Here is a 72,089-nt window from a genome sequence, read left to right as displayed (position 1 = left end):
TGCACCCTTTGTGGAGAGCACGCTGAAATATTCATGTATATGTTCCATAGATATTGGCCCCTAGCACTTCCTTGTACTTTGCTTTCATGGCAAGCCATATCCAAAGTCAATTTACAAAACACCCATCTCCAGCTAGTTGTTGACTATTGTGACAGCACACATTCAATTACCAAAATGGTTTTTTCAATGGGATTTTGCCTCACTGCATAAACTTGACACTTTCCATCCAGGTTTTAGTTAAATCCCTGTTTTAGACAAACAAATATAAACAATGGGATATATAAACCACATATATGCAGATGTGCAGAGTGTAGTATGCTATTTATTACCAATTTACCAATGTGAAGTTATGGTTCAGCTGCACTTCAACTGAAAAGGTGTTTGTTGATTAGCTTACAACCTTTTATTCTGTGACAGGTTCATGAAATCTGCCAGCACAGTTCACTAGGAGTTGGCATGCCATGTTTCGTGAAGTTCTGTCCTTAGAAAAGAAAGTTATGGGGAGGGTCAAAAAGTGTACCATTTTCCCATTTTAGCTCCCATAGCAAATTTTGACAAGAGACAGAGCAAAAGCCACTGAATGGGTTTACACCAAACTTGACAATAAGTAGTACTTTACTTCATAATATATTAGATACGTAATAGCTACTAGAGTAATATGCTCCTACCCTGCCTTCAAGGTGTTCTGGTGAAAAACCAGAGCTTTGCAGATGTCACACTAGAACCCCATGAGAAGAACCCTCAAGTTAAAGAGATTGACTATATACATCGGAATTAAAGGGGCACTCATATTGAGGGACTTAATCTAATATTTGCATTGCTGGAATTATATGCAAAACATACTATTCCCACTTTAAACCACTGCAATAGTAGCCACATGATCAGAAAGCAGAAGAGGTTTTCCCATTCCAAGTAATGTTATCTATCCCTGAAATCGTTACTGTCAGCATTTACTAGGATGAATCTCATCTTCCATCCATAAATGCAGAAGAAGACAATAGCAACTTTTTGGTTTGGTTAAGTTTTACTGTGTAGTTTTTCTAGACCTTGTTAACTAGTACCCATCCAGTATCACCACTCTTCATCGGCTTTACACGGTTAAGATAAGGAGCGTCCTTGGCTTCACTTAGGGGCATATCAGCAAGCTGGCGATGAAAAATTATCACCGCTTTAGCGTCCGTTTTCGGATGAAAAGCGGCGATAATTTTATCGCTTAATCATCAAGGTCACGCTAACGCGTGATTACTTGCTTCAGCTCCCTTTCCCATAACGCCCACATTTGCATCTCTAATGAGATGCAAAGTGGGCGTTCGGTCCCAAAATAACTGGAGAAATGTCGCTAACCGACATTTCTCCAATTATCAAGGGAATCGCTAACAGGCATAGCGATAAGAAAAGTAGCGCTAACCACAGTTAACGCTACTTTCCTTACGCCTGCTTTCACCCTGACTTAGCCATTATATCCAATGTAAGGTGGATATAATGGCTAAGTATGCCCTGCCTTATCAGCAAACTAACGCCAAAATGTGTGAGAATATCGCTGGATTTCCAGCGATAGTCTCACTTTTGGCTGTTAGCGCGAGGAATTTTATCGCTTTTGAGATAAGCATTGCTGATAGCACGCTATCTCAGCAATAAAATTCCACTATAGCCGGCGATCATTATCCTAGCGCTAAATGCGCTTAGCGATAATTATCCCCGGCCCTTGCTGATATGCCCCCATGTGTCCTTTGCATGTAAAATCTGAAATGTGATTACCAAGGAAATTCAAAGAGTTTGACATCTGAAGTTTGCTGCTTTATGTCCCCTATAATCAGAAATATGTAATAGTTCTTGTGCCAGTGATTGGCTAGTTCTTATCCTCAGTGAGTGCCATGAAAATATATGCTGCATGGAAAACATTCTGCTCCTACATGTACATTTTATTGAAGTGACATGGATGGGTTGGAATCCAGTGATTATGTAAACCTGCTGTAATATTTTGCATATACTTTAAGGCAGATATATAAGGTACGGTTCTGTTCAATTGCCAGAGAACTACTAACACAGTAAAGGTATTGGCGAATAAATGGTTCCATAAATTCCATTGGACAAAATTTGAATCGCTAAAATTCACCAATGGCTCTAGAATCATAATCCCTAACTCCATCCTCCCATAACATTTAAAATTATATTTTTTAAGAAATAATTACTATCAAATTGTGGGTTTTCTATGTAAAGCTAAACTTCTAATTTGATCCACAGAGCCTTTGTATATGAAATCTCACAAGAGGGAACACAGAATGGATGAAGTTGCATCTCATTCAGGCTATTTGCTATTAGACTGCATCTTTTGGAATATGGGGCATCTGTTACTCTTCACTGCCTGTCAGCCACAGGTCTGTGCTGATGATGCTTAGGAGGAATTAGAAACTTCGCTGACATTGCTCTCAGTGAACCTGTCAGCACAACATCTCTCGCTCCATAGAGAGCAGAGGATGCGGCTTTGATAGGACGGGAGAGGGAAGACACAAATGGCAGATGGTCAGGTATTTTAGGGCATATTCACAAGGGCCATATCTCCGCTTTTTTGGCATTTAAAGCCAAAAAAGCGGAGATAAAAATATCGCCCTATTTACAAGAGGGTGATAACATGCATTACCGCATGTTAGCACCCTTTTACCCGACGCCTCCCTTTGCATCTCTAATGAGATGCAAAGTGGGCGTCACTGGGCAGTACAACCTTGTAAATATCGCTGATGTACACATCGCGATATTTACAAGGCTGCCCAAGCATTTTAGCAGACGTTAGTTTTTGGAGAAAACAGCTGTTTTCTCCAAAAACTAACGTCTGCTAAAATGCAGACTTAGCTATACTTACCATTGGGGGTGGATTATGCTTATACGACCACAGGGTCGTATCAGCAAGGTTATCGCCGTTTTCCATGGAACATCGCTGGAAAACTAGCGATATTCCATGGAAAACATCGCTATCGCTGGGAAATTATCACCATTGCGCTATGCGTTTTTAAGACAACGCTAGCATGGTGATAATTTCCAGCGATAGCCAGCGATAACATTTTTCTCGCTACGAGCGGCCAGCAATAATTATTGCTGCCGCTTGTTAATATGCCCCTTGGTTTTCTCTATTTGGATGGTGGAGCATTGCAGAGCTTCTCTAAGATAGGGTGGTAAAGGGGTGTAGGACACAAGTTTTTCTTAATTGGGCAGTCGAGGGGAAGGCAAATACTGAGAGTGGTGCAGGTAGGTGGTGTGGAAGGGGGGCTGAATGCCAAGTATGGTTGGGGTAGGGATATATGGCAAGAAGGGGGCAGAGTACCACATGTAAGACAGCACAGTGGGCTGAGGTAGGTGGAGGAATGCTTTCTATGGCTGCCCCATGGCTCTTCTACCCATGCACAGTTGAACAAAAGTATTTTGGAGTCAGTTTTATTAACCTTTCATGCAGCACAATACAGCAACACACAAAAACAACGAGAGAGGAAGGGAACACAACACGACTACTCCCCTCAAGCGATAAATCTCAAAAAACAACAAAGTCCGTGTGATTTAAACACAACCTCTTTGGGTCAAAGAAGCACGAGTCTGCTGACTCAAAACAACACTTTATGTTGTTTAGGGGAAAGAAACCTACATAGATTTTTTAGGTTTTATATAAAGCCCTCACTCGCCAACCTGGTTGGTGACAATGCTTCATCATCGGGCTCCACTGGGTATGGCCGAATGCCAACCCAGTGTGCTACAACGCCAGGTTACTGCGGAGCGGGGTTCGTGTGAGGTGACAGTGAATTTAAAAACTTCCAATTGAGTCAAAAAAGCAGTTTTATTTGTTTTGCTAATTGGAAATATTAAAAAAGGAAGAGTGAGGGTCAAAAATTAGAAGACCGGATTCACTCTGTGGCGGTCAACATGTTTCTGCCTTAATGTATGGTATACAGGCTTTTGTCAGAACCAGAGTGGGGGTGCAGAGTCCCGGCGGTATGAGCGCGCTAAGGCTCACCCTGCCGAGGACTGTAAGTGTGAAAAATATATATAGTGAATAATCCGCCAGCTATTATGGTGGTGGAGAGGAACGAGTTTATTCTAGTGGTTGACAGACACACAACAAAAGACAAAACATAAAAGAATTGTAAGTATTGATGTTCAAACTCGTAATCAATCGCTGCCAGGTAAGCCAATCAGACAACAATGTGCTCGATCGGTGATGTGCCATTAGGTTGTACCACAGGTGCACTAATTGTGAGATCTGTGCACCTAAAAGTACCAGGGCTCAGGTGTCAGGCAAGTGCGTTGAAACTTGTCCTGAATAGCGTGTCTAGTTAGGTATATCGAGACACACGTGATAGCTGTACAATGTGTCAACACTTATATTGCATATGGGCAAGGGGGACGGAGAAACGTACCCCTGTGTAAGTCATAGGTAGCGACTTAGCAGTAAGGTAAAAATAAAAACTAAAACAACCCAATCTTACTCGGAGGCATATCCGTGTGAAGCCTCAGGGATCCCGGGAGAAGGGTGGGAGCATATGGCACACCCTGGAATTGAAGAGAAAGGAGGAAAGGTGGTTGAAAAACCAGGAGAGTGGTGTCTCTTAGAAAACGCTTACCGTCAAATTAGAAGGAGGGGGGGGGAGGGGGAACAGGGTTCTACTCACGCCCTCGTTGCTCGGCACCCGTTCAGTACCTAAAGAGAGCCTCTCGCACCCAGGTCCAGGATGTCAGGGCCCGGGGTGAGGGGCTCGTATATGTGGTAGCGAGGAAGATGTGTGTCGCGTAAAGCCACGGAACAAAGAGACAACCACACTGATTGGACCAGCCCTACCCACGCTGTTACGTGATTGGGTATCCTGGAGGCTGGGGAGCCAATCATGTCGTAGTTAAGGGACGGAGAAAGCGTGTAGTAAAGGGAACCTGATCGCGAAGGAAGCAGGTTTTTTGTTAAAACGAAACTTTATTAGGAGTGAGAGTCTGACACTCGCCCATAGTGGATGGTTTGTATGGAGTATCATATGATGAATGGAAGATCCCATATATATAGTTGGAACTATATATGAGAGATAAACTAACAAAGTCTACCATTAAATATAGTATCGTGTTGCTCACAAGAAGGGGGGAAATCATTTGGCAACAGAAATTGTTAGTCAACAGGAAATTGTTCGGAAATAAGTAGTATTAATCAGCATCCACTCAATGCACGGGGTAGGTGGCAAAGGAGAAACACAGGGTTGAGGTGCACAAATGTACGCGTTCATACATGTAACTGTATGAGACAAGAAAAGAAAAGAGGGAACACTGAGGGTGCCAGCAACTCGACTCAACGTGGAGGTATTAGGTTGGTAATGAACAGGGAGTGTTAGGGACTTATAATACTGTGGTCCAAGGTATATTGTCATTGAGCCCACAATGATTTGTCCCCAGACGGTGGACCCATCTCTGTTCCTTTTCGAAAAGGATTTTTTGGATGTTCCGCCGTGCGGTGATCTCCTCAATGATGGTCCATGTTAAGTCATTGGTGGTATGGTTGGAAGACAGGAGATGTTCACTCATTTTAGTTGTAATGCGTTTGCACCTGATGTTACTCCGGTGCTCGCATATTCTGAGTTTAACTTTTCTGGTAGTCATTCCTACGTAGCGTAGTCCACACGGGCATGTGATTAAATAAATCACATTAGATGTGTTACAATTAGTGTGTCCTCTTTGCGTCCAGGTCTTGCCTGGTTCCAAGTTTAAGGTTGTTGTATGCGAGGTCAGATGGCAGATGCTGCAATCAGAGCAGGGATAGCGTCCTGTGATCTTAGGCAAACCCCAGGCCTCTGTGATAGTCCTTTGAGTGGTGTTAAGTTGTACGATCGGGCGTGTATGTACCAGACTGTTACACAAGCTCTGCGCCCGTTTGAAAGAAAAGAGAGGTTTCTCCCACTTGCGGTTGTTGATATTGATAATACTCCAGTGCTTGTTGATGACTTTTTTCATTTTGTTGGATAAAGTGCTGTAAGTTGTTACGCAAGTTAATGGTGTAGGCCTCGTATCATTGACGTAATCTTGCAGTAATACTTCCCTAGGTTGGTTCCTAGCACGTTTTTAGCTTTTGGAGAGTAAAGGTTGAGGATGCCCTCTCGCTACCAGTTTGGAAGTAAGATCGTCAGATTGGTTTTTGAAATCGCCCAATGAGGTGCAATTCCGCCGAAGGCGGAGGAATTGACCGTACGGTAAGTTCTCCCTCAACGTACGGGGGTGGAAACTTGTAAACTCCAGTAAATTGTTTCTTGAGGTTGGTTTGTAATATGTCTTGGTATGTAGTGATCCCTGCTTTTTCGAGATTATGACATCAAGGAATACTACTTCTGAGTGATCATGGGTATAAGTGAATCTCAAATTGGGATCCAAAGTGTTGACCCATTCGAAGAAAGCAAGCAGGGCATTTTGGCTGCCCTGCCAGATTAACAGCACGTCATCTATATATCTTCTCCATAAGCCTATGGAGGATATATATGGGTTAGTACTAGGAAGGATGAATTTCCGTTCAAAGTCGGATACGTACAGTCCTGCCACAGAACCCTTTTTTAGAGAGAGGCCAAAGGGGCAAAGGCAGACGGAGAGGGCCCCACCAAAGGGTACAGTGGGCACAAGACGACCCAGTGGGCAATCACACTCGGAGCAAGCAGCTACAGGACCAACTGGTTGCAGGGACAAGCACCTCGACAGTCTGATAGTCAATCTGTCAAACAAAGTGCTAACTACCAATGAGACCACCATTCTAGAAAAGGGCCTGGGTTTCGTTCCAACAGCACGTCCTGACAAATTCCGCCTGCATTGCGAACTCTCTGCTTTCTTTAGAAAGCTTAAGCTCAAGGCCTTCTTCGAGGAACGCACCCTCGAGCTAGCAGAATCTGACAAGGGTGATACATCTCTGCGACCTAAATCCACATTTATCCCACCCCCACATACTATCCCAGTGGAGATCGCTACTTTTGAGCGTGCAGTCTTCGCAGAGATTGAGAATTTGGACATTCCCTCCACTTTCAAAAATCTTAGTGCAGAGGAGTTCAAAGCCATTGACTCTCTGCGCCAGAACACGAATATCACTATCAAACCAGCAGACAAGGGGGGCGCAGTAGTTCTGTTAAACACCATCGATTATGACCAAGAATGCCTACGGCTTCTTAGTGACCGTAAGAACTACACGCCACTCCTCCGCGATCCCTCAAATGATCTGAGGGACCAGATCAAGAGAATAGTTGAAGGAGCTTTGACCGAAGGGGTTATCACCAGCTCAGAAGCACGGTTCCTAACAGGAAGTCAGGGAACCATTCCGTACTTCTATACCCTCCCAAAAATTCATAAGGACAGACTCCCTCCCCCTGGCCGCCCCATAGTCTCGGGGATTGGCTCTTTGTTGGAACCACTATCACGCTTTTGTGATCATTTTCTTAAACCACTGGTTCAACAATCATCCACGTACCTTAAGGACACAAAGGATTTACTGAAGCTGTTGAACAACATGACATGCTCTGACGAGACCAATTTGGTGACGATGGACATCAAAAGCCTATATACAAGTATCCCCCAGGACGAGACAATCAGAGTCCTAGAGGAGTCCTTGAATTCCCATCCATGGGAATATAGAACTTCCAAGGATTTTATTATCCAATGTGCCACTTTGGCTCTGAAAGAAAACTTTTTTGAATACCAGGGACATCTGTATTTACAATCTACAGGTACTTCGATGGGGAGTACCTTCGCCCCAAGCGTGGCAGGACTGTACGTATACGACTTTGAACGGAAATTCATCCTTCCTAGTACTAACCCATATATATCCTCCATAGGCTTATGGAGAAGATATATAGATGACGTGCTGTTAATCTGGCAGGGCAGCCAAAATGCCCTGCTTGCTTTCTTCGAATGGGTCAACACTTTGGATCCCAATTTGAGATTCACTTATACCCATGATCACTCAGAAGTAGTATTCCTTGATGTCATAATCTCGAAAAAGCAGGGATCACTACATACCAAGACATATTACAAACCAACCTCAAGAAACAATTTACTGGAGTTTACAAGTTTCCACCCCCGTACATTGAGGGAGAACTTACCGTACGGTCAATTCCTCCGCCTTCGGCGGAATTGCACCTCATTGGGCGATTTCAAAAACCAATCTGACGATCTTACTTCCAAACTGGTAGCGAGAGGGTATCCTCAACCTTTACTCTCCAAAAGCTAAAAACGTGCTAGGAACCAACCTAGGGAAGTATTACTGCAAGATTACGTCAATGATACGAGGCCTACACCATTAACTTGCGTAACAACTTACAGCACTTTATCCAACAAAATGAAAAAAGTCATCAACAAGCACTGGAGTATTATCAATATCAACAACCGCAAGTGGGAGAAACCTCTCTTTTCTTTCAAACGGGCGCAGAGCTTGCGTAACAGTCTGGTACATACACGCCCGATCGTACAACTTAACACCACTCAAAGTACTATCACAGAGGCCTGGGGTTTGCCTAAGATCACAGGACACTATCCCTGCTCTGATTGCAGCATCTGCCATCTGACCTCGCATACAACAACCTTAAACTTGGAACCAGGCAAGACCTGGACGCAAAGAGGACACACTAATTGTAACACATCTAATGTGATTTATTTAATCACATGCCCGTGTGGACTACGCTACGTAGGAATGACTACCAGAAAAGTTAAACTCAGAATATGCGAGCACCGGAGTAACATCAGGTGCAAACGCATTACAACTAAAATGAGTGAACATCTCCTGTCTTCCAACCATACCACCAATGACTTAACCTGGACCATCATTGAGGAGATCACCGCACGGCGGAACATCCAAAAAATCCTTTTCGAAAAGGAACAGAGATGGGTCCACCGTCTGGGGACAAATCATTGTGGGCTCAATGACAATATACCTTGGACCACAGTATTATAAGTCCCTAACATTCCCTGTTCATTACCAACCTAATACCTCCACGTTGAGTCGAGTTGCTGGCACCCTCAGTGTTCCCTCTTTTCTTTTCTTGTCTCATACAGTTACATGTATGAACGCGTACATTTGTGCACCTCAACCCTGTGTTTCTCCTTTGCCACCTACCCCGTGCATTGAGTGGATGCTGATTAATACTACTTATTTCCGAACAATTTCCTGTTGACTAACAATTTCTGTTGCCAAATGATTTCACCCCTTCTTGTGAGCAACACAATACTATATTTAATGGTAGACTTTGTTAGTTTATCTCTCATATATAGTTCCAACTATATCTATGGGATCTTCCATTCATCATATGATACTCCATACAAACCATCCACTATGGGCGAGTGTCAGACTCTCACTCCTAATAAAGTTTCGTTTTAACAAAAAACCTGCCTCCTTCGCGATCAGGTTCCCTTTACTACACGGTTTCTCCGTCCCTTAACTACGACATGATTGGCTCCCCAGCCTCCAGGATACTCAATCACGTAACAACGTGGGTAGGGCTGGTCCAATCAGTGTGGTTGTCTTTTTGTTCCGTCGCTTTACGCGACGCACGTCTTCCTAGCTACCACATATACGAGCCCCTCACCCCGGGCCCTGACATCCTGGACCCGGGTGCGAGAGGCTCTCTTTAGGTACTGAACGGGTGCCGAGCAACGAGGGCGTGAGTAGAACCCTGTTCCCCCTCCCCCCCTCCCTCTAATTTGACGGTAAGCGTTTTCTAAGAGACACCACTCTTCTGGTTTTTCAACCACCTTTCCTCCTTTCTCTTCAATTCCAGGGTGTGCCATATGCTCCCACCCTTCTCCAGGGATCCCTGAGGCTTCACACGGATATGCCTCCGAGTAAGATTGGGTTGTTTTAGTTTTTATTTTTACCTTACTGCTAAGTCGCTACCTATGACTTACACAGGGGTACGTTTGTCCGTCCCCCTTGCCCATATGCAATATAAGTGTTGACACATTGTACAGCTATCACGTGTGTCTCGATATACCTAACTAGACACGCTATTCAGGACAAGTTTCAACGCACTTGCCTGACACCTGAGCCCTGGTACTTTTAGGTGCACAGATCTCACAATTAGTGCACCTGTGGTACAACCTAATGGCACATCACCGATCGAGCACATTGTTGTCTGCTTAGCTTACCTGGCAGCGATTGATTACGAGTTTGAACATCAATACTTACAATTCTTTTATGTTTTGTCTTTTGTTGTGTGTCTGTCAACCACTAGAATAAACTCGTTCCTCTCCACCACCATAATAGCTGGCGGATTATTCACTATATATATTTTTTACACTTACAGTCCTCGGCAGGGTGAGCCTTAGCGCGCTCATACCGCCGGGACTCTGCACCCCACTCTGGTCCTGACGAAAGCCTGAATACCATACATTAAGGCAGAAACATGTTGACCGCCACAGAGTGAATCCGGTCTTCTAATTTTTGACCCTCACTCTTCCTTTTTTAATATTTCCAATTAGCAAAACAAATAAAACTGCTTTTTTGACTCAATTGGAAGTTTTTAAATTCACTGTCACCTCACACGAACCCCGCTCCGCAGTAACCTGGCGTTGTAGCACACTGGGTTGGCATTCGGCCATACCCAGTGGAGCCCGATGATGAAGCATGTCACCAACCAGGTTGGCGAGTGAGGGCTTTACATAAAACCTAAAAAATCTATGTAGGTTTCTTTCCCCTAAACAACATAAAGTGTTGTTTTGAGTCAGCAGACTCGTGCTCCTTTGACCCAAAGAGGTTGTGTTTAAATCACCGGACTTTGTTGTTTTTTGAGCACAATACAGCAAGACAATGTGCTTAAAAAGAGAGGAAAAAGAGGAGAAATAAAGATATTTCTCCTTGTTGCGCCTCTCCTGGGAAGGGGTAGCATTTTGATGCATTCCCAGGTTTACCACTCTTGCTAAATCTGGGAATGTGCCAAAATCCATGGGTGGATGCGTGTGAACACCCACCCTCCACACATGGACCGTCTTCCCAGGGTCAGTCGCTGCGTTGCGTAGCTCCAGATTTACCAAGCAACGCATGGCCACTCAAGGGGGACTTTCTTTGCTTGGTATCAAATCAAAATCAAAGATGTCTTTATTCGATTTTGCAAATAAAATCATAAAAGAACATTAAAACAATAAAATAAAACTATAAAACATTTTGCCAGAGCCATAATAAAATTGATACAATTCTCTAAAAGAGATAACAATCCCCTCCCAATTGCCAGATAAAAACCATCCCTCTGAAAGAAACTACTAACTTTTCTTTCAGCTATCAGGAAAATGCTACCTAACTGTCCATTCTTTTCCTACTCTTAACAGAGATTTTAAGAAAGCAGCTGGCACTATAACAAACCAGCGGGCTATCGAGTGTTGGTTGGTAAATCTGACTTAAAAATTGTGTTGCGCTTGCGGCACCATGCGTGAAGCAAGGTCAACGCAAAACTATGATACATCTGGCATTCAGTCTCTTTCGATATTATGTACTAAAATTATGAAATTGATAAGAAGGGAAGAGGGCTGTTGGAGCAAAGGTGGGAAGGGGGAGAAAAGGACAAAGGAGAGCTGGGGGAAATTATGGTGGTTAAGAGATGGTAAAGCACCCAATTACCATTTAAGTATTAAAACGTCAAAAATTGAGGTAAAGTCAGCATAAATTGCCTGTTTTTATCAGAGGCCATTGCAATAGTGAAAAGTCTCAGTCTGGGTCCAATGGACATTTTGCTATTGCATAGTGGCAGCCATAGGTGATGACATGGTTGGTACTAAACTAAAGGGAAAAAGCATAGATTGTGAGGGTTCTGGGCAGGTGTTCATGACAGGACCTGTGTTATGTGATGTTATTGGTATTTTTAAAGTGCTCCTTCATTGGAGTTTCATGGAGCTGGAACATAACCAAGGTCTGATGATTAAACCCACAGCGGTAGACTTTATTGGACAGCCACTTGGTTTCTCAGGTGGGATCCCATTGCAAAGGGTTAACAAGCCAGGTTTTCATTTTCTTTTTAAACTGTAAGGAATGTTAAGGATCGAAGCTCAAGGGGAGATTTATTCCATTCCATGGAGTCCATGATAGAAAAATCCCTTCAGTTCACTGCGGCGATTGTTGAGTTCACAGAAATCAGCACAGCATCTTGTGACTTCAGCCTTTGCTCCTATTTCACTGATGGTGGAGGTTCATCTTTATACTGTTGGAGCTGTCCCCCCAACACCCCTCATTGTCTCGGCACCTGGATACCCTCCTGGTTGAAAGCGCACTATGCAAACCAACATAACATAACCTCTCATCTGGACGTTTCGCATTCAGACCTTGCAGATTTCTCCCAGTGTTTGCTGAGATCCCAAGGAAGGATGATAACTTCCATTGCAGACTAGGAGATTGGCCAGCAAACAGAACAGGACTACTTATCTTGGATCAGTGCTGTATGAGTACTTTATTGCATATGGGAGAAACAGCAATCTGGCAAGATTTATCTAGGGATAGGATATGTGTTCTAGGTTTTTTGATTGATTCAGCATTGCACATACATTATTCTTTTTCTTTTTCCCCCATTCATCAAGATATATATAAGATATTACCCGCAATTTGCCTTTATTGCCATTAAAGGATGAAATGACCTGGAGGTCAGCCAGCCAGAAAAAAAACTGCCTGCTACCATTTTAAGAATGATCACAATCTATCAGGTTGGCCTTGCTGCTTCTTAATCAATCGGTCCTGTTCTGCTGATCCTTCCCATTGACAAAATATGACCCGCAATCTGCCTTTATCAGCATTAGAAGATGAAAATATGCTGAGCTCTGCCAGCCTGGAAAAATCAGACTACATGCTGCCACTTAATGGCTGGTTGCAATGCTTGGCCTACCCTTGTGAGTGGTCAGCATTTGGTCCCATCTTGCTGACCCTTCCCATTATTAAAAAATTACCAACAATATGACTTTATTGCCATTTAAAGATGAAAGTATTCTGAGCCCTGCCACCCAGCAAAACTCAAATTATTCCCTTCCCCATTAAGACGTGTTGTAACGTCTCTGGCCAGACTTTTTGAATTGTAGGCAATTGACCCCGATCCTTCTAACCCTTCCTGTTGTGAAGATATGACCTGCAATCTGCCCTTTTCAGCATCAGAAAATCAAAGTATGTCAAGCCCGGCCAGTCTGGAAACTCAAACTATGCCCTCCCATTTTAAGGCTGAACACAGAGTACTGGGCTAACCTGGCTGATTCCTGGGCCAGTGGTGGCTCCTCCGCTGAGGTGGAGGAGCGTTGCCCCACCGTTTTTTTTAGCACTCTAAGAAAAAATAAAATGATAACTCAGTTATTATCATTTTATTTTTTCCTTTTTAGTGCAGAGCAGTTAAGCTTTGCGAGGCGAGGTGGGGTGGGGCGGGGCTGACAGAGCAGCCAAGGGGTGGTTTGCCCCCACTCCTAAGTGCACATGACTGTTTGGCCGGCCCTCTCCGGCCGACCATAACAGTCGTACGCACTTTACCTCTTCTCCACCCAGGCTGCGTTACAGCCTGGGTCGAGAACATGCCCAGGCCCCCATGCCCCCATGCCCCGTCTGAGTGCCAAGCCACTGTGCTCAGACCGATCACAACGCTGCATTGGAGCGTTATGATTGGCTCTGGGGAGCCTGGGTGCTTCCAGGCTGCTTCCTGTTTCTGTCGGCGGCAAGAGGAGAGACGCGACCGGGAGGAGCAGCAAGGAGGACACGGCAAGCAGGTAGGTCTCATTTTTTTTATATTTAACCTCACTCCCACCCTCCTACACCCCGCTCCCAATGCCCCTGCCGCCGCCCCTCTATCCCGATCAGTGCTGGCTTTTGCTGTCCTGGGCACTTGGTTGCGTCCTGCTGACCCATGACATTGCAGTGATGTCACCCCCAACCTGCTGTTATTGGCATTTGAAGTTGAAATACATTGCACACTGTTCACCAGTAACTTTACCAGCCGTAGACTGTCCATACGCACAGACGGGCCACACCCCTCCACCTTTTTCCCAACAAGAAGAGTTTCTGTCAGGCTGAACAAAGGTCAGAATGACAGACACTTCATGCTCAAGTCAGGCAGCCAGGAGCTAGGCATGTGCTAAATGCGTAGGGCCCTGACTGCCTGAGCTGAGTGTCAATCAGGGACACTTCATCACAGAGTGGGGTGGTGTCAGCAGTCTGACTGACCCCATCCTGCTCTGTGATGAGTGAGGGACTGCTGCCTCTTCTCATTGGCTGACTTAAGATCTGCCTTTGAGGGGAGGCAGCAGTTGCAACCCTCCTGGGACCTCTGACACTTCCCTCCCGGAGAGCTGCAGTGAAGGTAATTTTTATGTTTGCTGCATGCATGTATGTATGAATGTATGTACGTATGTGTATATGTGAGTGAGTGTTGTGAATCAATGTGTGTGCACATGTGTGAATGCAGGGTGTGAGTGAGTGTGTATGTGTGCGTGTGTGCCCTCCCTCCCTGCTAAAATTACAAGCCGCCATAGAAATTTACACTTCCCTAACTTTGATCAGAAATGTCTTGATTGCCGGGGCGTCAGTTGGTGCATTCGTCAGGACTTTGCCGTTCATGTCTAGGCTTTAGGAGAGGTGCAGTTTGTCCATAGGAACATAAGGGCGTGGACAGCAATTCAGTGGGATGACTTGAGACTGTTTTAACTGAACTGCGCATGTCAGTTTGGTCAGTGTTTTCACCGTGGCCAACCTGACATCCGGAGTTCAGGCTTCTTCAATCAAGAGCTGAAAGGCAGCTGAGAAGCAGAGGCACAGCCCCGTAGATGCCAGATGGAGTGCTGTTTGCCTGCTTCAGCCAATCCTAGTACTGCTCTTATGCGGTTTAACTTTGTAAGCAGCAAGGGAGCAGTGATTGGATTGGCTCCAAAACTATTTTTCAGAAAACACTGCGAGGCAGGAGGAACCTCGGGTGTACCTGTGCTGTAGAAGGTTATCAATCCAGGTAAGTTTATTTTATTTTTAATATAATTTTTGAAGTGTCTCAGCACTTTTAACATGTAACAGCCGCCACTGGAGAGATCTTGCTCACTTGTAGTATTGCTGTATTCAGTAATTTCTATGTCAATCAAACATTTTAGACTTCTGTGTTTTTCGTTCATGTTATTATTACTCTATTTGTGTTCTCTAATAAAATTAACGTGTTTTGTAAAAAGTGTACGTCAACTCTAGCGGTGGGTAATGGTTCTGGTCCTTGGCGAAGGTTTGAAAGTGTGTTTTCAAAAAGTCGAAGTGCACTGTTTATTTTAAGTAAAATAAATGAAAACACTTGTGAGGATATTTCTCTTATTTTTATGAAAGTTATGACTGCAAAATGCAATCTCCTTGTTTTATAAAAAATATGTTTTAACACTGCATGAACTGTGCTTAAGTTTTCTGAAAAAATCACAGTTTGTGGAAGTAAATGCCTTGGGACCTACCGTCCCTCGACCCAATCCGTTTGCTCACTTGCAGGTTCGAATAGTACAGCGTATAGATTGAGTATCTAAATTCCACAGCGCCAATTATTCTGTATATACTTTCCACTGCCAATAACATCAAAGCACCTTCCTATATTTTTGGCCCGAGATGCGTAGCAGCCGCATATGTGTCATACGGATCCTGGGCCAACAAAAGTAAGAATAATATAGAAGTCATGCTATGCACACATAACATATTTAAAATAGGAATAATGAAGGGTTGTGCTCCAATAATTTGCAGCAGAAAGAAACCTGTTTACCTCTTTTCTTCCAATGGCTGCCTATTGGGAATATACATAGTTGGATTACGTGCTGCTTACGCCCCTCATCTTTCAAGTAATAAGTAGTCTCGAAAGCTAATTTGATGCAGGACTATTAAATAACTTCACCGGCTATGATTTATTTATTTATTTTATTTACGCAATTTGTTAAGCGCACAAATACCCTTGGGTGTCTCGGCGCTACGGACGCGTGATGATGGGACAGAATGGGTGCTGGTCTGTTATTGGTTGAACAACCATGTTTTGAGTTGTTTACGGAATGCAAGGAGAGAGGGGGCCGTCTTGATGTAAAGGGGGAGTATGTTCCAGAGTCTTGCTGTGGCGAATCTTCTGTCGCCCCAAGTTGATTTTTTTGTTCTGGGGACATTTATCAGGTTCGCTGCGGAGGAGCGGAGAGGTCTGATTGGCTTGTAAGGGCATAGTGTTTTAGAAATTCCGGTCCTGTGTTGTTTACTGCCTTATAGGCGATACATAGGGCCTTGAACTTTGTACGGCTTCTGATGGGCAGCCAGTGAAGCTTACGTATTAGATTGGATGTGGGTTTAAATTTGGGGGTATTAGTCAGGATACTTGCCGCTGCGTTTTGCACCATTTGTAGTTTGTTTAGAACTTTTTCTTGGGTGTTAAGGAATAGACCATTACAATAGTCTGCCCTGGACATGACTAGTGGGCTCATGAAAGTTCTGCCGGCATTTGATGAAAGGTAGGGTAGAAGTTTCTTTATCATTTTAATGGTGTAGAAGGCCGAAGAGACAACGTTGTTGGCGTGTTGTAGGAATGATAGTTTGTCGTCAAAGATTATACCTAGGTTTCTGACTTTTGTTACGGGGCATGGAGGTGGGCCCAACTCTGCTGGCCACCAGAGTGGAGACCAGCTGGGGGAGAAGTTGCCAAAGATCATCATCTCCGTTTTCTCGGAGTTCAGCTTAAGGCAATTATTTGCCATCCATGTACTTATTGCATTTTGGAAATTTGCTGCGACTTTTTCTCCATCATTGTGGGTCTCTAGTACTAGCTGTGTCATCGGTGTATGTGGTCAGTCGCATGCCATGAGACTTGATGACCCTCGCAAAGTCGGACACATATATGTTGAATAAAGTCGGACTCAGCGAGGATCCCTGTGGAACACCGCAAGGGAGGGTAATGGATGGGGATTTGAAGTCGCCTAGCGCTACTGATTGGGAACGATTAGAGAGGAAGGAGGTAAGGAGGGCTTTGGCTTTATTTTTAATACCTATGGCAGCGACACGGTCGATGAGTGTGGTATGATCGACTGTGTCAAATGCTGCTGAGAGGTCCAGCAGCACTAAAGCTGCAGCTCCTCCCCGATCGAGGATCATTCTGATCTCGTCTGAGGCCATGATAAGGGCTGTTTCGGTGCCGTGGCCCTTCCTAAAGCCAAATTGTGTGTCGTCTAAGAGGTTATTTTCATTGATAAAGTGTGACAACTGAGTATGTATTACTTTTTCAAAGACTTTGGTGGGGAAAGGGAGGCAGGCGATAGGTCTATAGTTTTTTGTTTCTGTGGGATCGAGGTTATGTTTCTTTAAAAGTGGTTTAATGACAGTTTTTTTTCCAAATGGATGGGTATGTTCCTGTGGTGAACATTGAATTGCAGATGTTGGCTAGTACTGGGGCAATGATCTCGGGTATCAGTTTTAAAATGGTGGGGGGGGGGCATGGGTCGTTGGGAGATCCAGATTTGATGGAAGAAATGTGATCTATGATTTGGTCTGGCGTGACTTGGGTGAATTCCAAGAGGGTAGGGACGGTGCTGTCCTTGGTGGGGCCCGGTTGAGTGGAGATAGGTGTGTTGGTATTATCGGTGGGAGCAGTGGTAAGGTTGTTGGTGGAGAAGTGAGCTGCAAAGTTGGTATTTATGTGGCTGACTTTTTCTTGAAAGAATGTGGCTAAAGAGTCACAGAGTGTTTGAGTGGGGGTTATGGGAGGGTTGGGTTTAGGGCTTGACAGTCTGGTTACGACCTGGAACAACTGTTTGGTGGAGTTTTGTGATGTTTCGATTTGATTACGATAGTACTTACTTTTTTCTGTAATTATAAGGTGTTTATATTTGGTATGTGCTAACTTGTATCGTGTTTTCTGATTTTGGTCGTAATTCCAGCGCCATTGTCTTTCTGTGTTTCTACATATTTGCTTTTCAAGCCTGAGTGCTTCTGAGAACCATGGGGCTGATGGTATTTTTCTGTTTTTGGAAGTGTTTTTAGTGGCACTAAGGTGTTGAAGGCTGAGAGGAGCCAGTGGGTGTATTGCGTGGCTGCTAGCTCAGGTTCATATGGTGAGTCTCGTTGGGAGGACAGGAGGTGTGATTTGAGAGCAGGAGTGGAGATGCTTTTCCATGCCTTGAATTGTTTGGGGGAAGAGGAAATTGTTTTATTGGGGGTGTGATTTTTTTATGTGATCTGTCCAGGGGAAGGGGAGGATGTTTCCTAGAGTGATTTGTTTATTGTTAGTAAATAGACCGTCCAGAGTGTGGCCTGCTGAGTGTGTGGGTTTTGTTACTAATTGAGTGAGTCCTGTTGCTTGTAGTTCTGCTAAGAGGGTTGAGGTGTCATGGTCGTTGTGGGCTTCCATATGGAAATTGAAGTCCCCTAGTATGGTGAAGTTGTTTTCTCCAGCTAAGGGTTGTAGGAGATGCCCTATGGAAGAGAGGAACTCGGCTCTGGGTCCCGGTGGGTGGTAAAGGAATATGCCTTTAAAGGAGTAAGCATGTGTGAGTAATATTGTGAAGGAAAAAGCTTCACAGGTTTTGATAGTGATTAACTCTGTCTTTATTGAGTAGTGTTCACGATAAATAAGTGCCAGGCCACCACCCTTTTTTGTGGATCTGTGGAATCTGCTGACACAGAAGCCATCAGGGGTTACTGTGGAGAAGTCTGGTCCTGAGGATAGATCTCCCCATGTTTCTGTTATGAAAAGGAGATCGAGTTTGTAGTTTTCCAGGAGATTTAGTAGTTCAAATTTATGTTTGGGTAAAGAGCGCGCATTTATAAGTGATGAGTTAATTGTTGTGTGATTGATGGGGGGGGGGTCCATGGTGGTTGGGTGCTTTTGTGTAGCGTTCAGAGAGAAAGGATAATTTGGGCAGTGTGTGTGATTTTGGATAAATAAGGTTCCCAGGTTAAGAAGGGGACATTTCTGTTTGTCCATTGAGATATCAGATATATCTTTTAGTTGTTTGCTAGTGTAGTTTATGCGTTTAGAGTGTTGGTTTGGTTGAGGGCAACCAGACGGGGTGTCCCTGTGCCCGGTCCAGTCGCGGACGTGCGCAGACGGGCTTGCCTTTGGCACACCTTCGGCGAGCCGCCGGCGTCCGCTTCGCGCGTCCGCTGCGCGTCCGCTGCGCGTGGAGAGACGCATCCTGTTTTTAAAGGGGCAAGATCAGCTGCTAGTCAGCTGACTCTCCCGATGAAACCGGAAGTTGTAATCAGTTCCTGTGTGCCTTTTAGTTATTCTACATTCCCTCCACTCAATCAAATAATCGGCGGTGGACCGGGGAATGGGTGAAGATGAAGGTAAGTGCAGGGAGTAGTTACAATAGTGGTGAAGAACAATTTTTTAAAAACACAAGTTTATAATGCAAACCTTCAATGATTCAATTTTTTATAAACGCAAGTTAAAATGCAGACATTCAATGATTTTTTTAAAAAGGTACAGTGCAAGATTGAGGATCCCTTTACCAGGCGCTACTGGTCCTCGCAGTATCAAGGTCTGTCTCAGCTCTGTCTCAGCTCAGCGCGTCCGTTACATTGTTGTATCCAATGCTAGACCCTCTCCCAGTAAAAGAGATTATGAAACATTCCTCCCAGTTTAGCCTCCCATCGTTTCCCAGTGACATCATTACCTGGGGCCTGTCCCACTGGCTTATGTATCCACGCCATTAGCCACTGTGAAGGTATCTGCAGGAACATAGGGTTCCATGGCTCACAAGCACAGTACATGAGGCTTATTTCATGACCATTTGGTGGCTCCCATGACCATTTGGTGGCTCCCTGCTCCTTTGTTGTGGGAGCATTATTAACTATCTAAAAGATGGCCAGAACCTGTTGGCTTCACCCAGTGAAACAATTATTCAGCTGTGATTGGTGGTTTTGGACTTAATTGGTTTGGAAATGTCTTTCCACCAATGTAGCGTTCTTTATGACCCCCGGATGGAGAACAAATATATTTTGTTTGCAATTTGCCTGTTAGGAGATGCAGGCGTATTAAGATGTAGTAAACCAGGGGAACAACATATTACAACGTTAACAGCCCAATGCAGAAACACTGTTGTCACTGTAAGTCCAGTGAGAGTAAATGGCATCAAGGGGCCTCCTACCAACAACATTCACTTGGGACCATAAGAGAAAAACAGAGGGGCTGATTCACAGAACTAACTTAAGACAAAATCCTAAACTTACTACTTTTGGTATTCACAGAAGTTAGGATTTTGTCTTAAATTTGTCTTAAGACAAACTTAAGATAGACTTAAGACAGTCTTAAGACAGTCTTAAGACAGTCTTAAGACAGTCTTAAGACAGACTTAAGACAGACTTAAGACAGTCTTAAGACAGACTTAAGACAGTCTTAAGACAGACTTAAGACAAACTTTAGACAGACTTAAGACAGACTTAAGACAGACTTAAGACAAATTTAAGACAACATCCTAACTTAGGTCTGTCTTAAGTCTGTCTTAAGTCTGTCTTAAGTTTGTCTTAAGTCTGTCTTAAGACTGTCTTAAGTCTGTCTTAAGTTTGTCTTAAGACCAACTTAAGTCAAAATCCTAACTTCTGTGAATACCAAAAGTAGTAAGTTTAGGATTTTGTCTTAAGTTAGTTCTGTGAATCGGGCCCAGAGTTCTTACATTCCGGATGGGAACCTGCCTTTTTTCTGAGCTCAGAGGTAAGCGCCAAAGCCCATTGACAATGAAACAAAATTACATTGCAACAAGGTTTCCAGAAGGATCTGGCACTTAATGTGACCTTTCATTGAATGAGTCAGGACTCAGATTACTACACACAGATCTGTTAGAAGGGGGGATTGGGCTCAGTATTCCCTAGGGCCCTGTGCTCATGGAGCAACACAGATTTATATATTCTAAATCAAGCCATCTCTATTATTGATGAGAAATCCAAAATGGCTAATAGATGGCACAAGATGCTGTGAATTTGTTGACCCGGGCCCCGAAAACACCTCTGACATGCCTGATTACACACTGAAATCTCTCTGACAGGGAGACTTCAGGGATTCCAAGGTCAAAGATACTTTGAGAGTACCTCCCATCTCATACCAAATGTACTTAAGATTCAGCAGAAATCTTTGATGTTGAGTTTTCAACAACTTTGGTCTTAGTAGAGATTAGTGCAGGGGTACAGCTGTAAAGTGAACAGGCTTGTCTTGGTGGTCTCGGCAATGAAACAATATGGAAAATGCTTTTATACTGTCCTTACAGGTCCTTACGAAATATGGATGTTGAGGTCAATTATCTCCGCAGTGTCAGGAATTGAAGTAAACACTTGGGTGAGATGACAGGGCTTACTGGGAGGACAGCACAAGGCAGAGTCAGGACAGACCACATATCCCAGATACACGTGGACCACACAGGAGATTTGGTTACATGGTTGTATGGAAGCTGTGGAAATCTGGGCAATGGAAGTTAAAAATCAAGAGCTGGACTTGCGGGCTAGGCCAACCAGTTCTGGAGATATCCAGGCAGAGAGAGTGTTTAAGCCTGATGGAAGCATGCAGAAGCTGCTTGGTAACCTATGTTATGTTGTATGAGTTCCTGATTCAAGTAGTTTGGCACTGTGATATGATCGCCTTACATTTCTTGTTTTTTTCCCCCTTTCCAGTCACCTCTCGTTAGTGGGGACCTAGTCGTGTTCCTGTTGTTTCCTTGTTGTTCTGTTAGTTCATTCATCCTTTGGAAGTATTGCCTCTCCTCACATCCTGGGGCTCCACACCTAAATCCTGGTCAGTCTGGGGCTCACAACAGTGCAGTCTGCCTAGGAGCTCAATCAGGAATGCTCAATGATAAATTATTGGTTTCTGTTGCTCTGTATTTACTCTCCTGCTAACTGTATGTTAGCTGTAACCAAGCAATCCAAAGAAACACACGTGTGTGTGTGTCTGTGTGCCTGTGAGTGTCCTTCTCTCTTCTCCCTTGTCCTCTTGATCTCTCTGTGTGATGTACGTGTGTGCATGTGTGTGTGTCTCCTTCTTTCTTCCTCCTTTTCCCCTCCTTCTGTGTGTGTGTGTCTGTCTGTGCCTGTGTGTCTGTGTCTCCCTCTCTCTTCCTCTTTTCTCCCTCATTATGTGTATATGTGTGTCTGTCTGTGCCAGTGTGTGTGACCCTCCCTCTCCCTTCCCCCTTTTCCCCTCATCCTCTCTGTAGGATGTACGTGTCTGTGTTTGCACGTGTGTGTGTGTCTCCCTCTCTCTTCACCCTTTTCCCCTCATCCTCTCTGTGGGATGTGCGTGTCCTATCCATTGACAAAGAAAGACTGGGCGGTTGGAATTCTCGATGACATTGAAGGACTTCGCTCAAAGCTTGACACTTTGCCATGCCAACGAGAATCCTTTCCAGGTTATGATACATACAAAGACCCCAGAGGATGGTGATGCAGTAAGACAAGAAAGAGCTTAGCTATTGACACGTCTGATTCGATTAATACCCCACTGTGATGACAGACCCTTCCTTTACTACCACTAACCCACTGCCAGCATCCCGGCTTCATCTTTAATTAATTCACCGGTCTCCAGGGGAAAAAAAAAACACCTGCACCTGGAACTAAACTTTTAGCATCGCCAGACAAATATGCTGCAGGTCCCATGATTGTTTCATTATTTTCTTGCATAATGCCTGTTACATTTTGACTCTCGCCTTCAGTGGTTTACCTCCAACACAGTCAAAGTTGTTTTTGTTTTGTCTTACGTCACTGAAGATACTTTAATTTGGATCAAAACTCCTAGCTTCAGTGCTCCTGATTAACTGACTATTCTCAAATTTTGCCTCAATTCAGAGCAATCTTCGGAAAAAGACAAAACACTCAGACAGCTCATTATGGGCCTCATGTAGGTCGCCAAATACCGGTCGGTAACGGCCGATTTTCGGTAATTATACCGTTACCGACCGGTATTTTGGCTTTTGGTATGTAGGGGGATCATTTTTGTATTCGGTAATTTACCGAATCGGTAAAATTACCGATTCGGTAATTTTACCGATTCGGTAAATTCCGAATACAAAAATGAGATGTAGGGGGAGTGTGTGGGTGATGTTTTGAGTCGGTATTTACCACCAACTAATAGTTGGTGGTAAATAATGTATAGTTGTGTAAACGCATGTGATAGCGCTTAGAAGTGTGCAATGTGGCAGACATACATGCCCTTAGGGCATGTATGTGTGCCACATGTGCACACATGGCCGAATCAGGGGTGCAACAGGGTGTCAATGTGACACCCTGCCACCCTTGCAAGTGTTCCCCCCATTACCGAATCGGTATTTACCGATTCGGTAATGAGGCATACCTTCCCATCAATGGGAAGGTATGCCTCATTACCGAATCGGTAAATACCGATTCGGTAATTACCGAATTGTAACGAATCGGTAAAAATTACCGACTCATTACCTACATACGAGTTACCACTTCTTAAATACCGATTCGGTAACGTTCGGTATTTAAGAAGTGGTAACTGGTATGCTACCTACATGAGGCCCTATATGTTTAAAGAACTGATTTCCTATGTTGGTCTTTTCCAACAATTATTCACAGAAGCTGCATGGACAGATGAATCAGGGGTTGCATGAGGGATTAAGAATGTATTAGTCGTGGTGGTTAATATTCCTACTACAATAACGACTCTCATTGATCTTACTGTGCAGATTGAAACCCAACAACAGGCGCAGCACCTATAATGTAGAGGGTGTGCTCATCGAGTTTGTCCCCCCCCCCTTCTCTATTGAGATCGAATCACCTTCTACAGACGAAGGGCACGCGCAAGTGGGAAGAATGAAAAGAGAAGAAGGACAAGAAGGAATGGCGTCGGAAGGCCAATATTTGCCTCCAGTGCAGTCAGTCTGGTCATTTTGTACAGCAATGTTTCTAGGAGTTTGGAAAAGGAGAGGATTGATCATAGCTGAAATGGCTAGAACCAGCCATTCTACTGATACCACATCTGTCATGTGTAAAGTTATTCAAGGTCCTGTTAAGATGATAGCTTTATTGGATTCACGGTCCTCTGGGTGGTTCATAGATCAATCTTTTCAAGAGAAACATGACATATCACTATTCAGTAAGAAGAAGCCTGAAGAAGTAAAGTTATTGATTGAACACTCTTAACCTCTGGATTAATTTGATGGTAATTGGGATCCTTACGTCTGCTCCTTGAGAAAGAACATTTGGAAAAGACCAAGTTTGGCATTATTGGTACCCCAGAGGTCGCAAATGTCATAGAAACCTCCTGGTTAAGACTACATGACCCAGTGATAGTTCTCCATCAATTACCTTTTCCTCAATATTTTGTCAACAGGAGTGCTACTTGAAAGCAAAAAAAGACAAGAAACAACCCTAATGTGCTTAGCACAGAATTCTCCATTCCAGAAGACTATCTCAGTCTTGGTAAAAGAAACGCTAACAGAGAAGGAGTATGTACTATCACCTTATAAGAGTTTTGCTTACGTGTTTAGTAAGAAGGGGGCAAGACAACAATTGTGCTATTGACTATTCCGTATAGAAGACTCTATACTTAGACACAAAATAAGGATGAAATTCTAATCCAATATTTGCAAGAGAATCTTGAACAGTGTTTTAGCCAGCATTCCATCTTACCCACAGATGACCCATATTGTTCATACCAGAGTTATATATTAAATATAGACTGTGTATTGATTATCCAAAGTTGAACAAGATCACTAGCCAAAATCAGTACCCTCTTCACTTCATTCAGTTTTGTTGGGGTAGATTAAAACAGCCAAGGTAATCACCTATGAGGAGCCTATAGCTCTCTGCATTCATGAAGAGGATGAGTGGAAAACTGCTTTTAATACATGGTATGAAAACTATGAATACTTGCTAGTACCGTTTAGGTTATGTAATGCTCTGCAATGTTCTGACATTTTGTAAATTGGTATTTTCAAGATCTTACCTTTATGTTAGTATACATAGATGACATATTGATATTGTCTGACTCTCCACAACAACATCAAAAGCATTTAGGGAAGGCAAGATGGCGGCCGTGATATCGTCGTGCGGGCTTGAGCTCCCGGTGTCTTCCCCCTCCCTGCCCCCGTGTCTCACTCACCGCGATTTTGATGCGGCTGAAAGCGGCTGTTAAAACGCTGTGCTGGTACGGAAGGTGAGGTGCTGCTGGAGCCGGCATGTTGTGGACTGTTTTCGGCGTCCCTCACCTGGCTCTGGTTTGACTATTGGTGCTGACGCGGCAGACTTCCGCGTGTGCGTGCGCAGCCCGGGCTGCGGATCGGATGCTGGCGGCTGGAAGACGGCTTAGCGTGGGGGCGAAGGACGGAGAGGGTATGCCCCCAAAAGCTGGGCGCGGAAGAGCGTGTAACCAGCCAGACATGCCTGAAGGTGCCAAAGGCAAGAACTTGATATCAATGGTGGGAAAAAAGGATGTTCCGTGGCTAGAAGGCGGTAAGAAAGCTGTCCCTGCGTTATTTTTAGCTATGAAAGCTAAAAAGAATAATACCGCCCCATCAGCTATCCCCGAACAGGAGTTTGAACCTGAGCGCGATCAAGAGGTACAAGGGGGGGATGTTCAGCCTGAGTCTGTGGCTAATAAGGATGGGGTCCCAAGCAGCGGTCATCAAAACCGGGTAGAAAATCACGAGAGTGGGGCACAGGATGACAAGCCCATCAGAAATAATGCATAAATTACCACAGTGGGGGATATCCCACAAACCCCTGTATGGATAGTCCAGAAGGAAGTAAATAGAACACAATCAAAAACTGGCCATGGCAAGGTTGATTTGGCAAAAAATAATGAAAAAGGTGAGCAACAGGAGTTAATGAAGGAGTGCGATTCTGGAGATTTGCCTTTTTATTCAATGTCAGACCCCTCTGACACATCTGGGGATGACTCTGAATCAGAAAAGCATAAGGGGTTCGATAGCCCCAAAACTGTGCGCAAACAGGGGGCAATGGGTCTGTGTGCTGGTTACCTCTCTGCTGGGAGTGCAGACTCTTATCAATGGGACTATTCTTTCATGGCAGAAACCGAGACAGCCAGTGGGGGGCAACCCAATTTTGAAACCTTAGAGAAACCTGAAGATATATCCCTGGCTGTCATTCATAAGAGCATCATGGCCCATAGAGAAGAGACGCGCGCAGAGAGCCAGCGCACACAAGGGGCCTGTCACAAGCTCCAGAACGCAGTTCGGAGAGTTGCTAAATCTTGTTCTGAGTTTGCAGAAAGGTTCAACGAGGCAGAGACCCGCATATCGAACTTGAAAGATGAACTTGCGGCTCAAGAAACAACTACAGAGACCCTGCGCTCTGCAAAGGACGACACCCTTTGGAAAATTACTGACCTAGAAAACCGCCTACGGCGAAACAATCTTCGTGTATTGGATATTCCCGAGGGGTCAGAAGGGCAAGACCCTCGGAAATTTATTGTTGAACTTTTCTCCGAGGCATTTCCTGGGTTAACCCAATGGGATTGGAGCCGCGAAATCCAAAGGGCACATAGATTTCCATCTGTGCAACGCAGTAGGCCAGGCCAGAACCCCTCTAGACCAAGGGCGATTTTAATATTGGTCAATAATTATCTTGCTAGAAAAGCGGTGTATGACCTTGCACGCCCGGATAGAAAAAAAACTGGGAAGGGGATTGACTTTTTTGTGCGTCCTGATTATTGCCCCCTGACTGTTGAAAGGAGATGGCAAATATGCCAACTTATTACTCCTTTTCGGGACAAGGGGGCACAAGCCTTCTTGTTGAATCCGGCTAAACTTAAGATAATACACAATGAACATGTCCGGTTCTTTACAACAGAGATAGCCGCTAAGGAGTGTTTATGATCCCTCTAAAAGGAGATAAAGAGGGAATAGTGAAGAAGTGAAAGTAGTGAAGGAAGAAAAAAAAAGGAGAAAAAAAGAGGAAAAGAAACAAGAGGGGAATAGCATGAAAACAACTAATGGTTATGTTTTTTCCCCCCCCCTTGTTGAGATAGTGCCCCATTGAGGGCGTATATGGTGGTGGGTGGTGAATATTTTAAAAAGGCAGCGATTAACACTTTGGTGGGGGCCAGGGCGGTGGGGGCCGGGGATAAGAAGCTCGATCCATCTCGGAGACCGTGTGTCTCCAAGCCTCATATCTGGGGAAGGGTGGGGGGAGGACACAGTTCCGGCTGGAACTGTGTGTGGGTGGGGAAAGGTTGGTAAATGGGGTTGTAATGGGGAGGAGGGTGGCCGGGGAAGGGTGGAAAGCAGTACAAATAATCCATGAAGGTTGGCAAATGAAAATTAGAAAACTTGATGATTGTAGGCATGCAGCATACGTACACAAAGATGGGGGATAGTGGTATAGTCGGTGGCATTCGGCTATGTTCTCTGAATGTAAGCGGTCTGAGTGATCGTAATAAAAGGCAACAGGTTACTAATGAATTGCGGGCATTACAGACCGACCTGATCTGTATACAGGAAACCCATATACCATGGGCCAAAAAGAAAATACTGGCGGAATTAGGTTTGACAACTTTAGTATGTACTGAACAATCAACTACTACACGTGGGGTAGCAATTCTTATGAAGAGCTATATACAAGGGACATGAAGAAAACTGGCAGACAAATATGGGTGATGAGCTATAGCTGAATGTTACATCGGAAGCCAGATCCATACAATATGTTCTATATATGGTTCAAATTTTTATGAGGCATTTTTAGGGAAACATCAAGTGAAATTAGGAGTAAACCCTGTTGTAGAAGCTGTAAGGAGGAAGGCACGTATTGGGATACTGTATAAAATACTGCTGGACACTAAGGGTAGCGATATAGAGTCTCACAATACCAAATGGGATGACAGGCTGGGATGTACGGGTATGCGGATAGAAAAATCTATCCATTTAGCAGGGAAATTGTTTATATCTGCGAACCTCCATGCACAACACTACAAGACTTTGTTTAATCTTTATTACACCCCAGCCAAGCTTTCTAAATGGGGGGGACAAATGATGGGAAATGTTTCCGATGTGGATTAGACGATGCTGATATTGTACATTATCTTTTATGCATGTAGACACTTAACGACTCTGTACACATAGAGAAATTTTTAGCGGAAATTGTGGGGGGCCCAGTAAGCTTGTCATCCACTCGGGTATTGTTGGGGGTAACTGAGAGAGAGGATCCAAATCAACTGGCCTATAGGTATAGGTATTTGATTTTTCTTGCAACAGCTGTGGTTCGGCTATGCACTGCTTCAATGTGGCTCCAGAAAGATGTGGCCTCTTTTGAACTTTGGAGGGCTCAATTCCTGTCTATATTTAACATAGAATATAGTCTATGTGAAATGAAAGGCATCCGGAAAAAGAAATTGGGCATGGAGATATGGGGCCCAGTGGTGCCCTATATGAATGATTGATGGCATAGCTAGAGGAGATATATATTCGTGCTTAAAAATCTGCACTAGCACTTTAAAGAACCCAGTATTTAGTACCACTATTATTTCCTATGTATTATGAAATTTGTGTATTTTTTTAAAGATATCTTTATTATATCTCTAACCATCGTTTTTATAAAATATTTTAACTTGTGATAACGTTCATGGATTAATAAAAAACTAAAAAAAAAAAAAAGCATTTAGGGAAGTCTGAGCCCACCTGAGACAACATTTCCTTTATGCTAAGCTTTTAAATGTGTTTTTAAAATTCCCCAGATCACCTTTCTATGTTTTCAGCTTTCCAGGGAGGTTGTTAGTATGGATACCACTACAGTGAAAGCAGTTATTGATTGTCCGAGGCCTCCAAAATCTAGTAAATACAGACATTCATTGGATTTGCTCATTCCTACTGCCACTTCATACAAACCTTTTCTACCCTGGAAGTTGCCATAACCCAGCTTACCAAGAAAAAGCAGCTGTTTCAATAGGTTGGAGAATATGACAAAGCATTTCAAATACTGAAAGCAGCATTCACTTTGCTTTCCTTCATCCCCCTGATGTTCAATTAACCTCCATCCTAGAAACAGATGTTTCAGAATATGCCATTGGTGAAACCGAAGCCTTGTACAGAGCTGCATACTATTGCATAACATTAACAAGCACCCAAAGAAACTGCAACATTTACAAACGGAGACTGCTTGCCGTAAAGGATGCTGATGTTCCTTGATGATACTATCTCAAAGGACCCTTAATGAAGTCACTCTGTGGTCTGTCTACAAGAACTTGTGCCAATATACAACGTTCGTTAATCTCTATTTTTCTCCTGTTTCCATTATAAGATTAATTATAGCCATGGGAATGGCCATGGAAAGGTTGTTGCTTTATTTCAACCAGTAGATGATAGTAATGAAAGTCTGACTCTTCCCAGTATCCTGGCTATTCTCATCACTTCAGATCAGATCGTCGACACGTTCCTCAACACACTAAGTCAGTGCTATCAAGAGAAGGATCTGGCCTCCTTGTTAATGGAAGATGCAGGAATCGAAGTAGCGTGGCGTCTTTTCTATTCCACTGTCATGCTTTATATGTAACGAGGATTGTCTTCAAGGACTGGCTCTGAGTTGGTGTCATCAGTCTCCAGCAGCAGGAAATCCTGTGCAGTGAAAGATGGAAGACTTGGTGGCCAATTATTTTGATGGACTCAGCTTTGTCAGGCTATAAAGAACGTTACTTCCATGTTTACCATCTGTGCTCAGGACAATGATCCCATTAGAGACCAGCAGGTGTGTGACAACCCCTTCTGGCTCTACAACAGCCCCTGGGCCATGGTTTCTATGAGTTTCTATATGGACCGTGTTTAGTAATATGATTACAACACTTTGCTGGTGGTGGTAGATTACTTCACCAAGCTGGGGCATTTCATACCTCTCAAGAAGTTGCCCACAGGAGTAAATATGTTGAACATATTTCTGAAAAACATATTTGGTTACATGGGATTCCTGTTGTGATTAGCACTGATCGTGATTCACAGTTAATATTGCAATTTTGCCCTGAGTTAATACAACAGATTGCTACAGTATATTATAAGTCTACTAGTTACCACCCAAAGACAGATGGCAGAAAAAGAGACTGAATCAGACATTGAACAGTATCTGAGATTTCTTTTTCAAATGAATAATCCATCTAAATGGAGTTAGAGAATTCACCTGGCAGAATTTGCCTACAAAAATTAATTTCATACATGCACTGTCCCTTCACCAGTTTTTACTCTACCTTAGGGCTATTTCATATTATTGCTTTGTCCCAGGTACCTTTGGGATTTCAAATATTAGAGCACATTTGAAAGATCAGATAATAAGTGTAGAAACATTTAGTGGCAGCCAAGACAGCCTATAAAAGATCAGCAGACACCTAAAGGCAAGCAAATCCTCAGTGGGGGAGATATAGGGTAATTACTGGCCACTTATGCAAGGTTTGCTTGTAAATATGTGGGTCCCTTCCAGATTCTAAAGTGAGTTGAGTGTAAGTGGCCAAATTGATATCACTTGAGAAGTGCGGAATCTCTCCAGGGGTACATGTTTCTCATGTGAAGTCTCCGGATCTGTTGTTGAAAGCTTTCCTCCTCCCATTATGACAGATGAGTCACCTGAATGGGATGGGGTGAGAAATGATCAGCTACAATATCTTGTTGTCTAGAAAGGACCCATCAGGCCCTAAAATGTAAGCTCATTGATTTGCACATATTTCTTAACATTCACTATAAATGTATTCCAATGAAATTGATTGGAGAACTAATTGATTCAAAGTATTTGTCTTTTGTCACTATGTGATTGGAACTAATCCCTTGTTACGGTGAAATAGAGGTGCTTCCAATGGCCTTTCAGATGTGTGAGGAAGCAGAAGAGGCAGGTGTGTCTGGCAGTTTGCTGCCAGGGTAGTTAGAAAGTCACAGCCTGATTCACAAAAGTGTTGTAAGTCTGCACCCACAGTTTTCAGTCTTGCATTGGTGCAGATTTCCATTTCATAATGTGCTCCAAAGGTACACCTGTAAACCTACAGCAGCAGAAGATCTCCACGCATACTCCGGGGAAACATTAGTGAAGTCTACTTTTCTCATATATAAGGGCATTTCTATTTATTGGGCTAATTAATTTGATTTTTGTTTTCTTCACACAGAAATATTTTTTTCTAAAGAAAAACACTTTCTCCAACATCTCTTACCAATATTGGGGGTTTACCTTTTGTGGAGAGCACTCTCTGGCTAATGAGGGCTCCTCTTCCCCTTCATGTTAATGGTTTGTTCCATAGTGATTAAAGGAACAGTACACACTGTTTTATTTATGGTTTCTGACTTGGCACAATCCTGGATTCAAGGATCGCCAAACAGAGAACATTTGAATTGTGGCAGCAATTTCTGGAGGTGGGGAGGAGGAATGAACCAGAAAGACCAGCATGGCAGTTTTCTCCAAAATAGGAATTGTATATATTCAGTTTATTTGTGCAATGTTGATGTACAGGATGTACCAAGACCTAAGGGCTATTGTAGTGTTGTGTAGTGAGTTAAAAGACAAGTGATTGAGATTTATGCATTAATACTGACATTTTGTACATTATTTTGTAAGGTTATAACATAGGTCAGTGGGCTATCAAATCCATTTTCAGATACATTTCTACAAATTCAGAGGTCATTATAAAGACAAACATGAACAGACTGTGATAAATTCTTACACCATCTTGAGGCCGCAAGGATACATCTCAGCGCATTTCCATCCAGCCATAAAACAAAGGTTTACTCTGTATCGTTTAGGATCTCATGATTCTAAAGATCTGTTTCCAACATGGAAGGGCAGGAAGCAAGACGCAAACTGCTGTTTATGTGGCTACAGAACTTAATCAATAAATCACCTTATGTGCTTGTGCCCAACAGCTATGGACCAAAGAAAGACACTTCTTAAACCAGTCTTCCGGGAATTAAACATCCGTACATGTAGGCAAGCAGTTACTAGCTGGCTGGGAGATGCTTTCATCCAATTGGTATACTCACTGATGAGCGACCTGCTCAGAAAAGTGGACCTACAACAGTAACTTTCGTTTAAGTACAAGCTAAAAAACTGAGGGACTTAAGCCGGGAAAAGGATTGTCTTTAATCAATTATAATGAACTGTAGTGAATTATTTAGCAAGTTGGGATGAGTGATTTTACATAGGGAAAGAATGCATATTTTAATAAAATGAAATGCACTTTAGGGTAAGGATTTACCAAAATATCTTTTGTAACTTTTAGAAAGTGATATTTTTTCATAAGTGAAAAATTTACATTTTAATATTTATGAAATGTACTTTATGGTTAGTTATAGCCAAATAAAGTTTCTTTTGACTTGCCTTGTTGAATTGACAAAAATAAACAGACTCGACCTGGAAGGCTCACAAGAGCCACTCTTACAAGCAAGTATCACATGTGCACAAGGTCGTACATTTAAATCATCTAAATCATGTACCATAGCCAGCACATTTACTGACTATATTTGGTGGACAATGGTGTTTGAGGAGCAGGGACTCAGTGCAACTTAAGATCCAAACATTAGAGCAGTAACGAGTAATGCAACACCCTTCCCTCACAACTGCAAAGTCAACCCGCACTCCTTTGTTATAGGAACCAACTAAAAACACATCTTCGCCATCTGCGCCTAGACTTAAGCGCTCCTCCAAAGCTCCATCACTGACACAACCCACCTTAACATCTTTAAGGATGTGGATTAAATACTTCTGGGTCACATGTGCTACACTAACTCATTACGTGACATACCTTTATCCCATCACTTTCCAGGATGCAATGCTATCTCTTTGTCTTTTGTATATGTATTTGCTCTAGTACTGGTGATGTTGCATTATAGAAAGCTGTAAAATAAATATATAGGTAATTGTAATTGTGATTGCATTTACATAGCGCTTACTACCCCTGATGAGACGTTGATTCTCTTTAAAGGTAAAGGAAGGAGTGGCATGATTGGTGCAGAAACCTTAGATAACGGGAGCAAAGGGAGGTGACCCTATCTAATGAGAAATGATTGAAACAACCTTGACAAAAAAGACACATGGCAGAAGTGTCATATGTCCTGTGCAGGCCCATTGTCGTTTTCCCTATGTTAGCATGAGCACGTTGCAGACTGTTCTTTGCTTTGCACGAAGTTACTCTAAAAACACATTTTGCTTTGTGCCACACTGTACTTCCACACAGAACACGCTGTTGTTTTTGCATTCTGTTCCTTCCTGAGATTTAGTCTGAGCATGTGGACAAGGTCGAACAATTTTTGACCCTTGTTATTCTGTTCTGGTCAGGCCCTAGCACCTAGACAAAACATACAAATGCAGCTGTTGTTTAGGAACACGTACTTTTGTCATATGAGAGGGATCTTTCCGGGGAAGAGATCGTGACAGCAACTGAGATGTAGAACTTTTATCTATTCGTGTGTGTGTTTTATCTGCCTCTAACACCCCGAGATCTTCTGATAAATAATCATTTTGTTTCTGTAGAAGGGGAGGGAGGTTAGGCTACACTGTCGTATATAATGACAGCTCCATTTATGATTTACGGACTACTTGCTATGCTGACCGTAGTTGTATTTGGCATTTTCCTACTTGTTATGGCAGGTATACTACATACTATAACACGATAGTTAAAATAAACATTTTAAACTTTCCTCCTGTCTCTGTCAGAACTTGTGGACTGGTACGAGTGTGAGAGCGATAGGGGGTGTTGTAACCACGATTCCTGAGAGGGTCGGGAGTGTTGGATTCTTCGGTATCTAATCACTTGTTCCTCTATGAGTGAGTAGGAGGGCCTGTGAGACACTATAGCTTGTTGGTGCCGGGCTCATGGGTACTCAGGTGGGAGGGTGACTCAGTCCCTGCCTACTACGGCCCTATGATCCCAAGCATAGTTCTGTGAGCTCCACAGAATCTTAACATTCTCACTTATGAGAGCGAGGATCAGACTCTCACAGACAAGAAGACCTGCACACCTCAGTGTGACACAGGAATGCATTATAAATGAGGCTTCAGACGACAAGGCTGATGCACAAGCGGCGTTCTAATAGACGTAATACTATTCACATGCTCACAAAGTGATGTAAGAATGTGAAGTAAGGAGATGGAATGCAAGGAAAAAAGAAGTAACAAAAGTAATTGATTGAAAGACGTCTGACACTCTCACCTTGCCTTTAAAAGCGGATACCTGTGCGAGACAGAATGACTGTTACCATGAGCAGTCCTGCCCCTCGCCCACCATCCTCTGCGCAATGCAAAAAATCCGCATTTAAATCTCAAATTCGCCTCTTATGTTTTTTTGCAATTATCTCTACGTTTCAATTCAACTGTTTGTCTGCATTAGGAGCCACAAAGCTGTCAAAGATTACTTTTTTTCCAAAAGTATTCATTCTGCTTTTTTTCAAAAGCACTATAGATAGAATAAAGAGCGCATGAACAAATACTTTCACACAAAAAACGAAAACATTAAATATAAAGTAAAAGTCGAAAAAGTGTTTTCTGCTTCTGTATAGCCACTGCCTATGCATGGCAAAATAATTGTTTACCTTCTACCGCAGACTTTCGTAAAGTCTTTCCAGCTCTTTGATTGCCTTAACAGATGTAAAGTTTCGGCTAGACATAATCCGGTGTTACATGTGAAAATGACATGACGTAATATATTACAGCATCACAAAATAGCACAACATGGCATTCATTGTCATGGCAAATAACATAATATACGAGTTTGGCACAACATGACATAATATAACACAATGCAATATAACAGTTAATCATTTAATTAGGTAGAGGAAAGTTGGTCTCATACTAAAAGTAAAGCTTAGCTCACCTGAAGCAAATTGTCTGAATGATTACTTAAATCACTCACTGTGTTTCCATTCTAGGTTTAAAGAAAATAGTTTTACTCGTGTTATGGGAAAAATACAGGAGTATGGATTTGTGAACTATTGCCACTGAACCTGCCAGCTGTAATTTCCCTATATACTAGAGGGCTCATTTACAAGTCCCTTGCCCTGCCGGTGCGTCACGTTTTGTGTCGCACCGGTGGTGCAACATGCTGCCCCATATTTACAAGGACACGTAAAACCACCCTGCACTGCTTATCTTGTCCTTGTAAATAAGGCCCCTTTACACGCAACACTTTGTGTGAAAGGGGCGTGCCATGGGTGTTGCTGTAGGTGTTTCCCATGCAACACGCATGGCTTTGGCCGCATTTCCAGATTTACGGGAAATCGTAAACCTGGAAATGGGGCAGAATGCTACGCCTCCCCAGGGGAGGAGTAGGGAGGCGCAACGAGGAGAAATGTCTTCATTTTGCCTCGTTTTTTACCTTGTTCTATGCGTGCTGCATTCTGCAGCACACATAGGAAGAGGAAATCACCTTTGTGATTGTTTTTGTGCAGGAAGGTGTCCCTTGCTGCACAAAAACAATCATCCCCATGACACAGGCACCCTTGCACCATGTTGCAAGGATGCCTGCATCGGCGCATGGCAGCTAATTGTGCACCACTGCAGGGGAGAGCAAAGGGATCCATCATATCGTTGTAGATATGACCCATCCCTTTACTTCCGGAAATAACGCAGTGCAGCCAAAGGGAAGAGGTGTGGCGCCGCGGCCAGGGCGACTGACTACGGAATCTGGGGATCACGGCGCTGGAGGCAGATTAGCCCAGCACCATGTGACTCTGGGCAATAGCTTGCTTAATCTTCCTGACGGCCCCCAGCGCCTAGAGACCCTTATGGGTGATTGTTTGCGCTTTACAAATGTGGATTATTATAAAATGGCTTGCGGCACAGTGCTGTGTTAATTCCTTCTAAATAAGGCCTTAGTTCTCTAAATTATGATGTTCCAGCACTGTAAACACACAAGAGCCACTGACTTATGTAAATAAGCATTGTAAATCCACCCTTTTGTGTGGGCTCCCCTGTGATTTTGGTAGTTGTGGACTATTTTTACTGGCATTATTTGACTCTGGCCACTGGCAGACTTCTCTCTTTTCAGACTCAGACCCCTAAATATGATGTAAAACTGACTAATCCCAATTGTACATTTAACTTGTAAGGCCATAGTAACAGAGCCACTATGACATAAAAGTTAAATTCCACATGCAGGCACCACTATACATTTATGCCACCCAAAAGTGTGACTGTAAAATCATTCCTTTTATTCCAGCCACTGCAGACCTGTCATGCTGTGAGAAAAGGCTGCAGCAGTCCCTTGTCAAAAGAAACTTTTTGGGGTATCTGCAAAAGCCTTCTTTTGGCATTAGCTAAGTAACCCATAAGTAGTGCGACACAGCCCATAAGGCCTTGGGTACATAATGTGCAAAGATGGGGCATACCTAATGCTTAGTGTTATGTTAAATATTACTTGTAAAGCGCACATACACCGGGTTGGTTTCATGGCGCTTCTCTAAGGGATGCTGAACCCTGATAACTTACTCATATGTTTGTCTAAACAACCATGTCTTGAGGAGCTTCCTAAAGCTCATGAGATCTGTGCAAGATCTAATTTCAAGAGGCAGGGACTTCCAGTATCTGGGGGCTAGTACGGCAAACCTAGTTCCACCCAGACGCTAAAGGAGGGAGTAAACAAAAGATAAATGTGAGCAGAGCGCAGGTTACACGTAGGAATGTGCTTTTGGATAAGGCTGTCGACAAATTTAGGGCTCATGTCATTAAAAGATTTAAAGCTGAGACATCCAACCTTGAAGGCGCATCTCTGAGTTATAGGGAGCCAGTGCAACTTCCGCATGAAGGGCATTACATGGTGCCACCTTTGTTGCTGTGTGTTATGTCCATGCATTGTAAGGACACCATAGCACTTTTCACTGCATAAACAAAAGTAGCTATGCATATGGCAACAAATCTGATTGTGAATTAAGGTAATTGTTTCTTGGCAGCAGACCTTGCCATGAGGGGAACGGCTCACCTGTTCAGCTGTCCTGCCGTGAGGGGACCGGCTCACCTGTTCAGCTGTCCTGCCATGAGGGGAACAGCTTTCCTCCTCCTTTACTATCCCGCCGTGAGGGAAACGGATTGCCTGCTTCACTGGCCCAACGTGAGGGGAACGGCTACCGGGCACTACATTTCCCAGCAGGCGTGAGTAGTCGCCTGCTGACGACGTCACTAGCAGCGCCCGGAGGCGCGATAAGGAGCTTCCAGGGCTCCCGCAGCACGGGACGTGTTTCTTAGCAGCAGACCTTCCTGTGAGGGGAACGGCTCACCTGTTCAGCTGTCCTGCCGTGCGGGGAACAGCTCACCTGTTCAGCTGTCATGCCATGAGGGGAACAGCTCACCTGTTCAGCTGTCCTGCTGTGAGGGGAACAGCTTGCCTGCGCCAGTATCCCGCCGCGAGACGAACGGCTTGCCTGCGCCATTGGCCTGCCGTGTGGGGAACGGCTACCGGGCACTACATTTCCCAGCAGGCGTGAGTAGTCGCCTGCTGACGACGTCACCAGCAGCGCCCGGAGGCGCGAAAAGGAGCTTCCCGGGCTTCTGCAGCACGAGACGTGCGTGGCGGCGCCCGGACACAGCCTGGGCCAAGGGCGGGCCCGTCTGCGCCCGTAAGCGACCGGAAGAGGCTGGGCTGGGCCACTCCCCTTGGCTGTCTCATCAGGCTACAACACTCATAGTCCTCGGCAATGGTACAGGCCTAGTAAACATCTGGAGGACAAGGCGGTGAGACTCAACCCTTAATCCTCCATTTCCTGTTCCCATAAGCCACTTGCCCTTGTGACTATTACCCCATCGATATCGCCAAAAAACACACAGAGGGGGCAACCTTCTGCAGGGTGAACTAAAAGAAACTGCCAAACGAGGTTTTGTTTTTAACTATTTATTGAGAGTTAACGGCCAAGCATTAGACTGCACATCGTTACTTTAGTTTTTCGGGTATTTTAGCCATATAGGACCTCCAAAGGATTTTATGGTCTTCAGTCACCCGGTACTGGTAAGGTCCCTAATTTTATAAGACTTTAGGTTTTAAATTGGATTTGAATTAATTTGATTATAGTACTAAATGCCCCCAGTGATTGGTATGTAGGCAGACCTCATTACCATAGACACTCTTACCTGGTACTTCTGCCAATCCTGTGTATATCTACACTGTAGCCTGCTTTTTCCTGTACTCCCGCACTCGCACTTTGCTTTCTGCGCTCTTGCACTCTGCGTTTTGCATATTTGCACTTGCACCCCGTACCTTGCGTCTGAGCACTTGCACACTTTGCTTCTTGCGCTTGCTGTTTTCCAATCTGTTTTCCCTCTACCTCATGCCCTGAGTCAACCAGTAGTGTCCCAATAAAACTATCCTTCGCACATAAGGTAAGCTGCAAAATCGTAGGACAATGGGCAAACGTGTGTGTGCTGAAAAGAAACAACAGGCACCTCCCAAGTCAAAAATCAAAGCCCAAACGACCTTTATAGACAGGATGCTAGAAAAGGCATTAGGAGTGGTGGCAACTGAAATTGAGCGGACAGAGAGACGATTATCACTAACCCCTAACCTGGAATTCCCTCTGGTAGATTTAGACACCTTACAAACTTCAGGAGCCCTGCCAAACGATACTTCCAGGGGCCAAACATCTATAGCTGAAGCAACTAATTCTGAACAACCCAGGGTGGAATCATCCAAACAGCCCGCTACAAAAGGGAGACCCAAAACACAAGTGAAAACAGTGGCAAGAAGGAAAAAGATTATGGGAGAGAAGATAGATGATAGGAATACTGGGATGGGAGGAACAGCAAACAGTATTGAAACGGTCATCGAACAGCCAGTTTGAGTCACAAAGTTAGTGGTGGATCTGCAAGTCCAAGTAAGGGGGGGTAGTAGATGGAAATGCTGGGTCTGACATTGGACCTAAATACCAGGCTGCTTCCAACACCATCAGGGCCACCCCGTCCCTTATACATAATGATCGCCCGCACCAAATTCAGAGAGACAGCAATCTTTAGCCCCCAACAGAGCCAATATAGAAACAACCCTCCTCAACTGCTAGCAGAGCAAATCCAACGTCTCCACACCAACAACCCATTAGGCAATGGCAGCCGAACAAACAACGGGTAGGGGTAGAATCTAACAAGCGCACAGAAGCCATTAAAGAAAACCCTCCCCTCCCAGTTATAAACCTACCACCCGCTTCAACTCCATATGTTCTCATTCTCGCAGGCATCCCTGAGCTTGGAGTGGGCGAAAACGAACCACACCTAGAACTAAAACTAAAAAACAAATGCATGCACTGGTTAGCCAACCATAGACACTTCCGGTATGACGATGCAGGAGAGATCTTGACAACACGTAGAGTTAGTTGGCTAGGTTGGAGACCCAAGGACAAGCAAGGAGACTGTATAGTGATAAATTTCAACAACCCTTGCGTTGCCCAAGAAATTTTAAATAGAGATGATGGGAGACAAACGGGTACTATCAGAGCCCTTCCATTGGGTTCTTTTTATCCCCCACAGAGAATCCATCAAGACAGAAGACAATTTGGGCAAAGTTGGAGACCCGAAAACCAAAGCTACAAATCAGCTGCTTTGGATCACCATTGGCCTAGACAACCAATCTACAATATTCCCACAGCAAATAGATTTAGCAGTCTAGAAGGAGTGGATTGACTTGAGATTCAGGCCATAGGTCCCGAAGCGCAGCTGGGCGAGTATCAGGTGGAAACTGTTAAACCCAAAGAAGATGTAGAACACTGCTCGATACGAGGGGAAGGAGAAACCTGTGGGAGCATGAGCAGCTCCCCAGGAAATATACATGAGGGCCATAACACGACCCTGACCAGCAACCAATCCCCTATATTGAAAAGTGGGACTGTCACGAAAGCTGATTCTGGGTTTTGCAGGACTCTGTCCCGACCTACCCCTCCAGTTGTCGCCAAAACCAACTCCCTGGATCGTCCAAGGCTGCGAGTCTTATCCTAGAACGTAGCCGATTTAAACACCATGATAGATCATTCCGAATGGGGCTATTTTATTGACCAACATGAGATCTGTATGTTTCAGGAGACGTGGGCAAGAGGGGAAGTCTCGAAATTGGACTTTGCCATCTACAACATTCCTGCAGTATCAGGTGGAAAAGGGAGACCCTCGGGTGGACTAAGTACACGGATGGGAGTTCACCAAGGCTATACAGCCAAACAGATAGAAGCATCTTCAAACGACATTCTGTGTGTCTTGCTTCACTTCCCGCCTAAGACCACTATAGCCCTTATAAACGTGTACCCAAGACCAGTCATTCAGGGCCTGGAGTCAAAAACACTCGAGGAACTAATGTCCTTCCTAGCCACCATCTCAGACAATTATATGGTGATTATAGGAGGGGACTTAATTGCCAATTTGAGCCATTAGAAGGTATGCCCAAGGACAGTCCTTGTGAAGAAGATAAGTATTGGGCCATCCCGGAGACTATTTGTCCATCAGTAAAAATCTGGTCTCCTCTGGTGATCTATATGAATTGCCTTGCTCTAAAATACTCTTTAAGGGAATGTAATGGAAGAACAAAGTATGTCACATCCAGTAACTTTACTTTCCTTAAAAATGGGCGAGGCTCTTTACTGGATTATATTTTAATCGGCTTAATATCTTGGCATAGGGTATCCGACTTCAAGGTCATGACGCTGCACAATAGTGACCATAATGCCCTTGTACTAGAATTATATGAGTTAAACCCCGGGAGTGCCACAGGGGCACACGCCCTAACCGACGACAGGCTGTCTCTCACAAACTGCAGGAAGAGAGTATGTTGGGCAGACATAAACCAGTCACAAGACAGGCTAGGCTCCCTGTATGAAGCCATTATTCCGGTCCTCTTGACTGCAACAAAATCTGTCCCCACTAATGGCACCAGAATTGATCTCCAGATGGTTACCCCGAATCATACTAGGCTAATGTCAACCACGGTAGACTTCTTCTTTCCCACAAAAAACATCAGGCAAAATAGGAAACCTCCTCAACCCTGGTATAATGACCAATGCTGAAAGGCTAAAACAGCCTTGATTACATCTATCAAGGCTAATGACCATCCTTTAATCAAAAAAACCAGAGCGGCCTACAAGGCCAGTGTCATTGAGGCAAAAAAAAGGTGGAAAGCGATAAGTGGGACACCTTGAGAAGCGCCCTGGGCGCCCGTGACATGAGGACTTTCTGGAAGGTGGTCAATACAGGTAGCTCTGAGGCTAAATTGCCGATAGAGCCAAACCTAGAGGCAGACGTGATGAGGGACCACTTCGAGTCCCTCTACTCAAGGGCAGAGACACTGGACGACCCAGCCGCTAAAGGTCACTCCTCATCGGTTGATTGCCCGATTGCATCCATGTTTATCCCCAGGACCATGGACGACACCCCGAGAATAACTCTCAAAGAGATAACGGGTGCCCTTTCCAAAATAGATCCGGGCAAAGCGCCAGGATTAGACAAGATCCCAGGGGATTTATTCCACAGCGAACCCACTATTTGGGCACCATATCTCTGGGTTTTATTCAATGCCATATTTCAAGGCATGAAGATTCCTGCCAGCTGGGCCGGAGGCAAAATAATTCCTATATATAAAAAGGGCTCCCCGCTGCTACCCACAAATTACAGGCCTATAAGCCTTATAGATATCAGCCAAAAAATCTTCACGCTTGTGTTGCTGTTCCGGTTGCAGAGTTGGATGGAGGAACATAAGATACTAAGGGGCATATGTATCAAACGATTTTTTCATCGCAAATGCTGCAATTCGCAAAATAACAGCGTTTGCGATTAAGAAATCAGTAATCGGGATGTATGAGCCAAATCCCATCGCAAAATTAAGGAATTGCTAATTTAGCGATTTCTTAATTTTGCGTAAGCATTTAAGAAATTGCAAATTGCGATTTCTTAAATGATATGTAAAAAGCACCCAAGTTGTGCGAATTATCCTTAAGAAATTGCAAATTACCACCAACTTCCAGTTGGTGGTAATTTGCGAATTCCTTTCAAAATGCACTTTTTTGAATTTTGCAAAGTGCCACGTGACGCTCATATGTATGTGCGCCATATGCACACACATGCTCATTTCAGGGGTGCATCAGGCTGTCATCATGACACCCTTGCACCTTTGAAATTATTCTCAAATAGCGATTAGCAAATTGCGATTCGCTATTTGAGAATTACTTCCCATTCATTCCTATGGGTCTCCTGGCCCATAGAAATGAATGGGCAGGTATTCCTTAATTGCAATTTCGCAATTTGCTAATCGCAATTAAGGAATTTTAAGAAATCGCAAAAAGTTTGCAATTTTTTAAATACATCCCGTTTTGCAATTCTCAAATAGCGATTCTTTAAAAATCGCTATTTGAGAATCGCAAATGGTGATGTTGATACATATGCCCCCAAGTCCTCTCCAGGCAGGGTTCAGAGAAAAAATGTCCACAGTGGATCAAATCCTCAGGCTACAAATATTACACTGGAAGATCGTGTGTTTGGAGGGTGGCAGCCTCTACTTAATATTTGTAGACCTGAAATCCGCTTTCGACCTGGTCCCAAGAGACAAGCTGTGGGCAGTTCTCCATGAGATGGGGGTTCCGTCATACTTGTGCCAAATCATGAAGCGGTTACATGAGGGAAACTACGCCCAAATTAGATTTGGCAAAGAAGGAAAACTCACGGCCCCCATTCCCATAAGTAGAGGTGTCCGCCAGGGATGTGTCCTTGCCCCGACTCTTTTCAGCCTATTTATAAACGGGCTAGTTGATTTTTTTACTCGGCGAGAAAGATCTGGACTTCCCTAAGTTGGCATCATGCAAAATTCCAGCCATGATGTTTGCCGATGACACCCTATTATTATCAATATCGCCCATGGCTATATAGAGGGTACTAAATAGATTCAATGCGTTTTGCAGAGAAAGAGGTCTTGAGATTAACCTTCAAAAAACAAAATTCATGGCGTTTAACTCAGCCAAAAGTACCCTACCAAATTCAAGCTTAACTGGTAAACCCCTAGAGAGAGTATCTGCTTTTGATTATCTCGGCATAACTATCACAGAAACAATGGACTGGGGGGCCCAATTTAAAAAATCAACCTTGAAACTGGCACAAACATCAGGGGGCTTAACAATGGTTTTTCGAAAATCCAGCCATAAACCTGTGAGCCCAGCAATAGAAATATACAAGGTCCAAGCCAGGGGAGCGGCGCTGTATGGAGCAGAAATATGGGGTCATCGCAGTTCTGAGAGTCTCACACAGACAGAAAACACCTTTCTCAGGCAACTGTTTGGCCTCCCACGGAGCACCCCACTCACGCCTCTCCAATTGGACCTGGGGGTAAGGGGTATCGCTGAAGAAGGCAATCTTAGACCCCTTTTATTCTGGCGACGTCTGTGGGTTACCCCAGAACTCTTAGAATACAGGGACGAACTAAGACAGGTGATGAGTCTACCAGGGGCGGGTATATTACCCTGGCTCTCTTACATTCGACACACTTCAGAGAATCTGGGACGGGGGAATCTCTGGGTTGACCCAGAAGAGGCATGTGCTACAGTGTCCAGGAAATAGCTAAAGGACTGCTATTGGGAGTTTAAATTGGCTCAACTCCAGAGCAATCCTTTAGTAGGTAAACTAACTGCAGTGTTCTTAGAAACGAAGGACTGGTATAGCTTAGAGCCGGCACTGAACGACATCAAGCCAGCAACTGCCAGAAAGCTTTATCTGCAGTTTAGATACGGGGTCTTGCCACTCCGCTCCTTTTCAAATAAATGGGCGGGCTCGCAAACTCTGGGGTGTCCGACCTGTGACTGTTCCACAGAATCAGATTTTCATGTGTTCTTTTGTTGCCCCGGATACAACAAAGCAAGAAAACGGTGGCTGGTCCAGATATGTATAAACCTAGGTACCAGGCGCTGTTCTGAGGCTTTTAGGATACTGAAACACGATACTAGCCTCCCTATAGTATACTCGGTAGCAGGCTTCTTATTCTCTATGTTGTGCACTTGCGGAGTATTTTTAAAACCAACCCAATAAATAAGGTCTATATTCTTGTACAATAGTCACCAAATCAAGGAATTTTAAAGGGATTACCTGTTTTATTGTCCAATTGAGAAAGATTTCAATGATGTAGCTTATTTATATTCCGAATTTATTGTTATACTGGTTTGTTGTTTCTGAGAATTGACCGCTTTTAGCGGCGAAGATAAAGCTGGTGACTTGCTCACAAATATTGCACACGCACTTTGAATCGTTAATACTGTTCCCATCTTTGATTGATATAGCGACCTACATGAATAGACCTCCTACTTATTGAGCCGCTACCATAGATTGCACTATATTTTATACTGCTAAAGGTCATACATGGGTATGTTTTAACCAATTGCTTATATTGTATAACCCGATCTTGTTTTTTTTTTAAATCTATTTTGATTTTAAAGTAAATTAATTATATATTATTATACATGTGCTTTTAAGGTCAAATTGGCCGAAATAAAGTTATTATTGAATTGAATTCAATTGTTATAAAGCAGGCTAAGAAAATGCTGCATCTATGCACTGTTAGAATAGTTTTCAAAAATCTAATCTAATCCAGTGAGAAACAGTTTTCCTGTAAATATATTGATAACAATTGGATTATTTCTGCATGAGAAATCAGGATTTCAATGAATCCAGTTCTGCTGGAGACGCTCTACCCTTCAGTGGCAATAACTAGCACCTTGATGAGGAGTGAGATGTTCTTCCTGGGAGAGGATAATTCTTCAGGGTCTGCTGGCAGGAAGGGTGATAGGAGGAATTACTGTCCAATTATCTTATAATATGGCAGAGGAGGGTGAACAGGAACAGTAGATGGTACTGGCAAAGAACTTCTTGGAATCTCCCTGGGTAGAATGTTTATGTACAGTAGCGGGGGAGCTTGTCCGTACGGTGCATCAAGGGGTGTTTTCTCTTTTCCATAGGACAACTTCTGGGTGGGAATTTAGAGCTTTTTAGAGTGGTACAAATGTTCTTTCATTTTGAATGGAACCAGAATAGGAGTTTCTGGAATTAATTTGCAGTAAGTTAAGAGGAGTTGCTGCAAATGGACTAACTGGTGGAAGGCTGTCGGGATTTGAGTAGGAATTTTCATCAATCAGTAGATAGTGTACATTATAAGAATTGTTTCCAACCACCAGCTCCTCAGAACACAACTGAACTTGACGGGACTAGAAGAACCAGGAGAGGACGTCTTCTACTGCGGCCGACTTGGAGACCTCTCTTTGTACACTCCTTGTGCTCTCAAATTCCAACCAGTCCCTGTTAGCCTCAGGGACAGAGAAGGTTCATGAAGTGTTCGGCATTTGTGCAAGAACCCTCGGACCAGTTGAAAGTCGACAGGACTGGATGTTTTTTGGGGTCCTGACTGGTGGGAGTGGTGGAGCCTGTCTCCTACTACCAGTGCTTTAAATTGGCCGGTACTCTGAACATGCCAAGCGGTAAATGATAATATTGCAAGTCTTATCATTATTAAAAAATGTTTAAAAAAATGAAAATTGTCCGGTACTCACCAGTACAGAGTACCAGCACTTCATAATTTTCTACTTTTGAGTGCCGGATGTTTTCCTCTGTTGAGGACGGTACCGTCACTCATACGGGCAAAAGGGCAGCTGCTGGTGGAATGGCATCGTTCAGCAGCGCAGCTACTGCTTGACTGCTATTGACGAGGCTGACAAAGTGAAGCACTCGGACCCCTGAGCACCAGTGCAGCTCTTTGACCTCCAGAGGCGCTTGCACCTTATGCCACTCTCTCCCCTCTCAGATGCCCCCACCCATCTTGCCATTAGTTGTACCAAAAATGCCAGGCAACTTGCATTTGCTGCAGCCAGTAAAGAAGCACAGCTGCTCAAGAAAACGCAATAGACATGTATCCATTATTGAGTCGACTGTGTAGTTGCGAGTTGCATTTTCAACCAACAGACCGAACTAACGCGTCAGCCACACAGGCTGTAGAGCCTGAATTGTTGGATAGCCAAGCTTGACTCATCTGCCCTGGCCTCTTTAATGGAGTCATGAACCTGTGTGTGGTGATATTCTGGGGCGGGTGCCGCAGCTGGACGATGAAGTACTTCCTAGTTCATGAGTCCTTTGTGAGTACTACATAACCCTTCTCACAGTAAATGGAGTTCCTTTACTCAGTTGAGCAACATCTGGTCAATGTGCTGATTGCCGCTCCTGTAACCTGCGGAGGAAGAGAGGGAGGAGGCTGTGTGGTCGAGCGAGATGGGCCCATCTCTGGTAAGGGGCCCAGGCCCACTGCATTGATCTGTTCTTTCATTGTTCCTTTCTTTAAGTTTATGGAGCATGGGCCTGCGTGACAGTCCTGAAGTAACTTACTCTACTGCACCTCTGCACACAAAGGACCCGATTCACAAAAGTAATCTGAGACAAAATCCTAACTTTACGACTTTTGGTATTCACAAAAGGCATTTAGGGGTAGTAAAGTTAAGATTCCTAACTTTACTACTCCTAAACTGAGAAAAATCCTAACTTTACAACTTTCGGTATTCACAAAAGGCATTTGGGAGTAGTAATGTTAGGATTCCTACGATTAGATACGGAAGTGCTGTGGATGGATGGAGGAACAGACTGTTGACAGGAAGAAAATAAAGGGAACCAAGAAGCTGGGGAAACAGCCTGAGGTGTAAGAAAGCAAAACAGGACAGGAAATGGGTAGAAGAGAACTAGAGAGAGGTGAGTAGGGAAACATTAACGAAGGTTAAGGGGAAATAGAGACAAGGGAAAATATAAGAAACAAGGACAAAACATTGAAGAAATAGGAAGAGAGAAGCAAAGGTGAGAGAGGCCAGGAGAAAGAGAAAGCAGTAAGTGATAAAATAGGTGAGGGAAAATGAAGAGGAGGAGAAAAAGAGTGGAGAGAAATATGAAGGTGGTAAAATATCAAAAGGGAAAGAAAAAATATACACCTGGGAAATAAAAGAGTGGCTAAGGGGAAAGGCGTAAGGAGTGTGATAGAAATAATGTATCTGATTATAAAACGATTAGAAAGACTGTAAAAGAAGATTATTGAAATGCTTGTCTCCTCATACACCGTTACACCTGCCACTGGCTCCACCACTAGTCCACAGCTTACTAGGGGCGAGTACCTGCATTTATTTTTTTCCATTTAAAGCACTACCTACTACTGAAACTGGACCTGGACTCTAGAAGCTTCACCCAGCTGTTTGGAATCTATAACAGTTATCAGAAGCATGTTTTTCAGCACCTGCAAAAAGTTAAAACTTTGACAATTTTGGTTCTCCAGAGACCTGGAGCAAGGCACCAAGGCTATCTAGAACAGACAAGGCCTCGGCAGTCAACATTTCCAAGTTTGCCTTGCTCTGAAAAGGCATCAGTGAGACTTTGCAGTGAAGGCATTTGGCCTCATGGAGCATCGGCCAGTTACTCCGTTCAGTCATGCTCCATTGGAAGATCCCAAGCTCCAAAATATTGACTAATTCAGAATGTAAAACGTGGGACGGGGACAAGGTAGTAAAGTTACCCATGTGGCGATGCAACTGCTGGAGCAACGGTTTCTAAATGTGCAGCAGCGGCTGGCATGGAGCAGGGTGGCAAGTCAGGAGGTGAGGCGGGGCATTGTAAGGCGATCGAAAATAATAATTTAAAAAAACTTACACATTACTGCCGCATCTCTCCTCCATCTCTCCTCATCGTCCCTCCGCACAGCCGGAACAGGAAGCACATCCAGGCACCCCGGACCAATCACAATGCGTGGTTCAGTGCTCAGCCAGGGAATGGGAGCCTGGGCATGTTCTCCACCCAGGCTGTAATGCAGAGACAGCCGGCCAAACATTCATGCACACTTACACAGTGTGTTCACCACTCCCCCTGCTCCTGTTGTCACAGCAGCCCGTCCCACACCGCCCTGCAAAGCTGCAGCAGGAGGACAAAACAAATTGATAATAACTTTGAGTTATTATCGTTGTATTTTTTCTGCGTTTCACTGCTGCAGAGCAAGCAGTGTGGCGATGCTCGTCCGCCCTAGCGGAGGAGCTGCCACTGTAAATGTGTCCTAACTTTAGCTTTTCATGCTGAACCTGGAGGCTTTGGAGCATGTCTGGATTTCACGTATTTGAGCTCCTGGACACCCTAGTCGGCCATAGCATTCCGTAGCAGGAGCTGGCCCTCCATGAAAACAATACAAGTTACATGCACGCCCTGCTAGGATTCACTGACCCCGCTCCCTTGCAGTCCTGTTGAAATCCCTACTAGATTCTGCAGCCAGTGACTCACAGTGGCGCTCTATGTCTTCTTGGTGATTAAAGCTGTTAAAACTCTGCGTTTCCATTAATCCAATTTACACCAGATTTGTATTTTCACATTTTGAGCTACTCTCCCTTTCCTAAATTTGTTTGGCAATGCTGTTGATTTGTTTGTTGACTTTCACACTGTTTTGGTGCTACATAAATACAAATATTTCTCTGGAGAAAAGCCTGCTGCCTTAGGCCACATCTAGGGGTTAAACCCAAATATTCATTTAAGCTCCATATACTAGATTCTGTTGTTGGACAGATCTACGAAATACATAGTCCCCCCCTCTCCTCCCCCCCCCCCCCCCCCCCCAGGGACTGTCCTGACACCCTCAAAGGAGCCAACACATGTACACGTGTGATGCCTGCAGAAAAGGCAGGGGCGCCTGGCCAGGCCCGGCCTCTACCTCCTCTGGGCCTGTTGAATGCTGGTCAGCTCTGTTTCATTTCACCTTTCAGTGCTTTATTTCACAGTTACAATAGAGGAAAGGATTACATTGCAGCTTGTTTTTGCCAAACATTAGTACAGTATGTACAGTACAAGACTCAGCGCATCTGAATTCTTTTGTTGGCTGGTATGTTAATCAGCTTTCACCTATACGTAATGTTGCAAACCCGATGCAGGCCAAAGGCCTTATTTTGTTTCCTTACAGGAGCAAAGTATACGAACTGTTGGTGCGGGAAGGAGATTAACATGTTTAGAGAGTCCAAGTCCCACATACCAACTGCAGGATTATCTTGGTTGTTAAAGGGCTAAGACTTTAAAAACAAGCTCTGGGTCCATTTATGGATAATTACTGAACAACATTCGCCTCAAAAGCAATGACCTATAATGCACATATTACCTACACACACATATATATATTTAGATAGATAATATATACGTAAATATTTATATACATATACATGCATATAAAATAGCATGTATATGCTATATATATGTATAGCACTTATATGTATGTAAAGACACTTGTGTGTTGCACTTTGTTGTGAGATCAAGACCGTATTTCGGTCGAAACGCGTCATGGAGGGTTTATGAAGTAATAAATGCCCTTTCTTTGCTGAAGTATCACTGTTATTGTGCACACTGTATTAACTTTTTGCATGCACTATTATCCACTGGCTTGCTTCACCGATTAGCGCACCACCTTCCACGAGTTGGAGGTTCCTAGAAGAAGAATTCGAATGCATGTATATATATATATATATATATATATATATATATATATATATATATTCACAGAAAAAAACATAGGTTTCAGGCACGTTATAGTTAGGAATTAGCATTTAAAAAACCTCAGAAATTCACTGAAAAAACCATAGGTTTCAGGGGTGTTATAGTTAGCTGGACTTTTCACTTGTACCACACCATTGAAATTCCCCCGTTATAGTTAGTTCAGCTAACTATAACTCGCGCGCCCGCAATGCACTGCTGATTAAGTCACATATTACATCACTCATGACATGGTCAGTGACATCACTCATGACATCACTGATGACATCTCAAATGACATCACTCATGACATCACTGATGACATCATCCAGTGAATGTGTGTTTTTCTGAAAATTAAATATGTTTTATATATGTATATCTCAAGGTCGATGGAAGAATAAATGGGTATATAAGTGTCTAAATGGATGATTTGTTTTTGAAAAATTGATTGTGTAACTGACTGATTAAGTGTATCATAGTGAATACATGGCTTAGTGAGTAATGTTTAAATATGTAAATATCTGTATCAGTCTCTCACTTTGTGTATAAGTGGCTGCATGGGTTGGTGAGTAGCTACATGGGTGTCTATATATGTTATTAGTTGTTTTTTTGAGTATCAGTCTGAGTGTCTGCATGGTTCGGTGGGGGGTATTACGTAGTGCATAGGTGCATGAATGAGTGACTCTATGTTTGTATGTGTTGAAGATAGCATGTGTGCAGGACTGTATGGGTGGATGAGTGTGTGTATGGGTGTGTTAGTGAGTGAATGACTGTCTCATTAGTGTCTTTATGATTAACTACATATGTTTTAAACTAGTATATGTGACTATTGGTGTATATAAGTGAGTATAGGTGAGAGTGAGAGATTGAAAGAGTTCCTGTATGAATAAGTATGTGTTTCTATAAGTGATTGTTTAAAAGACTAAGTATGTGTAGGTTTCTGTAGAAGTAAGTGTGGTGGTGTGTGTATAACTGTATATGCAAGTAAATGTATGTTTGATTCTTTATTAGCATGAGTGACTATGTGTGTGAGTAACTCTATGGATGAGTGGCATTGTGTAACAGGATGTATAGGTGTATGAGTACATATGATGAGTGAGTACATGTATGAGTGACTGTATAGGACTGTTGGTGAATGAGTGTATGTGTATGTGGGTCTTAGAATTACTGAAGAGGTTGTTGTAACTGGTATTGGTATGTCCATTGTTTTGAAAATTTTAGTCTCTATTTTTGAATGTGTGTATCAAAGGTTATATTAGGGTGAGAGGAGGTCTGCCACTCTATCACAAGGATGATGTCATCAGTGATGTCATCAGTGATGTCATTTGAGATGTCATCAGTGATGTCATGAGTGATGTCACTGACCATGTCATGAGTGATGTAATATGTGACGTCATCAGCAGTGCATTGCGGGCGCGCGAGTTATAGTTAGCTGAACTAACTATAACGGGGGAATTTCAATGGTTTTGTACAAGTGAAAAGTCCAGCTAACTATAACACCCCTGAAACCTATGGTTTTTTCAGTGAATTTCTGAGGTTTTTTAAATGCTAATTCCTAACTATAACGTGCCTGAAACCTATGGTTTTTTCTGTGAATTTCAAAGGTTTTTTAACTGCTAATTTCTAACTATGCCTACAGAGATAGGACATGTGAAGAAAGAAGAAAACATGCACAGAAAGAAAAAAAAGACGTGCAGAAAGAAGCAACAGAAGTCCTCAAAGACGAAGAAAAGTGCAGAAAGAAGGATAACGTGCAGAAAGAACAAAAAGAAGAGCAGAAAGAAGCCTTGTTGCAATATCATCCTGTACCCTCAACTTTTTCAGACGGATACTGGTGGTAACTGAGTCTGACTAACCAGTCCTAGAGCCAGTGCTATGTTAAAAGACACTTAGAATACAGTTAAAACACCTACATACACTAGGGAACATTATGCGTTGGGGTCCCCCTGTGATTAGCATGACCTCCTCTGTAAGCCCCTAGTATATAATAGGGCAGGGGGATTAAAACTACCTCTTAAAACAGGCCACAGGGCGTTTTTGCACACGTTAACTCAGGCCCCGTCCCCTCCCTTCACCACTGTGTAAACACGCCCTGTGTCCGTTTTTAGTTGGTAGATTAAGTTCATTTGAATCCTGAGGGTCCCTAGGGTCCAACTAACCCACTAGGTACCTCCAGTAAGTGCCACAGAGCTGCGTTGCAGAGAGGTGTAAAAAGTGGCACGGCCTGGACCACCTCTCTGCAATGCAGCTCAGTGGCGCTTACTGGAAGCACTTGGTGGGCTAGTTAGCCCCCAGGGGCCCTCAGTATTGAAGGGAAATGATATCCCCAATTTAAAACGTGCCATAGTGCGTGTTTGCACACGTCACCTGAGGCCCCGTCCCCTCCCTTCACCACTGTGTAAACGCGCCCTGTGGCTGTTCTAAGTTGAGAGATTAAGTCCCCTTGAATCCTAAGGGTCCCTAGGGTCAAACTAGACCACTAGGTACCTCCAGTAAGCGCCACAGAGCTGCGTTGCAGAGAGGTGTAAAAAGGGGCTTGGCATCAGAACACCTGTCTGCAGCGCAGCTCCCTGGCGCATACTGGAGATGCCTGTTGGGCTAGTTGGCCCTCAGGGACCCTCAGTATTGAAGAGGAATTAATTCCCCAACTTACAATTCGCCAGGGGGTGCGTTTGCAGAGTGCTGCAAGGAGGGGGCGTGGCCTCCGGCACGATGCCAGTCTTTTATTTATTTAAATTTTTTAAGAAGGTGGGCTGTGTGGTTCCCCTTCTTATTCTAATGTATTGGCCCTGATGACCCCATCCCCCAGGGCCTGTCTCCTAATTATATTTTTTTGAACCCAATCCCCAGGTCCGGCCACTGTTTTTTATTATTTTTAAAAAATATATATTTATAGACACACCTAGGACATGCTGGACAAACCGTACGTACCTATCACCATGACAATTTGCGTGATATTCATTAAAAGGCGACTATGCATACAATGAATCCACGTGGAATGTATTTACACCACTAGTGAAGATCTGACATGTCTGATGCCCTACCGTGCCTAATCCCGGTAGACACCCTTGTCGTTTATTTATACAAACATGGGTAGCTATTGACGGGCATATTTAATACACATGCACACCAAGCCATTCAAAGGGGATTCGACAAAAATTCGACCAAAACTATGCAAGAAACCCCCCTCACGGTTAATAAAACACACATCCACTGCCGGATGTGTTATACTTTTTATTTTACTCTCTGGAAAGGGGACGAACATCACTTGAGAGTCACAGCGCGCTCCTGGCAGAGCCCAATGCTGTGTTACACCCACCATTGCCTGCTGAGTGCCACACACCTCTGTGTTGTATTCCACTAGCTAGTGCATATGCTATGACACTCTCTAGCCCATGTGCACTGTAACACCACCCCGTGAATATGTCATGCCACACTTGTCTTCGCACGGGTTATATTTCCCCATCTAACGTGCCTTCCTCGATGCCTATGTTATAACGCACAGTGCTATGCCATACATATTACAATCTGGGATCCATATCTTTGTCACAGTGCATATGCAACGTTACACTCCCCAGCACATATTTTATATTACAACTTTAGAGACTAGTTAGGTTACACAACACTGCCCTGTGCATATTACACTCCAAGGCGCATAACGCATAGCATGCGCTAGTGCCTGTGCTATCTCGCGCTCTCCAATGAATCTGTAATTGCGCACAATGTATTTCATATTATATTTCACGCCCGGTTCATCTTATATCACACTTTTTGGTGCATAGTTTATACCATACACTATATCTAGTTTTCATTTTCAATCGTGCTCTCAGGACTATGTTCTATATAACACTGTGTTCACCTACCCTTTTCACGGGCATTACATTTTGCGATAGGGGGTGGAGGGTCAGGGGGTGTTTCTGCCAAGTGAGCCCGGGGTCAGAGTCACAAACGTCCTCTTCTTCCTGAATAAAAGTGACATTATGCTGCATACTTGTTCATATTTTAAGTAGTTCACACAGACACACGTTTTAAAAACAATAAAGTTCCTAATACCCGCCTTCTCTGAACAGTTAGCTTGCTGCCCCATCCCCCTCCTCCCTATCCTCTGTTGTGTGAATCCATGGACTAGCCTCCTCCTTCCTGCCATGCATGGTCTGATGTGCTGCCACTGCCCTCAATTTAGTATGATGTACCAGTCCACTCCTCCTGCCCTCCATTGCCCAATTCTATGCCCCATCATTGACCTGCTTAAACTCTGTGCTTAGCTTGCTGCCCCTATTCTCCTTACCCCTGCCCTCCGATGTCTTTGTGCATGCCTCTGCTCCATCCTTTTTGCCCACCATGTTCCATGGACCTGCCACTCCTATCTACTCTGAGTGTTCTGTTGAGCTGCCACTCCCCTCCCACCTGCCTAGCATTGTCAGATGACTGTAACCTGTCCCTGCCACCTCCACCCTGCCTGTCCACATGCCATGCCCTATCCTCTTCCTCCTGTCCTACATGGTCCAATGTACTGCCACACCCTTCTGCCCTCCCTGGTCTGTTGTGCTGCAACTGCTCCTCCTGCCTGCCCCGTCCGGTCTGTTGTGAGGCCCCTTCCCCTGAACTTTCTTGTCTGTGCACAGGTCCTGACCCTCCCTTCTATCCTCCATCGTCCTTTGTGCATGCCCCTGCACCCTCCTTCTTGCCCATCATAGCCATTGTGCTGCCACTAACCCTCCCACTTGCCATGCATGTTCTTCTGTGCTGCCATGGCCCCTCCTACCTTCCCTGTGTGGTCAGTTAGCTGCCCCTGACCCCCTCCCACCTTCCCTCCATGGTCTGTGTGTATGCCATCATAGTCTCAGTGTTGCTCTTCATGGTGTGTCTTGCTTCTAGTGCCCATCCTGCCTGACCTCCATGGCTATCTTGCTGCTCCTGCCCTGCCCCCTTGCCCCCAGCCCTCTGTTTACATGCGCAGACCCCTACTCCCTCCCTCCTGGCTTGTCTGTTCCATTGTAATGCCCCTGATCCGTCCCTCCTGCCCGTTATGGTCTGTTACGCTGCAGCTTTCTCTCCTGTCTGTCCATTATGGTCAGCTAGCTACCATTGCCTCTTGCCCCTCTGTTCTCTGTTGTCCATGTGCATGGTCCTGTCCCCTCCCTCTTGCTTTCTATGGATTGTTGTGCTGCACTCCCGTCCCGCATGCCCTGTGTGGTGTATTGTGCTGCTGCAAACCCTGATGCCTGCCCTGCAGGGTCAGTTTGGTGCACCTCTCCATGTCCCTCCTGTCCTCTGTTATCCAAGTCCATGTCCCTACCCCATTTCCTTCCATGATCCAATGTACCATACTTGCGAACATTTTGAACTTGGTAAGAGGGAGATTTTGAAAAAAAACTGGGGTATTGATTTTCCCCTTTGAGTTACATTGAAAAAGAGGAGATTGTAGACAGGAGACAGATCAAATAAAGCCCATTTGAGCTTAAAAACATTGGACGTTTCCTGGCTGAATCGGGTCTGTTGGCATGTATGGTTGTACTACCATTGCCTCTTCCTTCTGCCCACAATGGTCTATTACATTGCCACAGCCTCTTTTGCAAGTCCTGTATTGTTGGTTTGTTGCACCTGCCCCCCTTTCCACTGCCCTCCATAGTCTGTTGTGCTGCCACGGCCCTTCCTGCCTGCTCAGTGTGGTTAAATTGTTGCCTTTGCACCCTTCTACCTGCCTTCAATTTTCTGAGTCCGTGCCCCTGGCCTCTGCCTCTCAACAGTATCCTAATGAACAACTAGATTGCTAACATTCTATATTTATTACTAAAGTGTGGAACGCCTGACGTCATCTTGATGTAATCAAAACTGTAATACCTAGAGCATTTCCTTTAGAAATTACATATATGAGAGGGTCTTATTGGCATCAAAATTATGGTTAGTGCTCTAAAAGACTAAAATAAGGACATATTTTCTGAGTTTTCAAATAGCGACAAAGCACTTTTAAATTCTTTGTTATCTTTATGTTTTTTTATCCAGTTGACCACTTGAATAAATGTTGCACTTAGGGGAGAGGATGTGGTGTTACTTCCAGAACTGCAGACTTTTCAACTGGGGAACCAGGTTGGAGTTTCTGCTTCAGCTCGACATTCTGTGATTCTGGTCAAATCACTTAGTTTCCCCATGTCTACAACCAAAATGAATTTGTTCTTGTGTGATGTAACCAATGCTCATGTAAAGCACTCCAATACCTGACAAGTCTGCACTATATAACACTGCAAAAACACAAAATAATAAGTGTTTTGCACACTTCTGTCATTGGGCTATATTTCGGCTACATCTGGGTGATTTTGGGCTACTTTTGGGCTACATTTGGGCTCTTTTGTCTCCGGTGGCCATCTTGGGAGATTTATTTGTTATGAAGTTTCCTAATTTCCTCATGTACTGCAGTCTCCTCAGTAGGAAATGCTTTCAGTTTTTTACTTTGATTCCATCATGAAGGTATTCAGATATGTAACACATTTGCCATAAATTCTGAATGTTAGCACTCTAGTTGCTCATTAGATCACTGTAGTAAAACTACTGTTCACCATGGAAGTCTGCTCCTGGTATTAAAAGTGCATGTTTCAGTTTGCATGTCAGAATTTTTTAATGAAATAGAAGAGGATTTGAGAAGTCACTCAAAATGTGCCCCCATTTTCTTTCTTCAGCATTAATCATAATTTCTATGGCAAAATGAACCCCCTCATTGTGTTCCTTTTTAAATTAAATGTTTTAAGTGTTACCAGTTTATTCCAATCAAGATGGCTTCAGGTGTGCCATACTTTTGTCATAATGAAGACAGTAAGTGCTCTAGTTGTTTTTAAGAACACTCTGGGACATTCTGTCATTTGGGCTATATTTGGGCTACATCTGGGTGATATTTGGGCTACATTTGGGATCTTTTGTCTCTGGTGGCCACCTTGGGAGACTTATTTGTTATGAAGTTTCCTAATTTCCTCATTTACTGCAGTCTCCTCAGTAGGAAATACTTTCAGTTTTTTACTTTGATTCCATCAAGAAGGCATTCAGATGTGTCACACATTTGCCATAAATTCAGAATGTTAGCACTCTTTTTGCTCATTAGATCACTGTAGTAAAGCTACTGCTCACCAGGGAAAACTGCTGCTGGTATTGAAAGTGCATGTTCCAGTCCGCATGTCAGAATTTTTTAATGAAATAGAAGAGGATTTGAGAAGTCACTCAAAATGTGCCCTAATTTTTCTTTCTGCAGCACTAATCATACTTTTTATGGAAAAATGAACCCCCTCATTTTGTTCCTTTTTAAATTAAATGTTTTAAGAGTTACCACTTTAATCCAAGCAAGATGGCTTCAGGTGTGCCATATGTTTATCATAAGTAGGACTGTTAGCGCTCTAGTTGTTCTTTGGAACACTCTGGGAAGCTGCAGTAGAACACAAAGGAATCAACTGACAGTCTCTGCCCTTGTTGGATGTACATGTTTTACTGAGAATGTCAGACTTCATTCTCACATGACTGAGAAAGATAATGTTAATTTACAGAAAATAAGCTCTCAGTTTAGCTTATAGATCACCTTCCAAAACTCTGTGGGAAAAGCATGAGAAAATATTTTTCTCTCAATCATGATATCCCAGCAGAAGGCTTTTTCACATGGTGAAATCACCTTAGAACATACCACAATTCCTAAAATGAATACGGTACCATCAACAAATGATTTATAATGTAACTAAAGTCTTAAAACCTTCTATTAACTGCAATGCTTTTTAATGAGGTGCTATCATGTATATTGGTCCCAAGATGGCTGCCAACACTTCTTGGATGAAGTGCTGACAGCCAATCAGATCTCAGGATGAGATGTGTGGTTAGGCTCCGCCCACATATATATATGATTTTACTTTTGATTCTCTCAGGAACTACTGAACAGATTGACACCAGACCTGCAAAAGGCACTTCCCTGACCTGAGGACTACCTCTCTGCCAAATGTCAAGTAATTCTGTTCAGCCGTTCGGACTAAAGGTCCCTATGGAAAATTGCATGGGTAAAACACTTTTTGGGACCCCCCTTTTTTCTCAGCCCCCGCTTTACGAATCCTCCCGAGACTTTCAGGGTAGGAGCGGAGCAGAGCGCCCCACCTATTTTGAAAATTTCGCGAGGATTCGTCAACCGGCGCCAAAGTTATTCCAAATAGAATGTTGCGGATTTCCTATGGAAACACGGTCCTAACTATAACTATCTACTGGCGACCGCCAGTAGATAATATATATATATCAATATATCAAAATATATATATATATATATATATATGTATATATATATATATATATATTTATATTACCTACTGGCGGTCGCCAGTAAGTAGTTATAGTCAGGACCAAGTTTCCATAGGAAGAGCATTTTTTGTTTTGCTTATAACTTTGGCGTCGTTTGATGAATCTTCATGAAATTGTCCAAACTAAATTTTTGTTTACATCAGCTCCTATGTTGAAAGTATGGGGGTAATTCGTCAAGGGGGGGCCGAGAAAAAAAGGGGGTCCCAAAACATGTTTTCTCCATGTTAATTTCCATAGGAAACTTTAGACAAGGCTACAGGTCGAATGGGTGGACGGAATTACCCCAAATTTGGCAGGGAGAAGGGTCTTGGTCTAGAAAGCACGCTTTTGTTTATTTGATGTAAATCCGTTCAGTAGTTTTTGAGAAATATTGAAATTTACAGATATCGATATTTGGGAATTCTGCCATCTGATTGGCTGAGGCGTTATGAGCACGAGCTTGCTGCTTATTGGTTGGGAGCGCTGCGAGCGGTTGCAACTAGGAAGCGTTGGCCGCCATTTTGTGATTCTGTTGAAGTGAGTAAGGGGAAAAAAATAGGAAAGAGGAGCAATGTAACCTCTGTGGGGTGTTTAGGGTGTGCTTCAGAGGGGGTGCGAAGTTAACTTCTCATACCTACCGGTCTGAAAGTGATGGGTACGGAAATTAAGTGAGGTATTGCGTAGAGTCTGATGCTGCTAAGGTGAGCTGCTGCGGGAGTCGTGGATGAATGAATGAATGAATGAAATAGCATTTATAAAGCGCATGGTTACCCGAAGGCATCCCAGAGCTAGGGCCGAGACCGCAATAGACTAAGGCAATCAGTGTGGAAAGAGCCAGGTCTTGAGCTTTTTACGAAAGACGGAGTGATCTGATTCTTTACGCAAATACAGCGGCAAGGTATTCCAAAGTTTCCAAAGAATGTTCTAGAAAGTGTGTTGAGAGAATACGTTGCACTTCTGACTTCTATGTGTTGTTGAATATTAAAAAAACTGTTGATATGGAAAATTAAAAAGAAACCAATAGAGAGAAGTTTTGAAACCTAAAAGAATCAAGGAACTATTCTAATTTGTTCTTTACATGTATTTATGTGTGGAGCAACAAAATTATAGACACAACAGCACCAGGAAGAGGAAGAAGCAGGGAGTCGGGTGACGGGGGGAGATGGGCAGAATGGCACACATGCACAATTAAGTACAGCACAAGTATAGACAAACCATGGCCAAAATGAAACACACCAACAAGGAGCACAAGTCACACAACCCACCAACATCACACCACTGAACGAGCATAGAAGTGAAAACCACACAGCATTCATACAGGATGTGTACAAAGGCCGGTCGTTGGTGTTGTGGGATGTCTGCGACCGTGGTCATCATGGATGAGATGCCCAGCATGTGGCACATGGGTGAGTTCACTGTGTGTTACGTTGCCAAACAGCTGTTCCTCCCTCCCACGAGCCCCTACACTTTTGTACGATGCACTGTTGTATCTTGTGCACTCGTACGCCACACCATTGTAATGCCTATTCGTGTATGTCCTGCTGCATTCCAACTACACCATCACAGTGCCGTTTGGAGGTGGTGCATGCCACTTTACAACATCGACTGTTGTGGCCCTTGTGGCAGGCCACACCAGAACACAGAGACACACTTACTGCACTTCCTGTACACGGACATTTTCCGAGACACCCCGTTCCTCTTGCCGGATAGGCACACCCCTGCACTGACCTGTGTACCCCGGACCAGCACACGCCGGTTGTGCATGCAGGAGGTTGCATGCGTAGCTTTCATGTTCAGGCTCACTGCCAACGCTGAGGTGACAGCACACTGTGATGTTGCAGGGCACATGCCTATCATGCTAACACAATGACCACGGGGACACACTTGCTCAGATGCAGGTTTGGGGGGCGTTGGTGGTCCTGGAGTTGTTGCTATGAGTCTTGTAGCCCTCATGAGTATCCCTGTATCATGCTCATTGACTCTATGGCACCTGTGGGCGTTCTGGTGTGGCTCTTGGCTGTGTTTCCTTTCATGGTGCAGGTAGTCGTCCTGCTTAACACCAGCAGAAAGCAGGTGTAAAATCTCTGGTGCTAACGTGGCCTATCGCCGGAATTTGTTTCGCATTGCAGTTGGTGTGAAAGTTGTGATGTGATTTTTTTCATGTGCAGAACAATATACGAACTGGGCAGTGTATCTCATCAAGATCCAGCACCTGACGCACTATTCCCAATCAATATAAATACAATGAGATTTCTTAATTGATTTTGTGTGTACACTGTAAGTGCAGCCACTACCTCAGTGCAATTCAATACAGGATTTTAGTATTTTGAATAAATCGCAAAGGTGCTCCTCGTGTCTTTTTGCACGGGATCGACTAGTCTGCATTTCATTATCAGCACTTTAATAGAAGTAAAGTTGAGATAAATCTACCACACTATTCAGAAGTTGGTGCAACTGCAGACATCACCAGTATTCCTGCGATAAGTGGCCCAAAATTTAACACCATTGTGGACTCCATCAAATAACAGTAATAAGAACAAGAAAGAGTCACACAGCAGTTAAGAAAACAACCAAAAACGTTATTAATTTTTTTTTTCAAACTTTATTTTTTATAAACATATATATGTAAATGATAAACTATTTTCAAACTTTATTTTTTTATTAACATATATATATGAACGATAAACTAATAAACAATATTTATCAAAAATAATACAAAACAACAAGGCGGAACACTCCTGTGGGGACCATGGATGGCTACGACAGAGCCTGGAAAATAAAGCACAAAATAAGGATGTGTATAATGCGCATATCAAAGGAGAGAGACAGAGAAACGGAGAAGGAAACAAAAGCCAGAGAGAAAAAGAGAGGGAAGGAAAGACAGGGAATGAGAAAGGGAGACGGAGGAGAGAGAGTTAGAGAGATAGAAGGAAAAGAAGGAGGAGAGAGAGAGAGAGAGAGAGAGAGACACTGAAGCCCCTGCGCATCCATGAGCAAATAATTACCTGGTGCCACCGGAGTGTGCAGCAGTGGGCACTCCACGTGCCCATCAAAACTCTGCGCATCCCAGATATGTCACTGCGTCCTGAATCATGAATGGCGGAGACCACATCAGCTTCTCCGCGGATCTCACAGATGCCGCTGAGTCCTGAGTCATGAATGGCGGAGACCACATCATCCTCTCCACGGCCTGGCAGATCTCACACATGTCGTTAAGTCCTGAATCATCAATGGCGGAGACCACATCAGCTTCTCCGTGGCCCGGCAGATCTCACACATGTCGCTGAGTCCTGAGTCAAAAATGGCGGAGACCACATCAGCTTTTGGGGCCGCTAAGCCTGTGGAACTCAAGTCCGTGCCACGTGTTCGTAGGCCCCTGATGGCTATATGAGCTTCGGGTGGCATTAACCCTGTGCATCTGAAGTCCACGCCAAGGGGGTGGTAGGCCCCTGACGGCTATACAGATCAGGGTGCGACTAACCTTCTGCACAACTTTTCAAAGACTCTTTATGGTTGAGACATGTGGAGCGTCCGCCATCTAGTCAGCACCGGCAATAAAGGATGTGACGTTGTTGATCTATTATATTTGCGTGGTCACATGGCCTGTGACGCATGTGCCGGATGGGTGTGGTGCATGTGCAAACCTGCCCTCAGGGAGTGGCCGTGAGATGTTGAGAACTAGACCACTGACCTGACCAACAGCGAGTACACCTGTGACAGGTAGCTATGTGGGGCCAATGTCGGAACGTAATCGGAGTGGCGTGGCTTGGGGTGGCGTACAACGGAACAGGGCAGGGATAGCTACAATGATGCGGACGGCTCGTAGTACTGCGTCTGTGAGTCGAGCGGACAGGCCACAGCTGTCCCTCTGCGAGCCTGGGTGTGAACTGTTCATAACTCACACTACATAAGTATTGAAAAATCATTTTGTGAATCAGTCCGTCAGCTGGCATTTGTCCGAGGCATTTGTGAAAACATATCAGAGTTCTTTGTGTGATAGATACCCCTTTGACGTTGCCTTTCCCCACATCAGCAGGTAACGCACCCTCTTCCCACATTACCATCATACCCCCAACAACCTTCTTGGGCACGGAAGTGTCCCTGTGCGGTTGGACAAAGAAGAATCTTAGTCATGTATAGAGTTACATATAAAAAAATATATTTAAAGAAAAGAACAACAAATAAGACTGAAGGGAGTCTGGTGCTGTGGTCGCTGTCACGAAGTTGGGGTGACTGCCATTCAGGACTCAGGATACAGTTACACATGTGGGATCGGCTTGTGTTAAAGAGGGTTAGTGGGACTACGTGACGCCGGCCTTGCATATCGAAATATGCCTCACTGATCGAAGGGAGTGTGGTGCTGTGGTCGGTGCCACGGACTTGGGGTCACTGCCATTCAGGACACAGGACACAGTTACACATGTGGGATCAGGCTTGTGTTAAAGAGGGTTAGTGGCACCAGAAGCATTGAGACTGTATGAGCCTGTGATGATGCTTGGTGTGGACGGTCCGCACTGGGAGCAATGTGCCTTGGCTACTGGACTGCGTCATGAGGAATCAGCACTCTATCTGAATTGTGAGGCCTGCTGACCGTAGTGTAGGCCAGAGGTAGTGGTGAGCAAGGGTCCACAGCCACGTGCATACATTGGTGGCCCCACCGGCCTGCATAGCGCAGGTTCAGTGGCACCACGAGTCGCCGGCCTTCCATATGCAAATACCCCTCACTAATCAAAGGGAGTGTGGTGCTGTGGTCGCTGTCACGAAGTTCGGGTCACTGACGTTCAGGACTCAGGACACAGTTACACATGTGGGATCGGCTTGTGTTGAACAGGGTTAGTGGCACCATGTGCTGCTCGCCTTGCATATGGAAATATGCCTCACTGATCAGAGGGAGTCTGGTGCTGTGGTCGCTGCCACGGACTTGGGGTCACTGCCATTCAGGACTCAGGACACAGTAACACATGTGGGATCGGCTTGTGTTAAAGAGGGTTAGTGGGACTACGTGTCGCCGGCTTTGCATATCAAAATATGCCTCACTGATCGAAGGGAGTCTGGTGCTGTGGTCACTGCCATGGACTTGGGGTCACTTCCATTCAAGACTCAGGACACAGTTACACATGTGGGATCGGCTTGTGTTGGACAGTTTTAGTTGGCACCACGTGTTCAAAATTAAAATTACGAGGTCTGCTGCCCGCAGTGTAGACTGCAGAGTGTTTGTTTGTACTTGAAAATGAATTTCGTGATTGTACAATCTTGTTGTTAGAAATTAGCATTTAAAATTGAAATTGCGAGCTGTACTGCCTACAGGGTAGACTGCTATTCCATGTTAGTTTGCATTTGAAGATTAATTTGGTCATTGTAGTAAAGCTATAACTGATATAAAAAAAAGTGGATACTAAAAGGATAATATGTAGGGTGTAGGACTGTGATAGTTACTTGCCTACTGGAATCTGTAGTTGCATATGGAAATACCCCTCACTGATCGAAAGGAGTGTGGTGCTGTGGTCGGTGCCACGGACTTGGGGTCACTGCCATTCAGGACTCAGGACACAGTTACACATGTGGGATCGGCTTGTGTTAAAGAGGGTTAGTGGGACTACGTGTCGCCGGCCTTGCATATCGAAATATGCCTCACTGATCGAAGGGAGTGTGGTGCTGTGGTCGGTGCCATGGACTTGGGGTCAGTGCGATTTAGGACTCAGGACACAGTTACACATGTGGGATCGGCTTGTGTTAAAGAGAGTTAGGGGCACCACGTGTCGCCGCCGTTGCAATGTAAATATGCCTGACTGATCAGAGGGAGTGTGGTGCTGTGGTCGCTGCCACGGACTTGGGGTCACTGCCATTCAGGACTAAGGACACAGTTACACATGTGGGATTGGCTTGTGTTAAAGAGGGTTAGTGGGACTACGTGTGGCCGGCCTCGCATATCGAAATATGCCTCACTGATCGAAGGGAGTGTGGTGCTGTGGTCGCTGCCACAGACTTGGGGTGACTGCTATTCAGGACTCAGGACACAGTTACACATGTGGGATCGGCTTGTGTTAAAGAGGGTTAGTGGGACTACATGTTGCCAGCCTTGCATATCGAAATATGCCTCACTGATCGAAGGGAGTGTGGTGCTGTGGTCGCTGCCACGGACTTGGGGTGACTGCTATTCAGGACTTGTGTTGAACAGAGTTATTGGCACCACGTGTCGCCACTGTTGCATATCGAAATATGCCTCACTGATCGAAGGGAGTCTGGTGCTGTGGTTGACTCACGGATTTGGGGTCACTGCCATTCAGGACACAGGACACAGTTCCACATGTGGGATCGGCTTGTGTTGAAGACGGTTAGTGGCACTATTTGTCGCCTGTCTTCCACAGTGTAGGCCAAAGGCCCACAGCCACGTGCATACGTTGGAGGCCCCACCGTCCTGCGTAGTGCAGGTTCAGTGGCACCACATGTCGCCGGCCTTCCATATGCAAATACCCCTCACTGATCGAGGGAGTCTGGTGCTGTGGTCGCTGCCATTCAGGACTCAGGACACAGTTACACATGTGGGATCGGCTTGTGTTGAACAGGGTTAGTTGGCACCACGTGTTGCCGGTCTTCCACAGTGTAGGCCGGAGGCAGCAGTCAGCAAGGGCCCACAGGCAGGTGACATTGACTTGAGCTGCACAGATTGGGAGCATTTGGTCTTCTTAACCCATTATAGCCTCTTACACAATTTGCGTCGCTACTAATCTTGAATTGTGAACCGTGTAACCCCAGTGTAGGGCGGAGGCAGCGGTCAGGATGGACGCACAGCCACGTGGCGTTGAGCTGAGCTGCACAGTTAGTGGCACCTGGAGTACTCAGCGTGTGCGCACCCTGTGATGATACGTGGTCCCGGCGGGCCGCACTGGAAGCAATGTGTTTTGTCTAAGGAATTCTGCCTTGATAAGGGCATGTGGTGATCACTTATGGTGCAGTGAGTTAGTAGCACTTGAAGCACACAGCATGTGCGCACCTTGCGATGATGCGTGGTCTGGACGTGCCGCACTGGGAGCAACGTGTGTTGCGAACTGGACTGTGACATCTGCAATCGCCACTGCATCTGAATTGTGAGCCCTGCTGTCCGCAGTGTAGATTGAAGGCTGTAGTGGGTACAGACATAAGTCTGCGGTGCAGTGCCGCTGGGTTTGCAGTGGGCCTGTGTCGAGGAGGCCCGCGGTTATGGCGGCAGCCATGTGCCAGGGTGAGGGCTGCCGCTCTGACAGACTCGTTGGTCTTCCCACAAGTGAACCACTCCTAGGGCCTGGCCTATTTATTTATACTCCTACTCTGGAGTGGAGTATGTTGGAGCAGCCCACTTCGCTTCCGCTTCCAGGGGGGGACAACACAGCTACATGACCGAGATCTTTCTCTACAAGTATCAATAGTATATCTCCACATGGAGAGGTTTGTGCTTTGCATAGTGAGGTCTGTGCAGCGCATCAGCGTTACACTTGGCATTGTGTGCTTTATTATTTATGGGTGACTTGCCTTCTTCATATATAGTTGGTCTATACATCTCCCAACATTCAGCTATTGTGTGGCTGAGGGGCATGGCATTTTGAGAAGGTCCGTTGTTCTGTTCTGCGCTGCCTCGTGGTAGTAGGGGGGGTGGTCGGGGTGGAGGTTCTGGTGGTGGTGGCGCTGGGTGTTGTGGCCTTGTTGGGTGTCGGAGCTGCATGATCAGTAGCTCTATCACGTGTTGGTCTTTAGATGTGGCTTTGAGTTGGGTTTAATTCACGGAGTAGATAGTCGACCTCCTTACACCAGTTAAAGGTTGATGTTAATTTGTTACTGCTAACTCGGCTTATCGGCTTATCGCCTGCTTTTTGGATCGCATTGCAGATTTGGCTGGTCGTTGAAAATATGGGGAAGTGGTGTTTTCATGTTTTTTTTGCACGGGAACGCCTACTTTGCATTTCATTAGCGTTAGCTGGGGCTCTCGTTTGTGGCGATTTTGTTGGCGTAAGGTATCAATGGAAGAGTGGTGAGATTTGCAGTTTTCACCAAGTTGAGAATGGGATGATAATTAAAAAACACAGAAAAAAAGATAGGTTTAATGAACATTATAATTAGAAATTAGCATTTAAAAAACCTTTGAAATTCACTGAAAAAACCATAGGTTTCAGGCACGTTATAGTTAGAAATTAGCATTTAAAAAACCTTAGAAAGTCACTGAAAAAACCATAGGTTTCAGGAACGTTATAGTTAGAAATGAGCATTTAAAAAACCTTTGAAATTCACTGAAAAACCATAGGTTTCAGGGATGTTATAGTTAGTTGGACATTTCACTCATAGAAAACCATAGAAATTCCCCTGTTCTAGTTAGTTCAGCTAACTATAACTCGCACCCCCGCAATGCACTGCTGATGACGTCACATATTACATCATTCATGACATGGTCAGTGACATCACTGATGACATCACTGATGACATCTCAAATGACATCACTGATGACATCACTGATGACATCATCCAAGTCAAAATCTGATGCACCTCATCAGACCCTAATATAACACTTGATCCACCCACTCTAAAATATAGACTATAATTTTCGAAACCATGAACACACCAATACCAGTTAGTACATATCCACTCACTAATTTGTAGGTCTACACACACATCCATTCATTCACCCATACACTCATTCGTACATACAGTCAGCCATCAATACAGCATTATCATATCCAGTCACATATCTATATAGACACTCACACACCGCCTCTCATTCATAGTGTTATTCACACACCTAGTCAGTAATGGAAATAATCAATCACACTTTCATTTACTCACCTGTACAGTTATACACATACCACATCACTTATTTAAACATATACTAACACATACTTACACTCTAATACAATAACTAATACAAAAGGACACAATGAACAATACAGGCCCTCTCACAATCACTCACTCTCACATATAGTCATTTAAACAGTCCAACACTCATATCTATTGCCTTTCACATATGGAGTTACTCACACGTACCACTGAGGCATCCATTCACTCACCAAGACACTCATACACACACTCACCCAGCCATACAGACCTTCACAGATACAGACTTGAACACATATACCCAGTGAATTATCCACTCACACATCTATGCACAGAGTCACACCCCCCACCCACCCACACAGACACTCAGGCACCCATACAGGTACTCAGACAAGCAATCAATAGCTCAAATAGATCCTCATTTAGTTGCTAACCAATCCATGGAATTGCTTACACACCAACTGACAACCTAAACTGTGTGAATGTCTGTATCAGTCGCTAACACATGCATTAAGCAAGACACAATTAATCACTCACTTATACAGTCAGTCACACACCTACTTAATCATCCATCCTGACTCTTATACACCCATTCATTCTTCAATACACCTTGGCATATATATATAAAACATATTTACATTTTATAGAAACACACATTCACTGGATGATGTCATCAGTGATGTCATCAGTGATGTCACTGACCATGTCATGAATGATGTAATATGTGACGTCATCAGCAGTGCATTGCGGGGGCGCGAGTGATAGTTAGCTCAACTAACTATAACAGGGGAATTTCTATGGCTTCCTATGAGTGAAATGTCCAACTAACTATAACATCCCTGAAACCTATGTTTTTTTCAGTGAATTTCAAAGGTTTTTTAAATGCTAATTTCTAACTATAACGTCACACGTGCCTGAAACCTATGGTTTTTTCAGTGAATTTCAAAGGTTTTTTAAATGCTAATTTCTAACTATAACGTGCCTGAAACCTATGGTTTTTTCAGTGAATTTCTAAGGTTTTTTAAATGCTAATTTCTAACTATAACGTGCCTGAAACCTATGGTTTTTTCAGTGAATATATATATTTATATGTGTGTGTGTGTATATATATACATCTGTCTCTCTATATATATATATAAAATCTCTAGCTCTCTCTCTCTCTCTCTCTATATATATATATATATATATATATATATATATATATATCCTTTCGTCAATGGCACTTGTAGCGCGCTCTCAGTAAGGAAGACACAGTGCAAAGTCGAAGTTACTGCTGTTTAATCACAACGCGTTTCGCCTTGACAGAAGGCTTGATCACGTGAAAAATGCAACCAATGTCGACAGACTAAGTAGTAGGTGGGGTAATGGACAACAAAAGGGGACTTGCACAAATAATAATAGCAGACATGTTGGAACAATAACATAACATTGTAAATTCCTGTAATATACCGAGTGCAGTTCGTTTGTGTTCTGAGTCAGAGATAAGCAAAGCATAAATGACCGATACTCACTATAACAGTATCTGACCACAGCATATTGTATACACGACTGGTATAACCTATGACGATAACATGACAATGTAAAATACCAAGTGCAGTGCGATTTATTTCATAAAGCTAAATGACTGATGCATGCTATGTTGTAAGTCTTGTGTTAGTAAAACAGGACGTAAGGGTATGCCATATGTGTATCCTCACTACCGCAAATCCGTCATTGTACAAAATGTGATATCTTGTGGTGTAGCTTGGATGCTCATGGAGATAAATAAACCTCCATAGTGCGTGCCGCCGAACGTGAAGTTGCTGGCACTTACCTGGTTACATCCCTCGTGACCCCCCTGGTGGTCCCTATGTGCATAGAGTACCCCAGGTGATAGCACTATAACGGCAACTTCAGTGCCCCGGAGAAGCAGTCAAAGTGTTGCGGAGGATTATATCAGAAGTCAGGGATCCCCCCGTACTTCTGTGACGCGAAAGGCCGGTGGCCTGTGTTGGCAAGTGCCCACATCCTTGCGGGGCTTGTCGTAGTATGAGACAAATGCTTATGACTGTCCCCCCTAATCTCAGTGTTGACCTATGGGGTGGGTAGAAAAAGTCAGTATAATGGTACCCCTGCAAGATAAGCTGCAGATAATGTTCAAACGGCGATGTACAATACCATCATCCCACTGAAGGTAGCTGAAGTGACCCGAAGTGTTCCAGTGCTCGTGGAAAGAGAGAAAGGGTAGGAAGCCCGTGCTGTGGATGGGCCCCTTCCTTTCCTCCTGTGAATAAAGACAAAAGAAAAATAGTGTTAAAAACAGGATCACAGGACCCTGTGACATAACACATAATGTCATAGTCTAACATGGCTGGTCTCAAGGTGTCACCTACTGGATACTAGGCTACAGGACGAGTAAGGATGATATAAAGGATATAGAGAAAGAGAGAGAGATAAATTAAAATAAAATGAAAGGTAAAATAAATGAGCACAAGTGTGCATGAGAGCCTGGATGTGCCTGGAAAATAGGCATGGAGTTGTCAAGAAAATCTAATGAGAATACATTGTGGAATGAAAAGCATGTAGTTTCATGTCAGTGGTGTCAGACATGCGTGGTGGTCAAGCTACTCTTCTTTCAAATGTATAGACAGTTCCTCCTCTTGATTCAATCCCCCGGGGGTCTTAGTCTGAAAATCGATTATGTGCCTAGATTCCCTCTGTCTGAGTTTCAAGACCCTGTTGCCACCCCTGGGATTTTTTTGTCTATCTGTTCCAAGATGATGAAACTCATCTCCGTGGTATTGGAGAAATGTTTCTCCCTAATATATATATATTCAGTGAAAAAAAACAAAAGCTAAAGAGTTAGATGAAAATTTCAGTGCCAACTTAAAGTTTTAAACTGAAAAGAATAATGAAATAGACCAGTTATAGTTATCTCTAGTTCATATAACTCATGCCCTAAGATAGCTATAACTTATGCTCCTGCATGCACAATTGTGTCATCAATGATGTCATTTCAGATTTTGAAGTGATGTTATCATATGTCATTGAACGTCATGAATGATGTAATAGGGGAGGTAATGAGCAGCGCATGGTGAAGGCGCGAGTTATAGTTACCAGAGGGCATGAGTTTTAGTTACTAGAGACAACTATAACTGATTAACACAAGGCCACCCTCCCCATGCATAAATGGTCCCCAGGGACCCCATACCCCAGGGCCATACTTAATGATAGGGGATGAGCGCTCGTGGTTCCTCTCCTGAAGCCTTAAGAGGCCCAGGGGGATCCTAGCCCACATGCCAAATACATTAATATTAGAGGAGGTCCGAAATCCTAGGAGGGCCATACTTCAATTAGAGGTAAGGGGGTGCATACCCTGCTTCCAGAGCCTTAAGAGCCCCCCGGGGACCCAATCTCCTAGGGCCAAATACTTTATCATTAGGAGGAGGAGGGCACGTAGCCCTCCTCCCTGATATGCCCCGTAGACTCCATTCCCTGGGGCCATTTTTGAATAAAGAGGAGAAGTTGCATGCCCCCCCTCCACAAGCTATGAAAGGCCCTAGAAAACCAATCCCACAGGGGCCGAATACTTTACTATTAGGGGAGGGGTGCGTGGGCGCCCTCCCCAAGTCCAAATGGTCCCCGGGGATTCTATCCTCTAGGGCCAAACATAATGTTGGGAGCTGCAGGGGAAGCCCCATGGCCGCCACTTCCTGCACTGGTTCTGCTTGCTTATGATGGGCGGTAACAATCACAGTTCCCTGCCTGCAAGAGCATGGGCAGGTAAATCAGAAGTGTTCTCCGACCAGGCTGGAGCATTTTCAAAGCTCCCACCGGGTGGGAGCACAGTTCTTTCCCTGCCCACGTTCCTGCAGAGCAGGGAATGCAACTGTGTCCCGGGGTGGGCTCCCCAGGCTGCAGTTGAAGAGCCAGGCCCCGGGTAATGGGGTCCAAGGGGTCTTGTAAAGCTCAGGGAGGGGGAGCCACATGCACCCCTCCCCTCTGCTTATTGTTTGGCCCCTAGGGATGAGATCTCCAGGGCACTTTTGGGCTAGGAGAAGGTAGCTGTGCACCCAGCTTCCCTACAAATCCTACAAATAAAGTCTTTGGCCCCGTGGTATGGGGTCTCCGGCCTCAAATCAGATTGGGGAGGGGAGGTCAAACTCATGCTTCCTCCCCGAATATTAAAAAAAATAGCTGTCCCACGGGATGGCAATATAAACGGCCGATTTGTTTCCTATTTTGGCCAAGGGGTGGTCCTCTCGGATTCCCCACCAGTGCTAGGGCGAAGGGTATCCCTACCATGTATGTATGTTTGTATGTATATATGTATTTTTTTTGTTGGGGGGGGGGGTTTAATTGCAGGAACAGGGGATAAGTACCTGAGTCCTGTAATGGCTGCCAGCAAAAATTTTCGTCCTGTTGCTGGCAGCCATTCAGAGAAGGAGCAAGATGGCCCTAGGGTGAAAAAGCCCTCTGGGTCAATCAGAAAGCTCTACTTTTAAAAATTAGGTTTAAGGGACTCTCGCAAGAGACCCCTGAACCCAACCGTCCAGATATACAAATATTTTTGTATCCTAATTCTTTCAAGAACTACTGTTAGATTTTACCAGATCCCAAAAAGAACACTTGCTGGACCAAGATCTACCTTCCAGCCAAATGTGGTGTTATTCCATTCAGACGTTTTTGCGATAGCGCTGCCTAAAAAAGTCTATGGAAAACGCATGGGGATTTTCAGTTTTAGGACCATCCCTTTTTTATCGATTCTCACTTGATGGATCACCCAGAAACTTTCTAGGAAGGAGTTGAGGTGAATAAACTTATTTTTAGAAAGTTTTGTGAAGACAGCGCCAAAGTTAATTAGCAAACCAAAAAGCAACCTGTGCATGGAATATTGACAATTATTTGAAAATACAAGTCGTCTGTAAAATGTACTGGAGCTAAACCCGGACATTACATTAGCCCCTCTCTTTATCCTATCAAAAATTGACATTGTTACTTTCTCATGGCATAATAAGCCAGGATGCCAAAGTCTAAATTACTAATTACAAGAAGGCCGAAAAATAAATCTAGCAACTCTGCAAACCCTCGTTAACGCAGGGGTCAGAATTATAAACTGGACGAGGTTTACCATCCCCAGTATTTACCTCATGCACCCACAGAAAGTTTTTTAATTGCATCTCGGCAGGTCAAACCTTGCAATGTATACCAGGGAACATGCCCGGTTAATACCACAACATGCATATTGGTGCCTGATGACCCATTTTCAACATCTAACCATGTAATAAGCAATAATTACTACTTCCAATACGTTTATATACTCTGGCTATCGGATTTTATCAGGTTCAATAATTATCCCCAACCCCACATGGCTTAAGTTATAGCAGAAACTGCTCTTGAACAAAGCTTAAACTCATGTGTTTCTAAGTTGACTGCACTGTTGCAGATTCAAATAGCCCATTCTTTTTCACTATCCTAGCTTCCACATTCAAAGAAGACCAAAGTCAAAAGCATTAATATTCTGCTAACATTTATTTATGGTTGTTTTCCATCAAATTTTAAGCTCATCGTATTTGCTGCAGCACCACACAAACTTTAGCTGCACATGCACCATAGAAATCTATTATTAAATTAATAAAATCATGTTTTAGGTCTTCCCTAT

Source organism: Triturus cristatus, chromosome 5_2, assembly GCF_964204655.1.
Source record: "Triturus cristatus chromosome 5_2, aTriCri1.1, whole genome shotgun sequence".
Lineage (NCBI taxonomy): Eukaryota > Metazoa > Chordata > Amphibia > Caudata > Salamandridae > Triturus > Triturus cristatus.
The sequence above is the reverse complement of the archived record's forward strand: the minus strand, read 5'-3'. Positions refer to the sequence as shown.